The sequence below is a fragment of the Helianthus annuus genome, chromosome 12, assembly GCF_002127325.2.
Source record: "Helianthus annuus cultivar XRQ/B chromosome 12, HanXRQr2.0-SUNRISE, whole genome shotgun sequence".
In the NCBI taxonomy this organism is placed as follows: Eukaryota; Viridiplantae; Streptophyta; class Magnoliopsida; order Asterales; family Asteraceae; genus Helianthus; species Helianthus annuus.
This window is the reverse complement of record NC_035444.2, coordinates 141,510,052-141,582,140: the sequence shown is the minus strand read 5'-3', so window position 1 is coordinate 141,582,140 and position 72,089 is coordinate 141,510,052. Positions and strand designations below refer to the sequence as shown.

The following is a 72,089-nucleotide window of genomic DNA, read 5'->3' as shown; positions in this document are numbered from 1 at the left end:
ACCTAGCACAAAAGCACGACCCCGAGCTTCGTTGCCATTGTTGTTGTTGTTTCCCCCGTTGTTGTTGTTGTTCCCGTTGCCCTGATTGTTGTTGTTGCGATTCTGGTTCTGGTTCAATTGAGGGCAATCACGTTTGTAGTGGCCTTCAGCCCCACACTGGAAACATCCCCGGTTCCCACGCTGTGGCTGCTGCTGCTGGTTCTGTGGAGCTGGCGGTGGGAGTTGCTGGTTCTGATTTGCTGGCCGTGAGCTTCTACAATCCTTAGCCTCATGACCCGGCTTGAGGCATCTTTGACAACGTTCCCTGCGACATCTCCCACTGTGGTGTTTATTGCACCTATTACACCATGGGTGAATTCCCCGATATCCACCCTGTCCCTGACTCCCCGATGATTGCTGATTCGGACTCTGGTAGTCATTGGTGCGGCGCTGTTGCGTTTGGGACTGAACAGAAACTGATCCCTTGCTGGAATCCCCATCCCACTTTCTTTTGTTCTCGTTAGGCGTGGCAGAAGTAGTAGCTGGAGTAGTAGTGGCAGTAGTGGTAGCACTGATGCGTTTTGGCAGCTTGTTCTGATCTACTGCCTGATCGGTGAGTCGGTGGGCAAGACGCTGACTGTCTTGGATATTGTTGAGGTTAGCCGACGTCACGTGGCTCTGAATCTCTGGCGCAAGCCCCTTGAGATACAACTCAATGCGCTTAACTGGAGGGTCCACCATCGTTGGACATAAGATGGCCAGTTCATTTGACCGTTTCGTATAAGCCTCAATCTCTGACCCCGTCATCTTCAAGTGGTATAGCTCATTCTCCAACTTGTGAATGTCGTCTCGTGTGCAGTACTCACGTTTAATCAATTCCTTGAATTCCTCCCAAGGTGTGGCGTTAGCAGCTGCCAACCCTAGGATCTGTACTTGCGCGTTCCACCAGGTGAGCGCAATCCCTTCCAACGTGCCAGTGGCATACTTGACCCTGCGAGCCTCAGGGCATTCGCACATTTCAAACACTGACTCTAGCTTCTCAAACCAATGGAGGAGTCCCACTGCCCCCTCGGTGCCACTGAAAGTACTTGGACGACAGTCCATGAAGTTCTTGAATGTGTAGACAGGTTGCTGAGCGTGTTGACCTATTGTGTACGAATAGGACAAAGTTAAATACAAGAGTTAATGTAGGATCTAAAGATCCTAGTGTGAGTCTATACTGCAGGGTATACTACCTGCTTGAGCGGCTGCAAGTGCCGCAGCGACTTGAGCTTGAACGAGAGCCTCTAGCTGGGCTTGAGTCATGTTAATTCGTCCAGACATGATCTTCATTGTAAAAGTAGCGTAAGTGAGAATGGTTCGCGAGTAGGGCGATGACAGAAAGGTGTAAGCAAGTAGGTATTCTCATGTAACGATGTATTGTAAGCAATGTAATCGAGCATACTACGAGTAAAGTTCTATATAGTTCTAGCAAGCAGGTAATAAACATAAACCTTATTACCTAGGATGTCGAGTCTTGCACGTGGAGCGAAGCGTCGTTGTGGATCGTTGAGAGCACTGTTCTGGTTATAGTCTGGTTTTAATAAAAACGTTTTCCCATATTAAAACCAAGTTCTCTATAACCAATGGCTCTGATACCAATCTGTCACACCCCCAAAATCCACACGCGGAATACCACCGCTTGGAGGCGTGACATGACCAGGATCAAACCATCAACTATATTGAACATAGCATAATATAAATAAGATAGTTCGTAAAACCCAATTCAATACAATTGATGTTCTAAACCAAACATAGTATCAATAGCGGAAGCATAAGTATGTAAACCCAAAGTAAATCATAAGTTCAAGTATTCGAAACATTAAGCATAGTATTCATGATCCATTGCCCACAACGACCCGCTCCTCCTTGTGCAAGCTCCATAAGTACCTAAGGTCCTGCAAGGCATGCAGCAGAGAGTCAACAACTAGTTGAGCGAGTTCACAGTTAATAGTTCAGTAATAGTATAGTGTGAGTAGTAAGTTCGTTCGTTATAGCATATAACATATATCGTATTTCCATCGCGGCCTCCCAGGCAGGTATGCGAAGATATTAGGGGATGTTCCTCCCAAGTATTCTAGACTAGGTTTATTTGTATCGCGGCCTACCAGGCAGGTGTGCGAAGATTAGTATGTTTAGTTCACGGCCTTCCTAAGGCAGGTGTGCGAAGTCAGTCATAATATCGCGGCCAACCCTTGGCAGGTGTGCGAAGATCAGTTCAGTAAGTGTTACTAGTCTAGTCGTATCATATCGTTCGGTTCTATCAGCTGAGTATGTACAATAATTCAACAAATCCCATTCCCACCCGGGAATCCCATGCCTTGGCTGTGTGAACTCACCTTGGGTTTGCTCGGTATGCTAAGTATGTACTCGAAGTAAATCAATCACGTCCTAAATACGTACGTATGCAAAAAAATCAGTTTATATCCAAAGTGTTCACGTATAGGCATAATCATAGAAGTACCAGCATGTATTCGGTATCACATAAGTTATGCGCATCACTTAACAGTAGTTAAATAATCCAGTTAACATTTGACAGAGTAAAACCATGTTACTGTTCAAAGTATACAAATTGGCGAAACACATATTGGCGAATCACATCATTGGCGAAACACATGTTTGACGAAACACATGTTTCATCAACTACCCCTTTGGCGAATCAAAAATTCTATTTCGTCGATTATCCCTTGGCGAAACACATTCTCTGTTTCGCCAAGCTCCTATTTCGTCAAACAGCCTGTTACGTCCATAAGTCAGTTACGCCAATCACGCCAAACAGTTACAGAACTTATCTCAGAAAACCCTAATCATTCTAGAGCAGCCGTTACTCTTTACCATCAATCATCAAGCAGAAACATACGATTAATCATTTGAACATTATACTGTTAACCGTACCCTACACATAACAGTTACGGAACCGGCACGTAACTTACCATATCATTAGATGTTCATACAGTTATTACTAGTTCTGATTTGTGAGTTCAGGAAATCGCCATGTGGTTACATTCAATTCAGTTCCATCAAATGTGCAAACGGATAGTACTACGTAAAACTCATGGAACCCTAATCATACACATGTTTCACATAAATCTAAGTAACCAACTACTTATGCATAACGAAATCAGAATCAACATATTGACATCAGGTTTAGAGATCAACAGCATATGCACATCACGTATAAAGAAACCAAGGGATCAAGAAATCGATTTAGCAAACATGCAACTAACCGAGGTAGATGGTACGAAGGTTTAATCGTTCACGAGAGCTTGGGGAATACACAGGGATGCCGTCAATTGCAGGAGCGTTCTAGGGTTCTGATTTTTGCTAAAGTGTGACAAATGAAGAGGTTACGTATAACTTATACGCGTCTAAACGTTTTGGGCCGTAACTGGGCCTCAACGAATCTGGGCCGGCGAGTTTAATCTGTTTCGCCGAAATTGAGTTGGCGAAACAGACTTGTTTCGTTGAGTATGTTCATTGGCGAATCACACTCTGATTCGTCGAGTTGGTGTATGGCGAATCACATATGATTCGTCGGGTCCTTAATGGGTTCTAACAGTTTAAGTCTAAGTTTTCTGATAAGTCACAAGTTATACATATACAACCAAACACCAAACCAAGCAAACACAATTCGTTTCATTATAACACAACGTGTGCAGTTACAAGTCAAACAGTCAAAGTCAATGGTCAAGGTCAACGTGCATTAAATGCAAAATGAAAGTCAAAAGTTCGAGTTGTCACACAAACCTATTTTTGTGTCAAACCAAGAAGAAGGTAAACAGCTGACTGAAGAAGAGGTCAAAGAAAAGGAAGCAGCGTACTTCAAGGACACCAGCATGAAAATGGGTCTAAAAGAAGACAGCTCAACAAAGCTTCAAAACGTTGTTAAGAAGGTATTAAACAAACCTGCATCACCAAACACTGCAACAGACTTGTCAGAAATTGAATGGCAAGAGCAAATTGAGAAAGAAACTGCAGAAGACATAGCTGCAGCAAACAAAGTCATTGGAGAAGCCTTCAAAAGAATGTCTGAAAGTCTACAAGTGTTCACAAGGCCATCATCTCCTAACTCATCTAAGAATAAATCTCTCCCAAGAAACCCATTTGGTTTAAAAATACTAAAGTGGATGCCTGATCAAAAGACCCACGTATTGACTCTGGTCAGAACCAATGGTGAAGTGAAGTACATATCAAGGAAAGAAGCTCTTGGCCTGAGTTTTGAAGATTTGCAGGATCTCCTTGAACTTACACTGTGTAGGGATGAAGATGATCTAAGTTCCAAGGAATTTGAAGTTGAATTTAAAAGACAAGCTAAGGAACTTTTGGTGAGAAATAAAGGTCCTGAATAATGAAGGGTTTTGGCATTATCTGTTCCAGGGGGAGATTGTTGGGATTGAACCCTACCAGAGGAACAGATAATGCAAAGCCAAAACCGGATCACATCAGTGGACTAACAATAAGCAGCTGTCTACACTTTGCTTTCCCCTTGACAGTGGTATTCTAACAGCTGATGGATCTTAAGTACTGCTCACTACAACAACTGGTGAACCAAACACTGATGAAACTCTAAAGAACTGCTGAAGACAAACACTGTTGCTCTATCTACTGCTGTTTCCTAAGTACTGCTGAAGACACAAGCACTGCCCACTCAAAGACTGATCACCTTTGAAGAAAGCAGTGAAGTTCAACATCAGTGCTCAGGCTACAACAGTGGAACGTGAAACAGTTGTTATCTCTTAGTTTGTATTGCACTAATAATCAGATGTTGCATATCAGTAGTTTGTTTAGAACAGTGTATATAGATTGTTAGTTTGTTAGATGTCACTATCATGGTGACGTCAGCTGAGATGCTTCAGTGGTTTGGTTTGCCTATAAATGGACTAGTACCCTGTACTATTACATTTGATTGACTGAGTGGATTCCTCTTCTTCAGTCCAATCCTTTCATCTTGTGCAACCAACCTTGGGGTATCAGGCTGAGGGGGAGCTTAGTTCTGTAAACATGCTGTAATCATTTGCTTTGTATTTCAATCATTCAACTTAATGAAAAGCATGTGTTTATCAAACTATTTTCCTCTTTGATTGTGTTTACAAAGTTTATATCCATTTCCGCTGCACTTTATATCATTTCATATATTCTGACTGTGCAATTTATACAAACAAACACAATCATGAGAGCCTCCGATCCTAACAAAACTTGCAAAAAGAAACATGAGGGACCAAAAATGTCAATTATTAAAACACAAAACCACGTCTGACGCACCTTGGCGGCCCGCGACTCGCCTAGCTATGGGCTTCGCGGGCCGCAAGGCCTTCGAATCCGAGACCAGCCTTTCCAGCTTACGGGATTGGCTCATTTTGTTGGTTTTGTTGCATTCTAAGTGTGTTTTCTTCATTAATGACTCACCAACCCAACCCTAATCCATCCCCTATAAAACCCAACACTTCTCCAAGCATTTTCCACTTTGCAAACACTCTATAATCACTTAAGAGGTTTCTAAATGGAATATTTATCTTCCTACCTCCTACATGACTTCTAAGACATCCTTGTGATAATCTTGGACTAATGACCTATAATATAAACTATATAAGATATATAATACTTATAATAACCAAACTTTTGATGGTAACCTAATGGTTATTTGTCAAAATAGTAGGTTACACCACCTAAGAACATCATACTCATCACGACTCTAATGGGCATTTTGACCCATGAAAACATTTAACACTTTAGAGTTTCATAGTGTCAAGAATGAGTATTTTGTGATTAGAGGGATCCTTTCTCATATGTTACTTTCCATATTCCTTTTTGTTCCGAATCCTTAATCTTCCGTTATCCTCCAACACTCATACACCTTCGTTTCTTCGAGTAGAAGGACTTGGTGTTCCAACCTCCCACAACAAAAACTCTCTCGCGGAGTAACAAGTGGAAAGCTTGCAATACCGTGAGTATACTCGAACCCTCTTTTCGTTTACCACTTTTTGGGGTGTAACATATTTACCTATGAAACTTACACTTATACTTTATTTGTAAATGCACAAACATTCCTATTACATGCTTGCATACTTGATTACTTGGTACATTGAACTTGGGGTTATACGTTTTTTGTTAGACTTATCATTAGCTTTGATCATGCCTATCCTTGACATATATAGCGCTATAGGATTAACGCACCACCCATATACTTGAGGTTATGTCATGAGCTTATTGTGTTTCATCATTGGTTTGATTTGTTAAACACATGCTGACTTTAATGTTTATCTTGTATCAATAGATTGCCATGAGGAATCGTTTAAACTCATTTTTATGCTATGTATGTATGAAAACTTGTATACTCGCCTTTGCTTTTGCATTGAACTTTATTTTAAACATGTTACAGGTTGAGGATGACGATGCTATGAAATTGAAGTAGCAATGATACTTAGATGCACATATAGACACCATAGGTTTAATATGTTGTATCAAATTTATTATTATTATGTTATGAACATGTTGTTATTTGAATTTCCATGTAATGTTTGACAATTTGATTTATGAAATGAAAACAATTTTGATTTGAGTGTTGTCGCAAATAGTGTTATGTGTGATGAGCACTCTTTCTTCGTCCCACTCCGATGATTCCGCCATTGGTTGGGGTGTGACAGATTGGTATCAGAGCCCTAACTATAGGGAATTAGGTAGAATTGCCATGTTCGACCTAGTCTATAGTAGGTACCTCATTTTTTACCATTCTTGTTTCATGCTTAAAATGTTATGCTTCCTACTTTGCCTCCTTCTTTTCTTTTGGTCTAAATACTTACAGTATGTCTTTCCTAAGACATTTTACACAATACACTTGAAGACTTGAAGACACTCTTTATACAAAAGAGACGAGTTTACCAAAATAGGCGTTAAACCCACAATTTGGTAAACGACTCTCATCTCGCTTATACTTTATTTTTGCACGAAATTACGCCATTAAGTTAGGAGTGAAATTGTCACACCCCCGAAATCCACACGCGGAGTATCACCGCTTGGGGGCGTGACATGACCAGGATCGAGCCACCAATCATATTGAACATTGTAATTAAGTAATTAAAACCAACCCCAATATAATTATTGACCTAAAAGTAACCAACTTAAGTTAACAGCCGAAGCATAATACGTGAAACTAAAACATAAGTTCGTGGTTCATGAGTTTAAAGACCCAAAACATAGGTTCCATAAGTTTATAAAGTTTAATTATTAAGTACGGGACATAACAGTCCGCATCCCACAACGACCTCCTCCTCGTGCAAGCTCCATAAGCATCTAGCGACCTGTAAGGCATGTAACAACGAGTCAACAACAAAGTTGAGTGAGTTCAAGGTTGGTTGTGTAGTTTTAAGTTGTTTCCGAAAACATGGTTTGTCTTTCGTTGGCTTATTTGCCGTGAGGGTTACCCCATAGTTGAAAGTATGATTAACGAGTTCCTTCTTTATTACCCAAACCATATCCATAACTAGTGGGGGCTTCCCCATGTGAACCACTAGACCGTTAAGATATCGACAAATGACGAACAATAGTTGTGCCCTACGTCAATGTCTATCATCATTGACAGTTTGCCATAGTCCATTAGTACACGCCCGTCCGAACGGAAATATATGTAATGTTATATACTTAGTAATATAAAAGTTGTGTCTTTAAAAACCCGTGTATTGCACGGGCTGTATAAAATATAATGTAATCTCTTACCACGTTTCTTACCGTCCAATCACATTAAATATTTGATTTTTTTAGAAATCACTCATAAAAACAATTATCATCATTATAGCACATTAAATATTCGATTATTTTGAGAAATCACTCATAAAAACAATTATCATTATTAATCTTCTTTTTTTTAATATTTTAACTAACATAATAAAAAATATAAGTTTATTTAAAAGATTAATAATTAATCTTATATTAAGTTTATTTAGTTAAGAGTAAACTTTTTTGCTCCCTGTGGTTTGGTCACTTTAACGGTTTTGCTCCAAACCTTTGAAAATAGCCATTTTACTCCCTGATGTTTCGGTTTTATCGCCATTTTTCTCCACGGTCTTAACTCCATCCATATTTTATGTTAACTGAAAGGGTACTTTAGTAATTTCATGTATAAAATAAGGATACTTTGGTAATTTATATTTAAATGTAAATTATTAATATATATATATATATATATATATATAATAAGTATAGTCTTTACTCTCTCTCTTCTACACCACCACCCACCAGCTCACATTGCCGCCACCCACCACCTGGGCGCCGCCACCCCTCCCTCCACCAGCAGCTATCACCATCAACCACCACGTACCACAACTAGAAATAGGTGGCAGCGGGTGGTGACTGACAATGGAGATGGTGGTGGCCAACTCCGATTCGACTTTAAAACGGTATCCATCATCCTCTCTGTCACACCCCCAAAATACCACTTAGGGAGTGTCCCTGATAGGCGTGTGATGTACCAGCAATGAGCCACTAATTACATAGAACCCATACATGTTTCTAAAATAAAGTTCTTGATTATTAATAAAACACCATCCAAGTTCAAAAGAAAACCAAAGTATTCAGCGGAAGCAAAATTAAACGAAGTTAAATAGTTTAAAAACCAATATATAGTATCAAGAAATCAATAGCATTATGTCCCCCATTCGACCCATGACCTCTCCAGCTACTCCAGACAGCAAGTTCCAATGCAAACAGCTAACGACCTACAAGCATGCAAACAAGTGTGTCAGACAACGCTGGTGAGTTCAAAGTTTTGTTACCGAGTTAGTTACCAGTTACGTGTATAAAACACTTCAACAATTTGATTTGATGTTGTTATTAACTCGATTACCGAAATGGCTACAAGATGTGTTTGCCCAACCCAATGTCTCTATCAAAACATTGGTCATGCTTTAAGGAAATTAGTTCACGCCCGACCACCCTGGTACGGTGTGAGGGTGCCAAACCTAATAGCGCTATCAACTAATAACCTCGTTGCCTCCTCGGCAACTGTCGGTAGATGTAAGGGGTCTTATGTGATAGAAACTGAGTAATAATAACAAACATCCCAATAACTAGCATTCCTCCCTGGAACGTTACCCGATATCCCTCCCGGGATGCATGCTTGGAAAAAGAGCAGTGAACTCACCTTTGATTTGCTCGGTAAGATTAATTATTTGTTTAACAGGAATGATCAATCGAATCCTATGATAGTTGTACATAACAGTCAGTTCGCATACAAGCTTAGTGCGTATTGTTTCACACGTATTCACCAGACAGTGCATTAGCATTAAACAGGTAGTACAAGTTGTACCAGTCAATCAATAGTACCCATGTCTCACAAAAGCATTTATCAATTCATGTCGTGTAAACTATTACATGCATTAAGTCACGAACATTACTCAACATATTGCAAATACTCGCATCCCGTTCTCATAACAATTTTCATATCATACAAAACATGCAACAGTTCATTCGTTGACTCCCGAACATATGCAATGCAACCCAGTGATCCAGCTGTGACTCGTGTGGCCCAATGTATTGCTTACAGTGTGGGCGGCCCAGTGTGTTATTAATAGTGTGTGCGTGGCCCAATAAACCGTGTGTCACCAATCTACCCAAAAAAAACCCCAAGGCAGATTGTATGTTACTAGTCCACTTACACCATTTATTCTACACAAACTAATTCGTATTCGACTCAACCAGAATGTGTAATTACCCTATTCTATACGGCCCATCACTTGACCACCCACCTTGTCCTATCTCATGAAGTGTGGTCCAATAATGTTTAGTTCATTATCCATATCCCCTCTAATTATACATGCCAAACTTTAACAAATTGCACACATATACTAAATCACATGGTTCCTGACAATTCATATGCACATAGATTGATGAGATACAAATTCACATGCTACTGACAACTCATTAATATAATCACATGGTTTAGTTCATTGGATCTGCAGATGGGCCTATTTTCCTTATTCATGCACCTACCAATCTAGTTCTTTAATTAACCAAATTACAATCGCCTATCACTTTAACATTCATGGGTGCTATTACATCTAAACAAGGAGTACAAACGATAATATCAATAACCAACACAACATAAGCATAACGAAGTTGAGATATTAATCACTAACCGAGTTCCTTGATGACAAGATGATATCTCACAAGGGGGGGGGGGTCTTCTACCAAGATCGTGCGTACAGGGAAGAGGAAGGATGATAGGGTTTGTTGTAGTTTTGAGTTAATCCAATATATAAGGAATACGTATGCTTGTTAGCCAAGGAAGTATAATGGCCAAGGTTTGGGGCGATTTACTTAACAACTGAAGCAATGGGCTTAAGCCCAAACACATGGCAGGTGAAAGTTGTGCTTGTGTTTGGGATATAATTGAGTTATTAAATTTACGTAACTTGTGTATATAAGCTAACTCCTAGCCGCCCCAAATCTACAAATCCTATTGGGCTTGACCAGGCCCAACCGTATATGAACAATTTCCATGAATAAGTAGTCACAAGCTTTGGGTGTATGTATATAAGAAGTAGCAGCCCGAATAGAATTCGTGGAGGTGCGGCCTAAGTATAATGTGCATGCTAAACCACTCTTGTCATGGGTGTAGCCCACTAAAATGTACGGCCCACTATGCCTACATTGTGCCTAAACCGGTCCACTACACCCGCCACATATGTTATCATGCTTCACATTAACGGGTTTACTAAGGTTACGAGTGTTTACAGAATTAACATACTTAGAGTTTTAACAGAGTTATGACAGCACAGGATGTTTAACAAAATGGCGAGGAATAACGAAAGTTGAGATCACAAGATTAAACGCCACTAACCTTGAATGTTCGGGTTGTCACACTCTCAACAACATTAATCCCCACCACAAACCCCTCATCCACCATCAAATTCCACATCATTGAACCTTCAACCAAATTACCCACATCACAAAACCCACAAATCAAACACTTGTAAGTAAACCCATCTGGCTTAACAACCCCTTTCAACTTCTGAACACTGTACTTAGCTTCTTCAACAAGTTTACACCCATATAAACTCTCAATAACCTTATTCAAAGTCCCCAAATCATACCCATATCCAAACCCTTATGAAAAAAGTCAACACATTTCTTCATCTCCCTTGCAGAAGCCAAAGTTTTAACCACTATTATGTATGTTTTATCTGTAACCAAAGTTCGATTATCGGTTTCTTGAACAAAGTCCCATAACAGATTTACGTTTTTTTGATTTTCCGATGATGTCAAGCATCTTGTTTAGAGTGGTTGGAGTGTGATTGAAGTGTCGGGTTTGGGAAAAGGTGTGAAATTTGTAAATGGGTTTCAAAGGAATATGGGAATTTGTTGCAGATTTGGAGGAAGGATTCATGGTTGAGGTGGAAATCGAAGTGGGAGAAGGAGGTGTGGAGTCTTGATTTGGGTGAGTGTTGTTGTTGGTAGAGGACGGTGGAGACGCGGAGGAGGTGTGATGGGTTGACTGGTGGTGGAGGTGTGAGAGTGGTCGTAGGTGGAGGAGAGGGTAGAGGTGAGACGGCGGCGGTGGTAGTGGTTGTGGTGGTGAGGCGGTGGTGGAGAGAGGGGAGGGTTTTTATAGGGGTTTGAAATTCTGATCATATTTTGGGACTAGAATTTTGGGCATCAAACAGAGCAAAATTATTACCTTTTCCAGTTGTAATTACTTTTTCAAGTTATAATTAAATTCATATTTATAGAATTACCATAATACCCTTATGTTTAACAAACATTTTAGACAGAGTTAGGGACGGGGAGTGAAATGGAGATAAGTTAAATAGATCAAGGAGTAAAATGACTATTTTTAAAGGTTTGGGGCAAAACCATTAAAGTGACCAAACCACAGGGAGCAAAACGAAAGTTTACTCTTTAGTTAATGATACAATAATTATCTTTAATTAAAAATAAGTATCCATTGTTAAACGATTCTAATATATTATATTGAGAATTACGTTTTAAATTTCTTATTGTTCTATTCTTATCATTAATTAATATCTTTATATAATGACTATCTTTAATTATAAAAAATAAGTATATATAATTAAGTAGAAGAATGAGTCGGAAATAGATTGCTCCAACAGTTTCTTCTATTATACGGTACAGAAAATATAGATATAAATTTAAGGGACAGTTGTATATACCCCCTATAAAAGTTATTTATTGCGTATTTACCCAGACCCCAAATAAAATTGTATTTACCCCCCCCCCCCCATTGAAACAAATTGTCAATTTATCCATTTTAATTTTATTCATTAAAAGTAAAGTAGAGAATGACTATTTTACTCTTATTTGTATTAAAATTAAAAATCTATTAATTTTTTCATTTAAAATTTTAAAATCTTTTAATTTTTCATATTTATCTAAGTTTTTCTAAATCTTTTTCTACTTTGTTTTTGTTTTTTTATTGTTTCGCTAATGTGTTTCTTTATTTTTCTTTCATATGTGTAATCCACTCTTCTTCATAAAAAGTCTGTCATTTTGTTCGATCCCTCATTTTGCAAGTTTCATAACTAAAATTCGTATCTTTTGAAATAAAAATTTAATGTCGCAGGCCTCATGATTCAATCTATAAAAATCACATTCTTGAGTCCAAAACAATCTCGATGATTCTAATTTCGAAAGCTTCCTCCATAATCGATGTATTAAAAGTGAAATCTCATGCTCAGTCAACTCAATCTGAGAAAGAACAAAGTTATGAAATATTCAATTCACACTCGATTAAGAACATGAAGAGTTAATTGGACGTAATGGCCTAGATGGAAACTTAGAATGGGAGTGAACTTTAGAATTTAATTTGTTGCTTGATAGGGTTTATTTTAAGGTTATTTTTGTGATTGTGTGAAGATTCATTAAATAAGGAGATATATGTAATTTTAGTTTTGAGTTGGATAAATATGCAATTAGGGGTTTTTTTATAAGGAATATATGCAATTCTCCCTAAATTTAATACGGATTTTTTTTATAAGGGGATATATGCAATTCTCCCTAAATTTAATACAGGTTTTTTTATAAGGAGATATATGCAATTCTCCCTAAATTTAATACGTTTAGAATTTGAGTATAAGGCTATAGGGTGTGGTCATGACCCTCATGACCATCACAACTGTTGGTGCACTACATCTGTTGATTTCGTCTTAGATCATGTTATACATTGTATTATATAGATTAGGGCACGTTTTACGAGAAAACTGGAGAGTATAGGTGTTTTAGAGAGTAGGTCCGCTTATATGGACATAGTAGGTCCGCTTATGCGTCAGGTCCGCTTATACGGACATAGTAGGTCCGCTTATGTGTCAGGTCCGCTTATACGGACGTAGGAGGTCCGCTTTTATGGCAGGTCCGCTTATACGGACATGTCCGTATGTGAGGACCTCCTTGCACTATATATACCCATAAGCGGATCTCATTTGTAACTTTTGTGATTTCCATACCGAAGTGCTGCCGGTGTGAAGAACGAGCTGTAAACATTGTCAACTCAATAAATTAGTAGATTAAAGTGAAGAACAAGCTATTTCTACCTACGTTTCTTGTTATTCCGCACTTGAAACATAGGAGAACGCCTCTGAACGACTCTTTCGGGTCAAAACATGATCCTACAAGTGGTATCAGAGCTTAGGAGGAGGTTTTCTACAGAAAATAGCTAGAATTCATCATCATTTCTCGATTCCACACCTTCTTTCTTCATCAGAACGAGATTTAACGGTCGGAATCCGCTCAAAGTTTCACAGGTTGTAGGTAATTGTTCATAGATAAACCCTTAAAAGTTTGTGTTTGAAATTCGGATGAAAAATGGGTGAAATCATCTTCGGAATTAGGTCCGCTTTTTCGAACATTTGAGTAGATCCGCTTATTTGGCACTTCAGGTTCGCTTTTAGGGACAATTTTTTGTTAGATCCCCTCCAAACAACCACAGGTCCGCTCCAAATAAAGATCAGGTTCGCTCCAAAGATATCTTGTCAGTAGGTCCGCTCATAAGACCTTTCATGTCCGCTCCATTGTCACATCATTAGTAGGTCCGCTCCAAAGGTCAATCTGGTCCGCTTCAGTATCACTAAGATCCGCTTTTCTGATAAAATAAGGGTCCGCTCATTAGGTCCGCTTTAATGGTCAAACTGGTTCGCTTTTCTGACAAAATTCTAAGTCCGCTCATAAGGGTCCGCTCATATGGTCATGTGTTACCTTTAATAACTGATGATTTGCATGTGATAAGTTGTCGGCCACAATCGATTAAAGGTCCAATAGAATTGACACATTTAAGGTCCTATCAAATACATCAGAGTTGTCAGCATTTTTTTAAAGTCACAAATACATCAGAGTTGTCGGCCAAATATGAGTATGTTGTGTCTTAAATGTGTCTGACATAAAAAATTCATATTGTGTCTTAAAGGATTGTCGGTCACCTTTTATAATCGGCCCAATCACTGTTTTGTATCATAAATTGTTGTCAGGCTTAGTGGTTTAAAATTGGCCCAATCATTGCATCTAAATCATATTGTGCGGCCAAATGAATGATTTTTAAAAAGATACATTTGTCGGTCCATGTGCTTTGTTTGAACATAGATTGAATTTAATTGATTTGAATTGAGCAGCCCATGTGAAGGCCATATTAGCGGTCAATAATAAGATTTGTGTGTTCCAGGTTGTCAGTTAGTGGGCGGCCCAATCATAGACTTCAAGAATTGAGGTCCAATCAAATGTTTCACCTATAAGATCACTAAACATACTGATTCTATGTTTGTCGGCCATATTCACCTATAATAACAAGAATTTATTGAATTAATAGTGTATTTGACGACCCAAAAACAAAAATCGCGTTGCCTGTTGAAATTGTTGTTATTATTAAAAGCAACTATATGCTGTTTGCGGTTCAATGAAAGTTTTTTAAAAGGGCCCTTTTGTTATACTTATTGCATCAAAGGTTAATCAGTTAAAAGGCCCAATTATTGTTCAAGATAACAGGTCATATTCATCGGCCCAATCAGTATATTGCATTTAAAAATTTGTCGGCACTTGTCTAAAGGATTTGGTTGTGTTGATTCAAGCCAAATTAAGGCCCAAATCCTTATTCAATAACAGTTGAAGTTTGTTAGCTCATTAATTGTTAAAAAAGATCCAGTTCATTTGAATTCAATAACATTTGAAGTTTAGTGTGAATTCAGGTCGGGTGAGTTTTCAGTTCGTTTAAAGTGTCATCAATTCGCTTGAAAATTGGTTCCAATTCGTATGGTTTGGAGTTCAAAGGTTTCAAAGGGTCTGGTCGTTTGAATTTGATCTAGGTCATAGCAATCCGCACAGTGTGTCAAACTTCAATCTGCACAGAATATTCACCAGTTTGAGTACCAGTTCGTTTCTATTAATTGATAAGTCTTTAAACTGATTGTGTTTTGTTTGTGTGTTTTCAGGTGTTTTACAAGGTGAACCAGTTCGTTTGAAAGCTTGTTTGAGAAATTCTTCAATACCAAAACATGGATACCGAGTTTTACAATGCATTTGCAACACCATCTACTCCAGCTGCGATTGCTCAGGCGATGAATTTAGAGAACGAGACGGGAACCACCCAGAAACCCCCAAAATTGATGAGTATAGAAGAATACTACGCGTGGAAAGACCGATTCGAGAACTGGGTTCAGGCAAATCATCTCAGATCATGGGAATGTATACTGAAGAAGTATGTGTTGCCTAGAACGGAGTTGCAGGTTCTCAAAGAGCTTTCAGAGTTTACAGATCAGGAACGGACTATGTACAAAGCCGAGAAGATGATGATCAGTCTGCTGCAACAAGCAATAAAAGAGGATATATTCATTCTGCTACAGCATGACAAAACTGCAAAGTCAATTTGGGATGCACTTAAAGTCAAATTCGAGGGAAGCGAGAACATGATAAAGAGCAAGAAAGCGCTACATAAGAAAGAGTTTGATCTGTTTAGCAGTCTACCGGGTGAAGATACAAAGAAGTTGATCGAGAGATATTGTCACCTAGTGCGATCGATGTCGATGTTAAGTATTACAAAAGATCGTGAAGAGTGGGTGGACAAGCTAGCTGATGCACTACCACAGAAAGAGTGGGGAACATATCTGATGATTCTGAAAAACACGGGTGTTTATGATGGGTTGACTATATCTCAGTTTATTGAAAAGATCGAGAGTTAGGATCTGGAACAGCAGAAGATCGCGAGGATGAATAGTCCAAGTGGTCAACAGGATGTGAAAATGTACTATAAAGGTAGCATTCCAGTTCCTGAAGCTGAGAGAAGTCCGAAAATCCAAACTGCTTTCAGTGCTGGTGAGTCAACGGAAAAAGCTGATCAGAGTTCGACCAAAAGCAGCAGCGGATTCTCATCATATGCAAGTGTCAATCCTAAAGAGTCAAATACAAGCTTTCAGTCTCAAAGCACGAAAACTGGAAATGGCTACGTGATTCAGTGTAACATAGCTCTAAACCTTCCAGAAGGCCAAAGCTTCTCAGAAGACACTGCTAAAGACCACATGGCTCTACTTGGTTCCGTGTTGTTATCTTATGAGGGTCTAGTAGCTGGTCGGATCGGAAATCCTATGCTCACAAAGGAGGATTACGATCAGATAGACGCCGAAGAGATGGAATTAATGGATATCAAATGGTGTCTTGCAAGTGTTCTTCGACGTGCTGAAAAGTTCAAAATAATCACCGGGAGAAATGACTTTCTTGATGCTCATGTATCTACTTTAGGTTTTGATAAATCTAAAGTTACTTGTTTTCGATGCAGGGTGAAAGGCCATTTCAAACGGGAATGCAAGAATAGAGAAGCTAGCGGTGCTCAGAATCCGTTCGGAAAAGACGCCTATTACCGGAAAGCCATTTATCAGCAGGTTGGTCAATCACAAGATTCACAGACGGCTCATGGTAGAAAAATTGAAGATTCAAAGAGAGCATGTTTGGTGAACTTCAACTGGAGCAACTACATATCTCCTGATAACAAAGTCTGTTTAGTTGATCAAGATGATGAACAACTACCTGAAGGTTTCAGCTGGGATATGTTTGTTGATGAAAAAGGAGACTTCAAAGCTTTCATTGCAAAGATTGTCAGAGAACCAGATATGTTTGCTACCTGGATGAAGTCTATCGGAGTGAATGTGAAGAGTGAGGATGAAAAGTCTGTTACTTCTGATGAAAGCTCAGAAAGTTCTGATGAAACGTCACAGGTTTCAGATGAGAGTGTTCAAAATGTTGCTAGTTCTGAAAAAGAAGTTGCATTTGATCAAACACCATCTGATTCTGGTTTATCAGATGCTGATTCTGAGAAATCTATACAGTTTGATCAGTCACCAGTTGATAGTAGCAGTGATGATAAGGAAGAAAAACATATCAATATTGCAAAATCTCATCTTTCTCCTGAAAGTTTTCATTTCTATTTTGCAGAACGCTTAGAGAAACTGAAGGAGAAAAGAGCTGCTAAAGAACAACAAAAGAAATCTGAAGATGACGTTCAAAATGTTGAAAGTGTTGCTGAAAAGATTACTGAAGTTGAGAAAGTAATTGAAGCTGAGAAGGTGAAAGAAGTAGAAAAGGTGATTGAAGTTGTAAAAACAATCGAAGTTGAGAAGATTGTTAAAGTTGTCAAGCCTTGCACAAAGTGTTTGGAAGCTTGCAAGGAATGTGAAGCAAAAGATGACATAATAGCTGAGTACGAGAAGAAGAAGGAGCAGTTACTGTTCAATCTCAACTATGTATAAGAATCATATGATGTCTTGAACAAAACAGTAACTAGTCTCCAAAAGACAAACTCAGAGAGAGAACAAGCACTAACGATGATGAATGCTGTGATGATGACGAAGCAGAAAGCCATCAATTTTTACATCGAAGAAAGTGCTAAATGGAAGCAAGAGTTGGAGACAGAAAAGATCGAGAATGAGAGAATTAGACGTTTGCTACAAAGTTATTCTAGTTCTGATTATCTCATTGATCGTATTTACCCAACTGTTGCAGGTATGGAAGCTTTTCAAGACGAGAAGCAAAAGAAGAAGAAAGATTGTGGTAAGAAACCGACTGTTAGCTATAACAAGTGTCCGCCTCCAATTTGGGAAGGGTACTAGAAAACCAAACGAGGAGCAACTTGAGAAAGCAGTCAATATAAAGCTAAAAACCGACACAACTGACGTTTTACCAGATAACATTGATGTCATGTTTACCTCGTCCGATACTGATCATGAGTCTGAGTTAATTAAAAAGGTGGTCGATCAGGTGTTGGATACTGATGAGGAGTCCGAGTCAAAATCTGAGTCTGGAGGGTCAAATTCGTCAGTCAACAGTCAAAATTCGTCGGTTAAACGGTCTTACAGTATAGAATTTTTATTATCGAAAGTAAATTTGGATGATGAAACATTTGAAGTTGTATACACTTTAAATGATTCTGACAAATTATATTATGACAAAGAATTTCCAATAAGAAGTGTTCGTTTTGACATGATCAAAAAGGTTTTCAAAATGACAGAAATCAATATTTCTGAAATAAAAGATTTAAATCTTACTGAAAAACCTAAAAAGTACACTTCAAGAGTTCAACAACGTCTAAACAAGAAAAAGGGTTACAATTCTGGTTCTGGTTTTCAAAAGAAACCTAACCAAAATCGTAGCTACAAAAAGAAAGGATTAGGCTTTGTTCCACCAGAAAACTATAAAAATGATAAAAATTCTAAAACAAAAACAGAATTTGTGTCAGGTGGAAGCTCAGAAGATGAACAGAAGAAACCATTCTGGAGACAGTCAAATCAAGAGTTTCTTGCTGAAAGAAAGAAGAATGGAACTGAAGTGTTTTATCAAAGAGAGACTCGAACCTGTTACAAGTGCAATGAAGCTGGTCACATTGCATGGAACTGTTCGACAAATGCAAAAACAAAACAGGGAGTTTCTCAGAAATTAAAAGACAAAGTTGTTGATGTTGAACCACCAACCAATAGACTTAAAATTTTTGAAAATTCAAAATATGAGGTTGGTGAGTGTTCGAAGAAGAATTTTTACAAAAAGAAAGAAAAAGACAACCAAGTGTGGGTTGTTAAAAAGAATGATGAAAATGTCGGTGATGAATCTGGTTCCACAAAGCCAGAAGAGCCACAAGTTGAGGAGAAAATTTCAGTGAATGATGATGATTTTCCATCGCTGAAATTTGAGGTAATTAAAAAGAAAGTTGGTAAAACTGAGATTTCAAATCAGTTTTACAATGAGGAAAAAGATTTTGATGTCGAAAAAACATTTAATGGAAGTGTTAAGAAAATCTTTGGGAAAATGTTGAACGGGAAAGCAAAGGGGGTTAAGGATTTTTATGCAACTAAAAAGGCAACATACAACCCCACTGCGCAAGAGTTGAAAGCCATCAAGTCTGAAAAGACTTGGATGGAAGTTTGCTTCCCATGATAGTCTTAGGACTATGCCGGAGATCCCAAGTTTATATCGTGGATCAGGAATCGGCATCATTCTTGTGTTTGAAAAGTTTGTGTGAAAGATTTTGAATAGTGTTTGAATTTTTACAGGTTGAAGGACTACGCCGGAGCTTCCAGGTTGGTAATTGAGAAGCAGGAATCGGCATCTTTCTGACTAATTTGACAAGTGGTAAAGAGGTTTCTGTAGATGTCTCATTCCTACAGTAAAACCTACAAGTGGTATTATTTGGTTTACTTACTAGTGGTATTTGTTGGTTATACTTTGAAGAGATTATGTTTACAAGTAATACAAACTGCAAATAGCAAATCAGGGACATTAAGTTGTACTTGATTTACTATACATTTGAGATTGATAAACAAGATGAACAACCATATCCCCATGCTTCACAAGTGGTAAACTTAAAAGTGGTAAAAACAAACTCATTTTCCGGGAAAATCATTTTGATTAAAACAAACTTAAGTGTTTTGAGATCTAAATGAGAAAATGGTTTGTTGATAGGGGGAGTTCAGATTGTTTATGCCGAGTGAATGACGATTTGATGTGATTCGATATCAGTTGTTAAGTTTCTGTACAGTTTGTGTTGTTTTCTATGTTTTCAAGTGGGTCAAGAGTTTAGTAGTTTTCAAATTTCCTTTAAAATGTGTTTGCATTTTAGGGGGAGTAAGAAAATTTCAGAAAATCCAAAAACATTAGAAAATTTGAAAAATACAAAAACATGATAAAATTCAAAAATGAGTTTCGTTGTGAAAAGAGGAAATGATAGTACATCAGTAGGCTGTCACAACATGCTAAAGATTTGGAATGTTAAAATGTGATAAACAATTTTATTCTAGATATGTCAGTAGATTTTTCACAAAATTGTTACACATTTAGTAAGTTGTGATGAGATATAAACTAAATTTTTAAACTTGCTTATTCTGTGGGTTAACACAAACTTGGATATATAGGTAACCCCTGAAATCTCGTTTGAAAGGTTCTGTATTCTGATATACTAGGTCTTTATACTCTATGATATCTGGAGTATTATCCCAGGACTTCTGCTGAATGGAAGTTCTGACCTAGTCCTCGGATAATACTTGCTGCATGTGCTTGAAACATAACATAAAGCCCTCAGCTGATTAGACAATAAAATTGATAATCTGCTGTTGAATGCTAAAAGATCCTCTAAAGGGGACACACTGAAAAGTCAAAGCTGATATCTCTCTGCGCATACAGAAGTATCGACCTGAGATCCCTCGGCCCTCGCATACACCTTAAATTATATACAGATATCATTTGTAGTATACTCACCTGTAAGACTGAATATTGAGATCTGGATACGGGAGTATATTCAAGTAGTGAGACACACGAATAAGTCAATATCTAAGACATTAACATCGTATCTCGGATCAATTGAACTTTGTGTGAAAATTTTAGTGAACCGATATACTGATAATCTAAGTGAATTGTTTTGAACTGAAAATGTAATCAAGCTTAATGGTGTTAGTGACATGTTTCATAAACTGATATGATCCTCTTACACGAACTCACAAAAATATGTTTGTAAATATTTCATTTCTACATTCTTGTGTTTTTACAAATAGTGTCAGTTACTTTCTTTCAGAAAATCCAAAAAGATTTTGTGTGTTTTAGCATAAACTTTTGAAAAAAGTCAAAAAGATTTTCGACAACTGATGTAGAAAAGCTGATTTTCAAAATTCCGAGTGCTAAACATGATGACATTGTTGTGAGGCGGAGTGTGCTTTAAATGTCAATTTTTTTTTATCAACAGGTGGTTCATCATAGAGAAAGTAATTTGAGTGAGAGTTGTACTTGGTGCACAAATTGATATTTTTAGAAAATTTATTTCTGGGTTAAGAATGTGCAGGAATAGCCAGGTTTCGATCTTGGATCTGAAGATAGAGTGCCGGGTCTCGATTCCTGACGTCCTCTGATTGAAGAAAGCCAAGTTTCGATCCTGAAAATCAATTTTGATTCTGTGAAGGCCAGACAACGATCCTGAAGATGTTAATGAAGAACAAAGGAATGCCAGTAAATCAAGAGGGGGAGTCTGAAGACAGTGAGAGAGAAAAGCCCAGAGACTGATCAAGACTGAAGATGTAAAGACACAGCATAGTCGTGACTCAATGAACGACTCCATCAACATCTGAGGGGGAGTCTGTTGGTGCACTACATCTGTTGATTTCGTCTTAGATCATGTTATACATTGTATTATATAGATTAGGGCACGTTTTACAAGAAAACTGGAGAGTATATGTGTTTTAGAGAGTAGGTCCGCTTATATGGACATAGTAGGTCCGCTTATGCGTCAGGTCCGCTTATACGGACATAGTAGGTCCGCTTATGTGTCAGGTCCGCATATACGGACGTAGGAGGTCCGCTTTTATGACAGGTCCGCTTATACGGACATGTCCGTATGTGGGGACCTCCTTGCACTATATATACCCATAAGCGGATCTCATTTGTAACTTTTGTGATTTCCATACCGAAGTGCTGCCGGTGTGAAGAACGAGCTGTAAACATTGTCAAATCAATAAATCAGTAGATTAAAGTGAAGAACAAGCTATTTCTACCTACGTTTCTTGTTATTCCGCACCTGAAACATAGGAGAACGCCTCTGAACGACTTTTTCGGGTCAAAACATGATCCTACAATGACCCTCCACGTCAGTGTTATATCCCCCACCTTTAATCCACCATTCAAAACAAATACTCTAAGGATGTGGTCATGACCCAAACCATTATCCCCTTATTTATTTTAATTTATCGTTGTCTAAAGAAAAATGAAATGATTTCTTGAAAAATGGAAAGGATGACCATGATTACCATCTATATATATATATAAATGAGATGGATTTGGGCTATGTGTCCTTTGTCTTTGGCCATCTAGGCTGATGTGGCAATTTGGTTTAGGAGGGAAATCCCAATTAGCTTTCAACAATCACGATTCCAAGGAAAAAAGGCGGGATCCGAATTGAGTTGGGTCGGGTCAACAGAAAATGGATCCTATATGTTATTTTCCAAAACCCTAGACACCACATTCATCTCCATTTTCCTTTCATCTCCCTTCTGGTTCAAGCATACGATTCAAGCATTGCCATTCCGAGTCAATAATCTTCATTCTCCTTCATCTTCATTCTTCTTCACCGAAATCATACCTACCGAATCTCCCTTCTCTGTCTTCTCTTTCTTCTACAATTGTTCATCGTCTCATCGGATCTTCAAGATTTTATCAAGATCAAAGGTAAATATACCTAATCGAACCTAGATCTGCGTTGTTTATGTTATTGTATATACAAAGTTGTTTTTATAAAGATTGTTTCGATTGCTAAAAACCATTTGTTTTCTCATTTCTATAGATCCGATAAAAGAAATTAAAGGTGTGTTGTTATTTATGTTATTCGATTGTATTATACAAAGTTGTTTTTATGAATATTGTTTTGATTGCTAAAAATCATTTTTGTTCTGATTTCTGTAGATCTGATTAAAGAAACTAAAGGTATGTTGTTATTTATGTTGTTCAATTGTATATAAAGTTCATTTTATAAAGATTCTTTCGATTTCTAATAACGTTTTCTTTGTTCTGATTTCAGTAGATCCAATCAAACTTTATCTTTTTCTTTCTTTGGATTTCTAATAATCTTTGTTCTGATTTGTAATAACTTTTTCTTTGTTCTGATTTCTGTAGATCTGATTTCGGACTCCGATAATTCGTCAATCAAAAGAGGTTAGTTAAGTGTTATAGTTGTTTTATCTTTTTTAAGTTTGTAATATGTAATTTTATATCCTTTCTGTTCATTTTTTTTACTTATTAATATATGTTCTGAATGATTTATGGTTTGTATTTTGGTGAACCCTCAATCTTTTTTGAAATTCGGACTCGGATTGTTAGTCTACCAAAATAAGTTATGTTGTTCTGAATTTTGTAGATCCGATCATAAAATTGAAGGTATGTTGTTTTAGTTTGTTGTTTATCTACTGTGCATCTTTAATCTAAGCGATTGAATATTTATATTTTGTTTGCAAACAATATCAAGATCAGAGGTTTTGTTATCATCATCTACATTCTCTGATTTATGTAGTGTCTATGAACGTTAATCATGTATTGGACATTTATCAAACTCATGTATTGGACATTTATCAAACTTACTGATTTTTGTTTATTTTGATTTTCATGTGAATCCCTAAATCTTGGATAACAATCGGACTCCGATCATTCAACAAGCAACAGAGGTTAGTTGAATGTTATAGTTGTTTTCTCATTTTTAAGTTTGTAATATTGTTTTGTCAGAATCTTTGCTCCACGTTTCTATTGTTTTGTTTGAAGCTTGATTGAATATCATATTTGTTCTTGGAGTTTAATGGTTTGATCCTTGATGTTTGACAATTGAATTTCGGATCATGATAACGGTTCGGTGCTATCCATCCGTTTGTTCCAAAATTATTATTGTTAATTTTTATTTCCTTATTTAGAGGATATATAAAAACTTGATTTTAAATTCAAATTTTTGATTTGGAGTATAATATGTGTCACACCCCAACCGATGGCGGAATCATCGGGGCGCGGCACTGAGCGAAACAGATTGTTCAGAAGTTTCCACAACAACTATCATACAATTCAGTTATATAACACGTCCCATACCGTGTCCCAAATAACAACAAGTTATCATAGAAATCAACCAAACAATATGGGAACTGTTCCGACAACTCAAATTCTTAATTATTACAGACCAAATGTAAATATTGTTTTAAGACCCCTAGACGACTACTGCGGATCTTACTGACTACAGGTGCCAGTGCAAGATCTACAGATAATTATGGCCCTGGAACAGGTACGTGGACACTGTCCTAAGGTCACAGGCTCCTAGAAGTTTATTATTGCCTCGCTTCCCTAGCACGCTAGTAGCTTAAACACCTGTCACATACGTTAAAATAAAAGTCAATACATATAATGTAAAGGTGAGTACACAAGTTTGATATAGCATATAGAGTTCGAATAGTTTACGCATAACCAAACACGTACACAAGGGCAAACGATGCATGTAAATTATCAACATGGGACCATCGATACCAATGACTTCGGGTTGACTGTCCGAGACAGTTCGCGATACATGATTACCACCGTAATCCATGCAGGTAATTGTCCTTAGCAACCCCCGTGTGAACGGGTGCTGAGTCCAAACTATAGTACTACGTTGCTAAAGCAGGTAGATAGCACTCCACGTGTAAACATAATAAACAGCAATCATTTAGACAAGTAATACATGCAAGTAGGTTAGCGTTCAAATAGTTTGAGTTGTTTGTGAATTTGGTAGATTACGTATGTAACACCCAAAAGTGCTGAAAGCAATAAGGGATCGAGTATACTCACAGTGATTGATTATGGATTGAAGGGAGCACTGAGAATAGATTAGCCTGAATAGTTCGATAACACAACGATGAGTAACGCGAAAAAGGTAAACAATGTTACTTGGATCGAGTAGGCCATTCGATCGGACAGCAGTTCGATCGAGTGGGCTGTTCGATTGGTTTGAAAAATCCGTTCGAACATCCATTCGATCGGCTGGCTGACTCGATCGGCTGGTTCTTTCAAGTGGATTGTTTCTTCCTTTGATGTGAAGGATGTGTTTGTGTATGATGGTTTGTACTACCTTTCAAGTTGGCCGATCGAACAGCTATTCGATCGGTTAGCCCAACCGATCGGTTAGCACTTCGTTGTTTTCAAGTATGTCACTCGATCGGCTGGCATGTTTGATCGGGTGACATTCCAATGTTTTGAAAAGTCTAAGTGTTGAAGTATAGTATCTCATGATTCGAGCAGTAATGTTTACAATCGAGTGGCTCGATCGATCGAACAGAACCCTTGTCAATACTACACTTTATGAGTTTGTGGGACTAAGTGCTGGTCGATCGGTTAGCCTAGCCGATCGGCTGGCATAGTCGTTCGGTTGGGCTGTTCGATCGAACAGCCTAGCCGTTCGGCCAGCTTCTCGATTTGGTTATCCTTTCACCTGACACTTGGTTATTCCCGTTAATTGTTGATGTTTTAGAGATATTTTGACTACGAGTTGAACCACAAAGCTGAAGTCCCTACTTGGCCTACTGACTCGAGCAGGAATCACCCAAACCCGGTCAGAGACGGTTTGGAACCTAAGCTTAACGTTTAACCCGGAATCGGTACATCTCTCGGTAGAACCCGAATCTTGAACTCTGTGTTTGTTTAGATTGATTTATGAATCGGTTCAAGCTCGTTTTCACCGGCTTGAGTGTAAAAGAGTTGAAAGATAGATGAAAACCCATCTTCCAATCCTTTTCCACCGTGAAATGTTAAGATCCTTGGAAGATTTTAGGTTATTGATGTGGAAATCGGTTAGATCTAGCTTATTCATGGCTGAATGAAGTCAAAAACATGAAGTTCTTGATGAACACCAAGAACACCATGATGACATCACTCAAGAACGCCTAGATCTTGGTGATTTCCTGGATGAAATCCAAATTTTGAAAGATAGAAAGATGGAGAATCGATTAATGAACAAAAACGTACAAAGATTAGAGTGAAATACTTACAGGTTTGAGAGAAATCTTGGATTTAGTGAGAAGAAGAGGCTGGTCGGTCAGAGCTTTTCCAAAAGTGGAAAGTATGACAAAGACAGCCCTATTTATAGGCTTCCAAAAGAGGAAAGGTCAGCTGATCGAACAGCATTCCTGATCGAGCAGCTGTCCGATCGAACAGTCCTGTTCGATCGGCTAGCCTGTTCGATCAGGTTGCCCTGTTCGATCGGCTAGCCTGTTCGATCAGGTGGCCCTGTTCGAATAGCTTGCCTAGTTTTGAGTGTTTTCGCGACGATTTTTGATATTTCGAGTTTGATGAATGATAATTTGAGGAGGATAGAATTCCTAATCAAATTACTTTTAGTCCCAACTACTATATCTAACATACAAGCATCCTTACAACTTGTTTCCAAAGTCGGTTTCGATTGAGTTTGATTCACCTTCGAGTCTTGATTGATTTGATTGATTCACCACACATTTTAACATAAAAGTAAACATGCACAAATAACACATAAGGCACACACACACGTATAAAAGTACTAAAATCCCCACACTTGAGTTTGGTGATTGATTTGATTAGCTTGATTATTGATTGACTAGCTTTATTGCGTTGTTACTTCCTACCATTCACAGTCGGTCGTTGATTCACAGTTCGATTATCGGTCGGTTAGTTTAATTATACAACACTTACTCCAAATAATACGAAAATCAAAATGAAACTAAAATGAAATTAATCTTTATTAATCTTTAATTCCAATAACAGTCAACACTTGACTTTGACTTTGACTTTTGGAAAACACGGGGTGTTACAGTCTCCCCCCCTTTAGGGAATTTCGTCCCGAAATTAGGCCGAGAACCGTACATCGCCGTGTGATTTTACCTATTTGATGCTTCAGATCTATCTGAACAACTGCGGGTACTTGGCCTTCATGTCACTTTCGAGTTCCCAAGTGAACTCCGCGCCTCGTTTGCCTTCCCATCGTACTTTTACAATAGGAATGCGAGAGCGTCTGAGTTGCTTGGTCTGTCGGTCCATGATTTCGACAGGCTTTTCCACGAAGTGTAGAGTCTCATTGACCTGAAGATCGTCGAGTGGTATTATAGAGTCGTGGTCGGCTACACATTTTCGAAGGTTTGATATATGGAAAGTCGGGTGGACATTGCTGAGTTCCTCCGGTAATTCGAGTTTGTAGGCAACTTTACCGACCCTTTCCAGAATCTTAAAAGGTCCAACAAATCGAGGCGCAAGTTTCCCTCTTTTGCCGAATCGGACTACTCCCTTCCAAGGTGATACCTTTAGGAGCACGTAGTCGTCAACTGCAAATTCGCGGGGCCTGCGTCGTTTATCGGCGTACATCTTTTGTCTGTCCCGGGCCTTTACCAAGTTTTCCCTTATCTGGTGGATTTTGTCAGTCGTTTCTTGCAGAATCTCGGGCCCAGTCAATTGTGAATGACCGACCTCGTGCCATACAATAGGCGAGCGACATCTCCTACCATACAAGGCTTCGAAAGGTGCCATTTCGATGCTGGAGTGATAGCTATTATTGTACGAAAATTCGACCAACGGTAGGTGTTTGCTCCAACTACCACCAAAATCAATAACACACGCACGGAGCATGTCTTCAATAGTACGAATCGTTCTTTCAGTCTGCCCGTCGGTTTGCGGGTGGAATGCGGTACTCAGATTCAGCGTCGTACCTAGAGCTGCTTGAAAAGTTTCCCACAATCTCGATGTAAACCGAGCATCGCGATCCGAAATGATGTCTCGAGGCGTACCATGATTCTTAATGATCTCGTCGGTGTAGATTTGGGCTAGTTTGGCCACCTTGTAGTCTTCTCGTATTGGCAGAAAGTGGGCTGATTTGGTTAGACGGTCGACTATAACCCAAATACTGTCGTGACCTGATGGCGTGGTCGGAAGCTTAGTTATGAAATCCATAGCTATGCTTTCCCACTTCCATACGGGTATCGGCGGTTGTTCGAGTAAGCCTGAAGGTCTTTGGTGTTCAGCCTTGACTCTTGCACAAGTTAAACAGCTACCAACATATAGAGCAATATCCCTTTTCATCCCAGGCCACCAGTACTTGTAGCGAAGGTCCTGGTACATTTTGTCCGCACCGGGATGAATGGAATATCGGGATTTGTGGGCTTCGTTCATGATAATCTTTCGCAAATCTGTCCTCCTCGGAACCCAGATTCGGTCCAGATAATAGAATATCCCGTTGGCTTTGCTCACGAGCTGAGTTCCATCGTGATAGATTCGTTCTTTCTTCAACGTACGCTCGTTAAAGCAAGCGTGTTGTGCTTCACGGATGAGAGCTTCGAGGTTATACTGAGCCTGGATGTTTCGAACACCTATCACGTAATTCTTTCTGCTGAGGGCGTCTGCAACTACATTCGCCTTGCCTGGGTGATAACGGATCTCACAGTCGTAGTCGTTGAGAAGTTCTACCCATCGGCGTTGACGCATATTGAGTTCTCTCTGGTTAAAGATATGTTGTAGGCTCTTGTGATCGGTGAAGATCGTGCACTTTGTTCCATACAGGTAGTGTCGCCAAATCTTTAAGGCAAAGACAACTGCGCCTAGCTCGAGGTCATGGGTTGTATAGTTCTTCTCGTGGATTTTGAGCTGTCGAGATGCGTAAGCTATAACCTTGTCTCGTTGCATGAGAACACAGCCAAGTCCAAGGTTTGAAGCATCACAATAGACAACGAAGTCATCGCTTCCGTCCGGCAGTGTAAGAACTGGTGCATGGCACAGCATGTGTTTGAGGGTTTGGAAAGCAGTCTCCTGTGCGGTTCCCCACACAAAAGGCTTGTCTTTATGAGTAAGGGAGGTAAGCGGTACAGCAATCTTTGAGAATCCTTCGATAAATCGCCGGTAGTAACCAGCTAATCCGAGAAAAGAGCGAACTTCTGACGGATTCTTTGGCGTAACCCATCCCTTGACTGCCTCAATCTTTGCAGGATCAACGTGTATACCCCGACTATTCACAATGTGACCCAGAAATTGAACCTCCTCCAACCAGAACTCACACTTGGAGAATTTGGCGTAGAGTTGGTTTCCCTGAAGCAACTTGAGAACCAGTCGCAGATGCTGCGCATGTTCGGCCCTCGATCTGGAATAGATCAGGACATCGTCGATAAATACAATGACAAAACGGTCTAAGAATGGTTTACACACGCGATTCATCAGATCCATAAAGACCGCGGGTGCGTTGGTCAAACCAAAAGGCATGACAACAAATTCGTAGTGGCCGTATCGGGTTCGAAAAGCGGTTTTGGGGATGTCTTCCTCTTGAATCCGCAACTGATGGTAGCCTGAACGTAGATCAATCTTGGAGAAACACTGAGCACCTTGTAATTGGTCAAACAGGTCATCGATTCTTGGTAAGGGGTATCGGTTCTTGATGGTCAGCTTGTTCAATTCCCGGTAATCGATGCACATCCGGAACGACCCGTCCTTCTTTTTGACAAAAAGGACTGGCGCGCCCCATGGAGAAGTGCTCGGGCGAATGAAGCCTTTTTCAAGTAACTCTTGGAGTTGATTTGAAAGTTCTCGCATCTCAGATGGAGCGAGTCGATACGGAGCTTTGGCCACTGGGTTGGCTCCTGGAATAAGGTCGATTCGAAAGTCGATATCACGACTTGGAGGTAATCCAGGAAGATCATCAGGGAACACCTGAGGAAATTCTCGGACAACAGGGACATCTTTGACTTCAACTTTCTTTTTCTTGTCCGTCTCTGCTACAACAATGTTGGCCAAGAAGGCTCGATATTCCTTGCGGAGATATTTGCGAGCTTGAAGACAGGACATGAGTTTGAGATCTTTCGCAGTAGTTTCACCATAAACACATAGAGTATCACCACTAGCTAGCACAAAACGAATCATCTTATCGGAACACACAATTTCAGCACGGTTTTCACGAAGAAAGTCCATGCCTACTATGACATCGAAACTTCCGAGTTGCATTGGAATGAGATTAATCGGGAATATATGATTGTTGAGCTTGAGAGTACAGTCACGGAGCACAGAATTGACAGCAATGGTTCTTCCGGTAGCGACTTCTACTTCGAAGGGTGTCGAAAGATAAGAGCGCTTACGTCTAAGGAGCTTCTCAAACTCAAATGACACAAAGCAGTTATCGGCTCCAGTATCAAACAAACATGATGCATATATACCATTCACAAGGAACGTACCATTGACCACGTTGTTGTCAGCTTGAGCCTGACGTGCGTTGATGTTGAAAGTTCTGGCGTGAGCGGCTTGTTGTTGAGGCTGTTGTTGTTGTTGTTGGGGTTGTTGGGCTTCTTGTTTCACCACCCTGTTCGGGCACCGGTTTGCGAAGTGGTTAGGGTCACCACATGCGAAGCAGGTCCGAACATTGTTTGTTGGGGCCTGTGCAGCTTGAGGAGCTTGAGGAGCAGGGAGTAGAGCCTGGTTAACAGCAGCTTGAGCTTGAGCTTGACGGGGACCATAGCGACAACTCGCAGTGAAATGCCCGTAGACGTTACAGTGAGCGCAGAATCGGCAGGCCACACCCACCGGGTGATGATAAGAACATGTAGCACAGAGTGGGTGGGGGCCGGTGTACGCACGCTTTGCTGGCGGCGCATTGATCACTGGCGCAGTGCGCTGTGGTTGCTGCTGTTGTGGCGGTACTGACTGAAGAGGAGTAGCAGTGGTTGCGGCAGCGCAACTCTTCTTCTTTCTTCTTCTCGAGGACTTGGAGGCTTGGGCAGTGGTGTTATCGGTTGATGCGGCAGCAACTTGATGCAAGGACTTGGTTTGTTTATCCCAGACACCAGCCTTAACTCGCTTGTCGTTAATCTCAGCAGCGAGTAGGTAGGTTTCCTCGATCGTTGCGGGTTTGGCGGCGTGAACAAAATCTGCAACACAATCCGGAAGAGCACGGATGTATTTCTTGATGGTCATGTCAGAAGTCTTGACCTGGTCTGGACAGATAATGCTCAACTGCTTGAAACGGGCAGTGAGACCAGCATTGTCTCCCTCCTTTTGCTTGATACTCCAGAACTCATCCTCCAACTTTTGGCGTTCGTGGGGAGGACAGAACTCGTCCATCATGATCGCTTTCAATTCCTTCCACGTCAGCTCGTATGCAGCGTCGTTCCCGCGCTTGTTCCTTTCTGCGGTCCACCAGTCCAAAGCTCGTGACTGGAAGACACCGGTAGCATTGAGAGTACGGAGGTGATCTGGGCATCCGCTTTGACGAAGGGTGACTTCTACCGAGTCAAACCAATGAAACAGAGCCGTAGGGCCATCTTCACCGGTAAACTCTTTTGGCCCACATGCCTTGAATTGTTTGAAGCTAAAAGTAGCTTTGTTGGAGTCCTTGGGCGTGAGGGTTCGGGATTCCTCAGATGACTTGCTTGCGTTCTCGAATACTTCACTCACAGCCTTTGCTACTGTTTTAGAGAGGATAGCAGCAAGACGACGATCTCTCTTCTCCCGACGAGTAAGACGTTGACGAGGCCTTGATGATGACGACATGGTCTGCAATAGACATCGCCATAGGGCTCAACACAACGAATTTGAATCTCGCACGTCTTAGTTTACTAAAGCTTAGAATCACGTCACATCTTACGTCACGTAACACATATAAACACATAAACACATAATCACAGAGACACATAAGCACAGAAACAACTAAAGTACAGAAGCAATTAAGCAAATAGAGCACTTAATTTCCTAAACACGTACGAAATTTTATCACAGAAGCAGTCAGAAAACAGAAACCTATATCCACATGTCGAGTGTCGTTTGTTTTGCATATCGGATAGCATCACATTGTATCGTCTAACTTAGTCGTATAGGTAGCCTAGCACACTGGTTTCGTTTAGATCACATCTCCAGAGATTTGAATCAAGATAGGATAGCAACAAAAGTCACGCTGATTGATAGCAAATGGAGCAATCAACAAATCTTAAAGCACGTAAACAGGTAAATCATATAAAATCAACAAAGCAACACTCAAATCGGAAAGTGGATTGTCTGCGGCTACTAGACTTTGACTAACCATGGCAATTTAACTATTCGCAGTTGACTTGTCGTCACTTTCGACTCTAGGGGACATGTTTCTGCCTCGATTCTTGGGCATTATGCATGCGCATTCTAGGCCATACTCGTGAGTTCAGGTCGTTGGAGTCCGTCAATTGCCTTGGCGAGATAAAATAAAATTGGAAAAACTGCCAAGGTTAGGGTTTCACCCCTAGCTTAGCAATTTCTTACTTGTTTTAAGAAAATTTAGAGGAAGTTTTCATCAATTCATGGGTTTCAGCCCCGAATTTGGTATATCTTTCCCCCGTTTTGTTAGAAAATCGCACAAAATAATTGGCAAAATTTTGTATTTTCAGGCAGGAATTTGCGGATTTCACTCCTAATCCCGTCCAAATTACAAAATTTGGCTCGGAGTTCGGATGTAATGATAGAATAGAAGGAAACAACATAAAACAAGCACATAAACTTGGTCTCTTGGTTCCTAACTATAGTCTAGGTTTCTAAGACAGCGATCCGGACTAGATCGTGTCTAACCTAATTCCCTATAGTTATGGCTCTGATACCAATCTGTCACACCCCAACCGATGGCGGAATCATCGGGGCGCGGCACTGAGCGAAACAGATTGTTCAGAAGTTTCCACAACAACTATCATACAATTCAGTTATATAACACGTCCCATACCGTGTCCCAAATAACAACAAGTTATCATAGAAATCAACCAAACAATATGGGAACTGTTCCGACAACTCAAATTCTTAATTATTACAGACCAAATGTAAATATTGTTTTAAGACCCCTAGACGACTACTGCGGATCTTACTGACTACAGGTGCCAGTGCAAGATCTACAGATAATTATGGCCCTGGAACAGGTACGTGGACACTGTCCTAAGGTCACAGGCTCCTAGAAGTTTATTATTGCCTCGCTTCCCTAGCACGCTAGTAGCTTAAACACCTGTCACATACGTTAAAATAAAAGTCAATACATATAATGTAAAGGTGAGTACACAAGTTTGATATAGCATATAGAGTTCGAATAGTTTACGCATAACCAAACACGTACACAAGGGCAAACGATGCATGTAAATTATCAACATGGGACCATCGATACCAATGACTTCGGGTTGACTGTCCGAGACAGTTCGCGATACATGATTACCACCGTAATCCATGCAGGTAATTGTCCTTAGCAACCCCCGTGTGAACGGGTGCTGAGTCCAAACTATAGTACTACGTTGCTAAAGCAGGTAGATAGCACTCCACGTGTAAACATAATAAACAGCAATCATTTAGACAAGTAATACATGCAAGTAGGTTAGCGTTCAAATAGTTTGAGTTGTTTGTGAATTTGGTAGATTACGTATGTAACACCCAAAAGTGCTGAAAGCAATAAGGGATCGAGTATACTCACAGTGATTGATTATGGATTGAAGGGAGCACTGAGAATAGATTAGCCTGAATAGTTCGATAACACAACGATGAGTAACGCGAAAAAGGTAAACAATGTTACTTGGATCGAGTAGGCCATTCGATCGGACAGCAGTTCGATCGAGTGGGCTGTTCGATTGGTTTGAAAAATCCGTTCGAACATCCATTTGATCGGCTGGCTGACTCGATCGGCTGGTTCTTTCAAGTGGATTGTTTCTTCCTTTGATGTGAAGGATGTGTTTGTGTATGATGGTTTGTACTACCTTTCAAGTTGGCCGATCGAACAGCTATTCGATCGGTTAGCCCAACCGATCGGTTAGCACTTCGTTGTTTTCAAGTATGTCACTCGATCGGCTGGCATGTTTGATCGGGTGACATTCCAATGTTTTGAAAAGTCTAAGTGTTGAAGTATAGTATCTCATGATTCGAGCAGTAATGTTTACAATCGAGTGGCTCGATCGATCGAACAGAACCCTTGTCAATACTACACTTTATGAGTTTGTGGGACTAAGTGCTGGTCGATCGGTTAGCCTAGCCGATCGGCTGGCATAGTTGTTCGGTTGGGCTGTTCGATCGAACAGCCTAGCCGTTCGGCCAGCTTCTCGATTTGGTTATCCTTTCACCTGACACTTGGTTATTCCCGTTAATTGTTGATGTTTTAGAGATATTTTGACTACGAGTTGAACCACAAAGCTGAAGTCCCTACTTGGCCTACTGACTCGAGCAGGAATCACCCAAACCCGGTCAGAGACGGTTTGGAACCTAAGCTTAACGTTTAACCCGGAATCGGTACATCTCTCGGTAGAACCCGAATCTTGAACTCTGTGTTTGTTTAGATTGATTTATGAATCGGTTCAAGCTCGTTTTCACCGGCTTGAGTGTAAAAGAGTTGAAAGATAGATGAAAACCCATCTTCCAATCCTTTTCCACCGTGAAATGTTAAGATCCTTGGAAGATTTTAGGTTATTGATGTGGAAATCGGTTAGATCTAGCTTATTCATGGCTGAATGAAGTCAAAAACATGAAGTTCTTGATGAACACCAAGAACACCATGATGACATCACTCAAGAACGCCTAGATCTTGGTGATTTCCTGGATGAAATCCAAATTTTGAAAGATAGAAAGATGGAGAATCGATTAATGAACAAAAACGTACAAAGATTAGAGTGAAATACTTACAGGTTTGAGAGAAATCTTGGATTTAGTGAGAAGAAGAGGCTGGTCGGTCAGAGCTTTTCCAAAAGTGGAAAGTATGACAAAGACAGCCCTATTTATAGGCTTCCAAAAGAGGAAAGGTCAGCTGATCGAACAGCATTCCTGATCGAGCAGCTGTCCGATCGAACAGTCCTGTTCGATCGGCTAGCCTGTTCGATCAGGTTGCCCTGTTCGATCGGCTAGCCTGTTCGATCAGGTGGCCCTGTTCGAATAGCTTGCCTAGTTTTGAGTGTTTTCGCGACGATTTTTGATATTTCGAGTTTGATGAATGATAATTTGAGGAGGATAGAATTCCTAATCAAATTACTTTTAGTCCCAACTACTATATCTAACATACAAGCATCCTTACAACTTGTTTCCAAAGTCGGTTTCGATTGAGTTTGATTCACCTTCGAGTCTTGATTGATTTGATTGATTCACCACACATTTTAACATAAAAGTAAACATGCACAAATAACACATAAGGCACACACACACGTATAAAAGTACTAAAATCCCCACACTTGAGTTTGGTGATTGATTTGATTAGCTTGATTATTGATTGACTAGCTTTATTGCGTTGTTACTTCCTACCATTCACAGTCGGTCGTTGATTCACAGTTCGATTATCGGTCGGTTAGTTTAATTATACAACACTTACTCCAAATAATACGAAAATCAAAATGAAACTAAAATGAAATTAATCTTTATTAATCTTTAATTCCAATAACAGTCAACACTTGACTTTGACTTTGACTTTTGGAAAACACGGGGTGTTACAATATGGAAGTAAACGATTTGGAGTTAATAACATTAATTGGATTTCCTTTTTAGGTGAGTTCAATGTACCTAGACATGTTAATGGTTTAAAATTTAGAGTTTTATATATAATTTTGATTAAATTCTTCCAACATATTATAGTAATTTTAAATTTAAATTATATTTGATTTATTTTTAAATAAAGTTACCTGAAATAGAAGTTGACTACATTCATTTTTTATAATTGCTAATTATCCTAATTTTTAATAGCCTCTAATCGACAATTATTGGTTTCTATATAACTAATTAGATTCAAATTATTCAACAATCATATTAAAAAATTTATTGGTTTTTACCGTATATGCTTTAAATCATTAAAATAATAGATACGGAATTGAGTTTTGAACTTTCACTATATTTTAGATGATTATGTTCTTCAAGATGCTAACATTTGTATGTTTTCTAATATCGTTTTAATTATTAGAAGCCTGTTTTAAGAATATATTAATATTTTTTAAAAACGTCAACAAATGTGTTTTTAGTATATTTGGCTGATAATTTCTTTATTTAGATGATAGATAATAACTTGATTTAAAATTCAAAATTTTGATTTGGAGGATATTATGGAAGTAAACGATTTGGAGTTAATAACATTAATTGGATTTCCTTTTTAAGTGGGTTCAATGTACAAAGACATGTTAGTGGTTTAAAATTTAAAATTCTATATATAATTTTGATTAAATCTTCCAACATATTATAGTAATTTTAAATTTAAATTATATTTGGCTTATTTTTAAATAAAGTTACCTAAAATAGAAGTTGACTATATTCATTTTGTATAATTGTTAATTATCCTAATTTTTAATAAACTTTAATCAACAATTATTGGTTTCTATATAGCTAATTAGATTCAAATTATTCAACAATCATATTAAAAATATTTATTGGTTGTTACATATAAGTTTTACATCATTAAAATTAAATTTTAAGCTTATATGTTTTTTGTTTCGATTCATAGGAAATACCGTATGATTTTGCAAGCTTATTGTGGGAAGAAAAGTTCCATATGGTCAATGTCTTGAACTTATTGATGATGACTTATGCAACTGCATGAGTCTGAATCTTTTTCGAACACAAGAGGTAAGTTTAATTTTATCGTTTTTTGGTGTTTTTTGATCCGGTATAATGATAGTCAATTATTATTTTAAATTTATATTTTGAAGTAAACCATTATTGTGTGTGATTTTAAATTTTTAATTTCGAAGTCAATCATTATCTTAAATTTAAATTTTGAAGTTTGCCATTAATGTGTTTGATTTTAAATTTGGAAGTCAATCATTTTTTTAAATTTAAATTTGGAAGTAAACCATTAATGTGTTTCATCCATTTAGCCATTCCTTTTTCAATTAACTTAATTCATCTTTAATGTGATGGAATTGATGGATTGATATAAGAAGGTTTCTTTGTTAATTGATTATTCTCTTCCGCTTACAGGGGATAGCGCTAAGGTAATTAACATCAAAATTCAATATTTCTATTACTTGAATTCTCTTGCTTTATAATTTCTTTCAATGTATTATTTTGTGTTTTGACTTGGATATAAAACATAATGTGAAGGTATATTTTAAACTTATTTTACCGAGTTTTTTTTATTTGGATTGCAGAATAAGTGCTTTGATGAACTAATAGGTGTTTGAATTTTGTGTTTACTTTGCTCTGCATAGGGCTCCTTCAGTTTTTTGTATTCTTTTACTTCGCTCAGTAATTATTCTATTTTCAAGATAAGAATACAAGTTGCATCTGCATTGGCTACCCTACCAACAATAGTGGGTGAATCAGTAATAACAAAACTATTGAGATAAGTTTTAAAGCTTATTGAGAAATATTGATTGTGTTTCTATAAATACTTTACCGTTTAATTTTGTAAAAAACCTTCATATTTAATTTTCAGATATGGATCCAATGAACAACAGTCCTTCATTTTTAAAGCTTATTCAGGAAGATGACCAGATATTTTTGGTACGGTTATTGGTATTCTAAATACTAATCATATTTTTAGTAAACTGATGTTTGTCTTTTTTTTTATTTTTTTTAAACTCATAGCAAATACCTAATGACTTTGCTTCAATGATTTGGGGAGACCAACCACCTTACAAAGATTCAGTTAAGATTGTTGATGGCAACAAGTTATGGTTTGTAAGACTGAAAAAAACTGATGTTGGCCATGTTCTTGCTGATGGCTTCACCAAAGTTGTTCGGGATAGTTGTATAAGAAAAAATAACTATCTTATGTTTCAGTCATTTGGACAATCATCATTCTTTCTAATGGTGTTTAAATCATTTGTTCATCAATACTGCTTTATATCCAAAATCACACCTGACAAAGACGTTATTGTAAGTAGTATATTATACAATCAGTATGATGAATAATGTTTTCTTTCTGTATATTGGTTTTTAAATTAATTTTAATTATCACTGCCTATGCAGGTCATGGCTGATGAATTTTGGAGGCAATTTTATGGGAAAAAATTTCAAAGGTGGTCAATCAACTCTTTATTTAGGAGATAGATTTTGGAACGTTAAGATGGACGGATTAACTGACAGCTGTGTTTTTACTCATGGATGTTCTAAGATGGTAAACGATCTTGCCTTAGACAGCCGATCTATCTTTGTCTTTTCAATGGTTGGAAATAAAATTTTCGAGCTTTCAGTCTTTTATCATCAAACCAGTACTCAAATTCAGAACAACAAGGTTGAGTTAGTTGTTTTGGATGACTCCATCTATGGTGATGATGGTGATGATTTGGTTATTGCGGTTAGAATTATACATGTATACTATTATTTAGTTATTAACGCGAGCTTACAAGTAGATCTTGAATTTCACACATTGTTATTTTTTATCTTTTTTTGTAGTCCGAACATAAGGAGAAGTGTAGTACTGCCGAAACTGACTTTCAGGAAAGTGTTGTTGTGGAATGTGAAGACGATAAATTTCAGTTGGCAAGTTTTGAGTCTGTGTTCAATGTAAACCCCTATATTTTAATCTAATTTATTAAAACTTATCATAAATATTTTTTTTTGTATTTATACATTTGTTTATTGTTAATTGTGTAGGATATTGATGATTCGAAGTTTGATAACTTTTTCTCATCTCTACTTGAAATGGAAGACCTTAAGAAGAAGGTAATTTTTTGTCATTGTTTTTTTCGTATTTTGTTAAATTTAATTATTATTCTTATTATATTGTTAAACACTTTTCCCTTATATGTAGTTCAAAGATGATTGAGATAAAAAAACTGATCCGATATGCAAAGCAAGTGTTGTTTGTGATAAAAATCAAAGTTTAAAAGTTTGTGTTCATTTATAGGAGTTTGTAATTAACTGAATTGTTTTACCTATATTTTTTCATTTTAAACCGTTAATGTTTTATGTTTCTTACGATGATCCGAAGGGGAAAACAAATGTTGTTGTTGATGAAAATCTAAGTTTAAAGGTTTTGGTTCAGTTACTTAATTATATTTTTATGAATTTAAGTTGATTACCTTACATTTTTTTTATTTATACGTTTACCTTTTTTCAGGACAAAAGCAACTTTGAGATGGACCTGGACAAATTTTTGATACCGAAGAATAACTCCCATGTATATCTGATTACTTAAGTATTATATAATTCAATGTATTAATTCATTCTATATTAATAATTTTTATACTCTTTTGTTTTATAGGTTGATCCTACACGAAAAACAAATATTTTTATTTCTGAACCGAGTCTGTCCTCCATAGTTGTTTCTGATGTGAGTATTTCTGATTCGATATTTTGTTCGAATTATGATAGTTACTTATGTATTTATTTACCTGTTTTAGACCATTCCGAAATATAAAGTTGATGTTGGCAAATTGTTTTGCCGATAAAGAGGAAGGTATAGTATCATATATAACTTTTTTACTTTTAATTTTATTTCTTAAAAAAGAACTAATTATTATTTTATTTGAACTTATTAGGCCACTCAGAAATGTAAAGCAGTTATGTTGGTGTCCGATGAGTCTCTTATCGCTCATCGTACACGTTCAAAGTTTAGAAACAAAAATGAATCTGTGGTTGTTGATAAGTTTATGGCTGCTGAAACCACATCTGTTAGCCGTAAACGTTCTACATTGAAAAGGTCGAAAACAATTTCAACCATTGAGTTCACCAAAGTCGCCGAGAACAGAATGGTATGTGTTTTCATATTATTAAAATTTATATATTTTATTCAAGTAATAAGCATATGTTTTAGATTACTTTGACAATTTTTTGTTTTGTGACTTTCAGCGTTTACCGTCTGCTATTTCCGATGAGTTGTCTCTTTCTTTTCACAACCTCCGTGATGTTTCAATCCAAAACATTAGATGTGAGGTAACAAACATGAAGACGATAGCGGAAAAGAATGGAGATGGTTACAGGTATGGTTTTTCCAAGTGGTCGGCTTTCTTGAAATCAAATCAAATACACATGGCGCTACTCTTTTCTTTAAATATGTCAAGTCTTCGCAGCTTTTGATTTTGACCAAATTTGTACACAAGACGATAAAGAAAAGAGGACGTCCGTGACTGTTTGCATTTGTGGTTGTTAGTTGGTTTTGTATATGTTTTCGTGAACTGGTAGTTATTAGTTGATGGTGGGTTTACAGTTGTTTGCATAATTTCTACTTGATCTTCGTATGGTCCAAGTTGGATGTCAGTTATGTTTTCTGTTTGGACAATTAGTACTTAAACATGCCCTCTTTTGTAAGAAAGTTTACAAGTTAATTTTTGTTTTAATTTAGAACATAATTTTGGTACTACTCTTTTTTCCAATTTTATTATTAGCTTTGCACAACCAATCATATTACTTTTTTAATATCCAAGTATCCAACGCAAACATCCGAACCTCTACATATATTATTTTAATACGAATATATAATTTTTTTTCAATACGAATGTTAGTTTTATATATTTTTATTAAAAAATATAACAATTGAATACTCCTATATCTTACACACGATAAAACATAACAGTCAAATTACCAAATAAATTGATGTTTGAATTTGTATGTTGACTTATTTCTAGATGTATATCTTATATTTTTATTAACTTATTATTTATTTTAGGAAACTTATAAATATTTATAATAATTAACAAAACAATGATAATTTATTTATGTTAAATTATTTTGTCGATTTTGTCTATTCGTAATTTCCAAAGTTTTGTAAACTAATATTTCCATTTATAATGCAATAACATATCCAAATTAATTTTAGATAAATTTGTTTCTTTATTAATTGACAATCATTTTTAAGTAAAATGGAAACTACAATAGAATGACAAATAATTTTGATGTAGATATTTTATTTTTTATCAAAATAAATATAATATTTGTTTTGTTCTATGGTATTACACTTTTAATTAATTATTTAACGATCATTTGTTGAGTACTAATAAAAAAAATCCTTATTTTTATTGTCACAGTTTTCTATTTGAAAATGAGGTTTTGTTTTGATCAAAGTTGGGTTATGCAGGTAAGTGTTAAATCTCATGTTAATTTGAAAACGCCTCAATCTTAAGCTTCAAGATCTCGAGTAATACAACTTACATTTTTTTTCTTTATATTTTATAAATATTACCTAATTTTGTTAATCTGAAATTAATTGCCTATATTCTTTTTTTAGAGATGTTGAGGTTGATTTAACTCTTTGGATGATTATGCGAAGGACATGTGTTCATACATGCTTAGTCAAGATCTTGAAGCCCATGTTGTCAAATCTGTTCATTTTGGTGTTGTTAAAACCTAAAAAGGTATCTTATTAAGTCTAGGATTTAAAAATTTATCTTATTAAATTTCTCATCATAAAAGAACATTCCATTTATAATATCATTTTATATAAATTACAACATACATCTCCATTACATACCAACTTTCAATCTATTCTTTGGTTTCTTCAACCAGGTACTTTGCAAAATTTTTAAGTAATACAACAATCTCTTTTTCATGTATCAATACAAACTAATATCATTTATGTTTTATTATACGTTTCCATTTTACTAGGTGTTTCGTATAATGGATCAAATTCCGTTTGATGTTGTGATCATGGAAATTTTTGTATCAATACAAACTAATATCATTTATGTTTTATTATACAAAAACAAGTCATTTGGATACAACGTTTTATTTGATCAATACATGAATATTTTTTTACACAAACAATTTGAATTTCCAAATTAATTTATTTTTAAAAACAAACAAATTGAATTTAAAACCATCAATAACGTAACCGTGAGTACTTTCTTATATTTTTAAAATCAAAGTAGGTAAAAATTTAAGGTTTCGAATTTGTTAATAAACTAAACATTAATAATTTATATTTTATCTTTATTTTTTCCCGTTTGTTAATATCAATTTATAAAATATTTTGCAAATCAAACAAACTATTGAAATTTGTCTCTGTAATTTTGAGAATGTCGTGTATGTTTACCAACGCATACTCCATAGATAGATTTATTTTATAATTTTGAGTTAATAATTTTGTTTACAAATTGACAATCTATTATTATGAAGTAAGATTTTACCTCATATGTTTAACTTTTAAAGTTTCAGAAACCACTTTTAGTATGTTTTGTAAATAATAATTAATAGGTCAAATATAGTTACGTAAATAATATTATAACAATAATAAATACATTTGAAAACTATGCATTTGAAATTTGGATTGCACTACAGTCAACTTTCAATCTGTTTGGCCTATATGTGTGGTACTCAACCAATGTGATTGTGGATATCAAAAGATATTGTGTTTGTGTGTTTCAAAGGTTGGTGACAATGGTGGTGTTAAAGGCTTGGAGAATTCATTATAGTTTTTTTTTTTATTTTTTTTGTACATGTTAAGTGTTATAATAAAGAACGGACAAAATATTAATAAAGTTCTAATAATCTGTTATAATAAATAAAAGTTTTTTTTTTGTCGTGGGTCATTCAGTGAGGCAAATTTCTGCCTCCGGTTCTTGCCCAAAGTTTCTAACCTTACTCGCAACCCTAACGACTACAACTTTCAATTCAAAACAATTAAAAAACAAGTTTGTTCGCAACCCTAATGACTAAAACTTTCAATTCAAAACAATTATAAAACAACTTTCTGACATAGTTTGATTAATATAAAGTAAATTTTCCTACCCGCGAAGTTCGCGGGTGATAACCTAGTATATATATAAATGAGATGGATTTGGGCTATGTGGCATTTGTATTTGGCCATATAGGCTGATGTGGCAATTTGATTTAGGAGGGAAATCACATTTTCGTTCTATTCACAAAAAATGCGTCATTAGACACGGGATCCGAATTATAATTGGGTCAGAGTTAATGGATCCCTTATATTTATTTTTTTTCTCATTCTTCTTTCACACGCTTGCGTTTTACCCATCTACAAACCCTAGAAAAACAAAGCTGAAACTCTCTCTCTCTTTCTCCCTCCTATCGCCACCGCCAAGGTCCTCCATCAGTTTCACAAGAACACAAGATGACGACGTTTCCTTCTGATTGAATCATCTACGATCCAGAAAATACAATCCATCGGGTATGTAAACCTAGCAGGTATTCTAATATGGATTTGAGAGTAATTAGGGTTTTCTAAAACTTGTGGCTTCTTCTCTTTCCCTTAATCAGAAACCCTAAATCAATCGACGCCGCCACCCCAATCATTCGGTTCTTAATCAACTCCAAAGCCGCCATTTCATCTCTGTGTTGCGATAAGAATACCTACTAGGTTTACGATAACAAGTTCTCGAGGTTTGCGATAATACAATTGTTGGGTAAGGCTAAAGATCTTCAGTTCATTCCTACGATATCGTTAGCGGGTAATTTAGTTCCACCACTTGACAATATGTGAGCTCTCTTCTTTTTTCTGTCATCCTTAACATTAACATGGGAAATGTTTAAATATTTGTTTTAATGTCGTTTTTTTATTTTTTGTTTCTGTTTCTGTTTGTGAACAGATCTAGGGATTTTCTTGCTGTTTCAAATGAAAATGTCAATGCAGTTGTCGGTAGATCGATGAATCATAGTCCTTGTGAGGTACTTGCAACGGAGATGCGGTGATGGTGATGGAAGTTTTAATTGTTCGGCGCGTGCAGTCTTGAGTTCCCACATTTTCGAAGCAAGTAATTCAAGTTTTAATACAGAGGTTGATCATTTTAATTTCATTGTTTTTTCAATCTTTTTTAATTTCTTTGTAATTGGTTATAAGCATTAAGAACTGGCATTGAGTTCCTAACTATATTATATTACATTACGATAAGAATACCTGCTAGGTTTACGATAACAAAGTTTATTCTGTTATATTTAATTGTGGGTTGTCGTTTGCTCATAGGAAATGTATTCAGAAATGGTACAATAAGAAAGGGGATATAACCTGTGAGATTTGCATTCAGGTTTGGCCTTTTTTGGTCTAGAATTTTAATAATCTGGTGAATTTTTTTTATTGAAATGCTATTGAATTTGACATTCATATATTTATTCACCGGATTACGCTCTTTCACCAGCTAGAACCAATCCAGATGTCATGACTATTGATATCGGGTACAGTTGCTACAAAGATTTGGCGAAAAAATCATTCTTTGGTTTTTTTAATCTTTCTGCACAAGGTTTACTATTTTTGATTCTCATTGTATTTTTTAGGCATGCATGGGGCCTGCAAATTGATCTCCTGGATGCTCACTTCTTGGCTTTTGTTTCTGAGAATCAGTTTCTTGAACAGGATTATGATGATTACGGTGTATGAAGTAATAACAGCATTGTGTACCTCCGGTTTATGGCTCTCTTTGTAAGTGAAAAACAAGTCTCATGTCACAAATTTTATAAAAGGTCATATAAACTTATTATTGTTTGCTTAAATTAAATGTCAGTTGATGTTAATATTGCTGATATGCCAGGCTTTGCTGGTCACAAGAGACCTCGGGATGCTGCCAGAAGGTTCGTAAGGTAAAGATATCGATACTGATTTGGCCTTTTTCATGCCCTAATTTTGCTTCAGTTGATAACTTATAGAAATTCATTTATGTTTTTGTTTGATTTCATTTTGTTTCACTGAATTTGATGAAACTAGAGGTACGACTTGACAAGGATTTACATGAATGAGTGAATGTGAATTGGTGATTTTTTAGTTATTTGGTTTGGTGGTAGTGTGATGGAAAAGAATTTGTGTTTTTTCGACTCTGGCACACCTTGTGACCGTGTTTAGCGTAGTCTCTGTAGCTTCTTCGACTGATATTTGGTAAAGCAAAGTACCAAGGTGATGTTGAATGAATATGGTGGCTACCAAGTTTCTCTGATTTCTTTCTCTGATGTGTATGGTAGTAAATCATTCATATCCTTTCTGGTAATTATAATTACAACGACATTGCTAATGAAATCATACCACTATTACTTAGATTATCTTTTTTATGATCTGTGATTTTTTTTTTCAGTTTTAACCGAGCTTAAGTATTATTTGAATTTATCATTATCATCTTCAGTTCATTTTTATGTTGTCATAGTCCAAGAAAAGAGGCTTGTCATTGGAAGAGAACCGGGAGAAGATGCTTCAAATATTTTATGACTCTCAAGATTTCTACCTTGTGAGTATAATATATCATTTACAGTTCATACTTAAGATACATTATTAGATCATTAGTATTTCCACTGTTTGGTTTATAGTTTATTACAACTATCGGTATCCCTTTAGGCATTACCTGTCGCACCAGGTGTAGTAGTAGAGTTACTTTCACCATCCCATTTCTCATATAAATTTCACTTGACCTTAAAAAAAAGTTTTTTTATGTGATTTGCAGGTAAGATTTGCAAGTGTAGTAGTAGAGTTACTTTCACCCCCCCTTGCCACCAAACATACACACATATATTTTTTGATGTCTTTTTACTCGGTGGCGGAGCTTGAATGAAAACTCGACGGGGGCCGGACTTTTAATATCAAAATCGGTGGCAGCCGGGCTCTAAAAAGTCCAACATTTTATATTACAAAATATTTTTTCGGCAGATTTCGGTTAAATGTAACACTACGAGCGAAAAACGACTGGGGCGGGGGCATCTCCTGACCCTAAAGAAGCTCTGCCGATGTTTGTACTCAGCCTAACTTTTCTTACAAGCTGATAAACTTTATATGTAATCACAAAATAAGATTTGGTAACAATAGTATGCAATCACAGCATTCTATATAGTTGCTACATCAATATAACTTTCTGATTAAATAATAATGTTGTTAATATAGTATTAAAGCCCAGAGGTCGTAATCATGGATTAACCAGGCAGAAAAGGGAGGAGAGACCAAAGAAGCTTTTGAGCTATTTGATACTGATGAATCTGGTATGTCGTTAATCTGTAGTTATATGTTATACGTAATTGAGGCTTGGTTTAAATATGTGCGCATAATGTGTGATGCAATGATGGAGACTGCATTGTGGTTCCATGATGTGAATGTGATGTTGTCCGATGCTTTATATAGTTGACCGGTATTTGAACAAATTATGCCACGGATTGCACAAAACCAACAAGAGATGAAGATAAGATCTTATATTTTAGTGCTTAACAGTTAACAAGGTCAATTATTAACTATTAATATTTTTTGGTACTTATTGATTACGAACGTCTTGAGAGTAATTTATTTAATTTAAGCTGCTTAATCTCTTTAAAATATATGGACCATTGACGCCAAGGAGTTGAACGTTTTCATGAGATATGAGCTACATCTACCCAACCATTACCGGTGCAAATGTGGGCGGGTTGTATAATAGTTTAGAATGGGTAATTACAATGGGTCTCCTCAGTTTTATTTCTGCTTAATTGTTGTGCACGCCAAGTGTTTGTAGAATTGTATTCCTTAATTCATGTTAGGTGTTTTTTAAGTTGCTCAAGTAAACAATGTTTCTTCGTTTTTAGGGTCTTATGTTGATTGGTAGTTTTTTTGTTTTTGTTTTGGGGTTTAGGATAAGTCACTCCACATACACATGAGGTGCGGCCTCAAGCCTCTTAAGCGTTTTCAGCTTGCTATGCGCCTATGCGTGCCTTTTAGAACCAAGTTATCATATTGTATTGAGGATGAAATAAGCAATCTTAATTTCCAAATACCGGTTAGTGGTTATAAAGCTATAGATACTTTTTTGGGTTGCTTATAATATTATTTTCTTGAATCTTGATGTGTTTTAGGTGTTATCTGATAAGGGTAATGAAGCTATGAATACTTCCATAAAGGCTGTTTTGGTTGTCTGCACAAAGATGTCCCTCACGTGCCTCCAAAAGTGTTAAAGTGGATTCATGAGAGGCGTGAGCATTACTTCAGATTGGATTATATTAAGCATTGGCCAATGTTTGTCGGGTTTGTGATCGATTCGTTTATAACAACTCAATATTGGAAAAATAGGACCCAAGAGTGCTTAAAGTATGCTTTTGTTCGCTCCTTTCTTTCACTTAGTACCCACTAACTGCTAGAATACAATCGTATATATTGGAACATATTTCATTGAACTTAAGCCTGGCAAAACGGGTGGGTTGGGTAGGCTAACAGGTCAAAACGGGCTATTTAAAAGGGCGTCATTTGGGTTTGGGCCAAAATAGGTTCCAACCAACCTGGGCTTGGCTTAAAACGGGCTGGTTTAGAAAAAAAAAAAAAAAGAGTACCAAAATGGGTTATGGTGACGGTTGTTAGTTTTAAAGTTGTATGCTTTAATATGCAGGATTTGGATGCCAAAAACACACATTGTTCATTTTGGAAACAACGAAGAACATATGGATGTTGCAGAAAATAATGTGGAAAAAAAGGTAAAAAACCGGCAACCTTAAGATTGATTCTCACTAAATCACTTTGATGATATATAGAATGTTGTAAGAATATATATTTTTAGTCTTTAGAGGTGGTTTCCCTAAGGTTGATTCAGTTTCAAATTGCGCAGATTTGGATCCTCTTTTGGCTGGACCGTTGGGTTGGGGATGTTCCTCTGAGGCATGTCTTTGCCAGCGTGTTTGACCTTGAACAGGTCAAAATGTGTTTCATCGAGGACCACCTCCAAACCGGCATTGATGGGGATGGTTCTAATTGGTTTGGAAGTGAAGACCTACTCGCCTCCGGGAACTTAGGGAGTTGCAGGATCTTTGGCTCTTGGTTGAAAGGGTTCATCTTCATGCGGCCCCAGATTCTTGGCTTTAGGAAAACATTTACAGGTTTGTTTTTGGTTAAGAGCATTAAGCAGTTTCTGTAGCTGAACACTCTTACTCCCCTGAATTTTGTCCTAAACTAGAATAATTAGGTGCCCCGTAAGGTGTGGGTTGTGGCTTTGAGGGCTGAGCAGGGTTGGCTCCCCATCTATGACGCATTGCAAGCTAAGAATCGCAGTTCAATCTGTTTTCTGTGTCCTTTGCGGCGACGTCGCCAAATCTGTCGAGCAAGTGTTTGGTTCATTTCATTTCTCCCAAACAATTTGGCAGCCTATTGCTATGTGGTGTAGGCTGCCTCCTTTTGCTGTGTTTAATATTAAAGTTCTCTTAACTCTTCATGAGTTTTGCCAACGTTCTACCAAAAAGAAAAAAACCATCCAAGCTATTGTGATTATCTCTTTCTGGTGCATTTGGCGGATGTGTAACTGGGTTATTTTTAATAAAGACCAGGTTTCTGTGGGCAAAGTTATGTAGGAAATAAAGACATTGAGTTACCTGTGGATCAAACACCGATCAAAGGAGTCGAGAATTACTTAGGCGGACCGGAGGAATTTTAGTGTTTTTATATCTGAACTGTTTGTAACGGTTGTTTTTTATTGTGTTTGTACAGGTAGTTTAGCTGCTCAAAGCTTCTTGCTTTGTTTTTTGCCTCTTTTAACAAAGCTTTTTATGGTTGATCTTAAAAACAACTTTTAATCCATGTATATTGTTTCTATATGAATTCGTGAGACTGTGGTATCATTACATGTGAGATTATTTAGGTTATCTGCGTTAAAAATGATTGGTTGATGTGCAATTCTCTTAACATTAGTGATTCCGGTTTAGGTAAATGGTTCGGTCAAATTTTATAAAACCAATTGGTTTTTTGAACAATTTTTTATGCATAATTCCATCTGTGTCTAAATAGCTTTTCACTTTCATCATACTCAAAATCCTTTTTTCCCTAAATCAGTTAACATCATTTTTTTACAATTCTGTTCATACCTTTTGTATTATTTTAAATACGAATTAATCAAAAATAAATTAATATAAATAAATTTCTCGAGCCCGAGAAGCAATCCCTTTTTGAGACCCACAACGATGGGTCTATTGGTCTAATGATGATCTCACGGGGTGAGTCAAAACTTCGAGTATTTGCATTGACAGTTGCTTTTACCAATAAGGTCTATATTGTTTTAACCATTTCTTTGAACAATATTTCTTTTACAGGTAACACAAGGTGTCAAATCTGTTATTTAGTTACTTAAATATATGTTTACACAGTTTTTTTTTTCTAGGTTTATGTGTTTAACGCTATGTGCATGTACCTAACAATAATTTATTATTTGTAAATTACGAATGCAATACCTTTGATGTGTTTTTTTTTTCAATTCAAACATTATCACTTTGGTTACCATTTCATATGTTATTGATTTTTTTTCTTCTTTTAATCATGCTAACTTCTCTGTACTTACGGTATTAAAAATAACACGACCAATCCTTTTGTACCAAATTAGTGTTCATGCACATGAACAACCATCTATAGCATTGATAAAGTGATTTTCATTCACCCCAAAGTTTGATCAGAAAACTCTTAATAAGATCATTTTATTTAATTCGTAAAACCGGTTCATTTTATTCATTTTGAAATTTGATTACTTCGTGAAATTTGATTAGTCGTTGTAGGCTTAGTGACTGGAATATTGTTGTAGGATTTTTATTGTTTAAATGTAAAACCGGTTCATTTTTATTGTTCAAATCTATAAACGAATCCTAAACATAACATTCTAATTCATTGTAGGCTTTGATTAGTCATTGTAGGCTTAGTGACTGGAATATTGTTCCATTTTATTTAATTCATAAAACCGGTTCATTTTTATTGTTCAAATCTATAAACGAATCCTAAACATAACATTCTAATTCATATTCAAATACTTATTAATCCATAAATAAATATCTAAATATAGTATTTAGATTTTAAAAATTAATTCAAAACAATGTTGACTAATGTCTAACACGCTACTCTAATTATTGGTATACTACAAAAACGGAAGTTCACGGGTGATAACTTTTATGGTCACATATCGTACATTTTATAAAATATATGATATATGGTGTTGTTTGTTTAAAATATATACAATTTTTGTTCAATCACGGGTGATAAAAAATGGAACTTTCACACATTATCAGTTTTAAAAGTATATATACAATTGTTTAATAAAATATAAATATCCAACCCGTGAGTATTCACGGGTGATAACCTAGTTGTTTAATATATGCAAACCATGGTGGATCATGCAAGGGGTGGTGTAGCCTTCCATTTATGTTCCTACATGACAAATCATGTCCCAACTATGACCCTTACACCTTTTAGCCTACGTAGTTTCTTCCCGTATTTAAAATCTATTATTTTCTTGTGTAATCACCGCCAATTAATTCAAATATTATGTTTTCCTACGTCATACCAAATTAACAGTTTTAATATTATAATTATAATCGTTTATTTATAAATAATCTAAAGCTAATACTATTTAAACATTTTAATATATTATCTACAAAATACACATTCATCAATATCAATGAATTTTATCTACCTAAACTTTTTAAATATAATATTTATTCAATAGTTATATCAATTAATCTATCTATACCATATAAAGAAATCTTTATATAACTTTTTAAAAATAATATTTATTCGATCATAATTCTTGAATATTTGCATGACCATCTTTAAATTTATAATTAACTATGAGAGAGAAGCAAGAAAACAAATAAATAGATAAGATAATTAATATATTATTATCAGTTATCTTTGTCTTTTATCATTAAAATCTCTTCTAAAATTTTAAATCTAATATTATCAATAATTGACTTTTCATAATAAATATTTAGAAAAATAAATAATAAATATTTAGAAAAATAATTAAGACTGCCTCCTAGAACGCCATGTGTCCCTAACATGGTTTCTTTTATTATATGTATAGATATACTAAATCAAAAAGATAAAATAACAAAAGAACTTATAGAATTTATATATTTTTATTATCTAAATGAAAGGAAATTTTTAAGTTTATAACACAAAATGAAACGCATGTTGATGTTATTCTCAAATAAAGCTGATTTAATTGTTTCAACTTTTAAGCCCAAATATCATTTATTAAGTTTTGAATTGAGCCAGTAACTTAAAAAGGCCCATGTGTACACTTTTGTCTTATCGTCTTCATCATCTAAACCTAATAATAAACTGTCGTCACGCCTCACCGGCTAACCGGAGAAGGAAATTTCAGGCATGTACTCACGTTAACTTCTTTTCTTTTGATTTTCTTTCAACTAGAGCTATAGTTGAAGGGTCAAAGTATCAATAAACATCACCGTTAGATCTTGGTTCGGTATGAAATTTCATACTGGAGGGTGGTCGCAGGATCAACGGACCCTTCTGACCCCATGTAGTTCCGTCACTGCGTAAAGGTCCCCTTCCATGGGCCTGTAAACGAATCCTATAGGTGTATACTAGTCGTATTGAATGTGTTTTTTTACAACTTTTATATAATTGTCTATAGTTTTAACAAAGCTTTCTAAAAAAACATTTATTTTCAAAACTAAAAACATTCTTAAAAATTTATTTTGTAGTATAGATCTCATATAGGTTTCTTATACGCCTATAAGTGTACTATATATGTTTGGTACATGTATCTTATAGTGTACTATAGTATACTACAATATAGCTGACGTATAGATCCTTTATATTCTTATAGTGGCAGTATAGGTATAGTGTAGTATAGGTATAGTATAGTATATGTGTAGTATTGTATAGATGTAATATAGTATCGTATAGTATAGTGCATGTGTAGTATAGTATAGTTTAACATACTATAGTATAAGTGTAGTATTGTATCATATAATATTGTACTACATTGTATTGTGCCATTTAGTATCGTATAGTATCATATAGTCTATCATCGCATGGTATACTATGGTATGGGTGTAGTATAGTATAGTATAGTACAATATAGTATGGTATGGTATGGTATGGTATGGTATGGTATGGTATGGTATGGTATGGTATGGTATGGTATGGTATGGTATGGTATGGTATGGTATGGTATGGTATTGTATGGTATGGTATGGTATGGTATATGTAAGGCCCTGCTTCTTCGTACTTTCCATAATTAGAAAGCATCGCTTGTATTTCTATTTTTGGTAATCTTGTAGTCTTGTAATCGTCCTTTCGTTGTAATCGTTGTAAAATCCGAGAATTGGATCATGAATAAAATTCGTATTTCTTTAAATTTTTGTTATATATATATACATACTTGGTCATACATTTGAATTCATGAAACATTTGATACATTACTCGTAATTTTTGGAAACATGTGTTATACTTGCAGATTGTGTCATACGTGAAACATACGTCTCTTGAATGCATAAGTACTTATTTACGACCTTCATATACTTAATCATACTTCATTATACTTATTTTAGGCTAAACAAACCTTCTGCTATGCTTATATGTCATAATTACCCTTGAAACACTTAAAAACTTGCAAAAAGACACATGAGGGACCAAAAATGTCAACTATTAAAACACAAAACCACGTCTGACCCACCCTGGCGGCCCGCGACTCGCCTAGCTATGGGCTTCGCGGGCCGCAAGGCCTTCGAATCCGAGACCAGCCTTTCCAGCTTACGGGATTGGCTAATTTTGTTGGTTTTGTTGCATTCTAAGTGTGTTTTCTTCATTATTGACTCACCAACCCAACCCTAATCCATCCCCTATAAAACCCAACACTTCTCCAAGCATTTTCCACTTTGCAAACACTCTATAATCACTTAAGAGGTTTCTAAATGGAATATTTATCTTCCTACCTCCTACATGACTTCTAAGACATCCTTGTGATAATCTTGGACTAATGACCTATAATATAAACTATATAAGATATATAATACTTATATTAACCAAACTTTTGATGGTAACCTAATGGTTATTTGTCAAAATAGTAGGTTACACCACCTAAGAACATCATACTCATCTTGACTCTAATGGGCATTTTGACCCATTGAAACATTTAACACTTTAGAGTTTCATAGTGTCAAGAATGAGTATTTTGTGATTAGAGGGATGCTTTCTCATATGTTACTTTCCATATTCCTTATTGTTCCGAATCCTTAATCTTCCGTTATCCTCCAACACGCATACACCTTCGTTTCTTCGTGTAGAAGGACTTGGTGTTCCAACCTCCCACAACAACAACTCTCTCGCGGAGTAACAAGTGGAAAGCTTGCAAAACCGTGAGTATTCTCGAACCCTCTTTTCGTTTACCACTTTTTGGGGTGTAACATGTTTACCTATGAAACTTACACTTAAACTTTATTCGTAAATGCACAAACATTCCTATTACATGCTTGCATACTTGATTACTTGATACATTGAACTTGGGGTTATACGTTTTTTGTTAGACTTATCATTAGCTTCGATCGAGCCTATCCTTGACATATATAGCGCTATAGGATTAACGCACCACCCGTATACTTGAGGTTATGTCATGAGCTTATTGCGTTTCATCATTGGTTTGATTTGTTAAACACATGCTGACTTTAATGTTTATCTTGTATCAATAGCTTGCCATGAGGTATCGTTTAAACTCATTTTTATGCTATGTATGTATGAAAACTTGTATACTCGCCTTTGCTTTTGCATTGAACTTTATTTTAAACATGTTACAGGTTGAGGATGACGATGCTATGAAATTGAAGTAGCGATGATGCTTAGATGCACATATAGACACCATAGGTTTAATATGTTGTATCAATTTTTTTTTATTATTATGTTATGAACATGTTGTTATTTGAATTTCCATGTAATGTTTGACAATTTGATTTATGAAATGAAAACAGTTTTGATTTGAATATTGTCACAAATAGTGTTATGTGTGATGAGCAATCTTTCTTCGTCCCACTCTGATGATTCCGCCATTGGTTGGGGTGTGACAGATTGGTATCAAAGCCCTAACTATAGGGAATTAGGTAGAATTGCCATGTTCGACCTAGTCTATAGTAGGTACCTCATTTTTTACCATTCTTGTTTCATGCTTAAAATGTTATGCTTCCTACTTTGCTTCCTTCTTTTCTTTTGGTCTAAATACTTACAGTATGTCTTTCCTAAGACATTTTACACAATACACTTGAAGACTTGAAGACACTCTTTATACAAAAGAGACGAGTTTACCAAAATAGGCGTGAAACCCACAATTTGGTAAACGACTCTCATCCCGCTTATACCGTACAGATAATATCTCCATATCTTAAGTGCGAAAACAACTGCTCCCAATTCCAAGTCGTGTGTAGTGTAGTTCCTTTCGTGAACCTTAAGTTGGCGCGATGCGTAGGCAATGACCTTGTCACGTTGCATCAACATGCAGCCAAGTCCTTGGATGGAAGCATCGCAATAAACCACAAAATCATCTGTGCCTTCAGGCAATGAGAGGATAGGCACGCTACAAAGTCTGTCTTTTAAGTGCTGAAAAGCAGATTCCTGTGCATCACCCCAACGATAGGTGACACCTTTCTGAGTCAATGTAGTGAGAGGTTGCACAATTTTTGAGAAATCCTTGATAAGCCTTCTTTAATATCCTACCAAGCCCAAGAATTGGTGGATTTCCGTTGGTGTACAGGGTGCAGGCCAGTTCTTGATCGAGTCAACCTTGGATGGATCCACATGAATCCCATCCTTGTTTACCACATGGCCTAGAAAGTGGACTTCACGATGCCAGAAGTCACATTTCGAAAATTTGGCATACAACTGCTCGGTTCGAAGGAGTTCCAAAATAAGTCTCAGGTGTCGCTCGTGTTCCTCCTGACTCTTAGAATAGATCAGGATGTCATCGATGAATACAATGACAAACTTATCCAGGTAAGGCTTGCACACTCTGCTCATGAGATCCGTGAAGACTGCAGGTGCATTTGTCAGTCCAAAAGGCATAACCAGAAACTCGTAATGCCCATACCGAGTCCTGAATGCTGTATTAGAGACATCCTTGTCTCGGACTCTCGGTTGATGGTAGCCTGACCTCAGGTCAATCTTTGAGTAGAAGCTCGACCCTTGCAACTGGTCGAATAAGTCATCAATGCGTGGAAGAGGATACCGATTCTTCACGGTCACCTTGTTGAGTTTGCGGTAGTTAATACACATTCTGAAGGTACCGTCTTTCTTCTTCACGAATAACACTGGAGCTCCCCAAGGCGAAGAGCTAGGACGTATGAAACCCTTTTCCAAGAGTTCTTGTAGTTGTGTGGATAGTTCTTCAAGTTCTAATGGAGCTAGACGATAAGGTGCTCGAGCTATGGGCGCTGCTCCAGGACCTAGCTCGATTTGAAATTCAACTTGACGATGAGGCGAAAGACCAGGTAATTCCTCAGGAAATACCTCAGGAAGGTCACGTATAATAGGTATGTCTTCTATCTTCCTTTCTTCCGAGGATGTATCAGAAACGAGGGCTAGAATAGCAGTGTGGCCCTTGCGCAAACACTTCTGGGCCTTAAGGAAAGAGATGATGCCCACAACAGCACCACTCTTGTCGCCACGAATCACCAGGGGTTCCTTACCAGAACGAGGGATGCGAACAATCTTCTTGTTGCAAAGAATTTCCGCTTACTGGTGAGATAACCAATCCATCCTAATAACAACGTCGAAGCTACCAAGTACGATAGGAATAAGATCGATAGAGAAGGTCTGACCAGCTAAGACGAGGTTACAACCCTTAACTGTGTGTGTGCCCTTAAGACTTTCACCATTAGCTAGTTCTACAACATGTTTGGTGTTTTAAGGGTAATGGGGTACGTTTAAGCACCTGACTAACTCTTAGGAACACATATCTAACATCGACACCCGAATCAACTAAAATAGAAACAAAGAAATTGTTTGGTAGGGACTTACCGGCCACAACATTGGGGTTGTTTCTTTCTTCCTCTTGTCCATTCAAGAACTCATGCTCACCAGTCCTGCGGCTATCCTTATTATCTCCGTTAATGTTCCCGTTGCCCTGGTTGCCACTGTTGTCACGAATCTGTCTTATCTGCGGACAGTTCCTCTTGAGGTGCTTTTCAGCACCACATCGAAAACACCCCTTCTTACTACCCCACTGCTGCTGGTTCCGGTTTGCAGGATATAGGCTCCTGCAGTCTCTAGCCATGTGTCCCATCTTCTTGCACCGCTGGCAACACGATCCCGCACATGACCCGCTGTGGTGCCGTTGGCACTTGCGGCATCTCGGTTTATTCCCGAGGTATCCCCCCTGATTTTGGTAGTTCAGCCCCTGCTGTACTAGTTTCCTGTGCGGGTCCTGTCGTATAGAGCTAGGACCCTCACCTTGGTGATCACCCCAAATATGCTTGTTACTATTAAGAGTGTTTGCATTGGAAAAGTTACGCTTGGGCAACTTGCCCCCTTCCACCGCCTGATCGGTGAGCTGGTGCGCCAAACGAACGACTTGCTGGATTGTGGAAAGGTTGGCTGCAATTACAGACCCTTGGATTTCCGGGACTAAGCCTCTGAGGTATAGCTTGATTCGTTTAGATATGGGTTGGGACAAGTTAGGACATTAGGCAGCCAAGTCGTTGGACCTCTTTGTGTACGCCTCAATCTCTGATCCTTCCATATTCAACCCATAATACTCTATTTCAAGTTTCAGAATGTCGTCCAGGTGGCAAAATTCTTCCTTAATCAAATCCTTGAAGTCGCTCCAGAGGGTAGCATTCGCGTCTGCCAGCCCGAGCATCTGAACTTGTGCGTTCCACCAAGAACACGCTTTCCCTTGCAGCATGCTAGTAGCGTACTCTACTCGTTTGCTGGCAGGGCTTTCACTCTCTTCGAATGTATATTCGATTCTCCGGGTCCAGTGTAGAAGGCCAATTGCCCCTCCAGTGCCGTCGAGAGTGGGAGGTTTGCATTCCAAGAACGCCCTGAAGGTGCCCATGCGTGTTTGAGTGTGCATGGGTTGACTCCCTGTTTGGGTTGCTAAGGCTTCAGCGATCTGTTCGTTAATCAAGGCCATCAGCTGACCCTAAGTCAAGTTGAGACGCCCACTCATGATCTTCACATCGAGGGAAACACAGGTAAGAAAGGTGTAGCAAAGTGCGTAAGTGTGGAGTGACAGAAGAGAGCAAACACACAGGGTTTCAAGCAATAGTTGTTGCGCTAATTAAGCATACCATGATCAAATATACTACTTAAACTAACATGCAGGCAATACAAACATAACCCATATTACCTATAATGTTGAGTCTTGCACATGGAGCGAAGCGTCGTTGTGGATCGTTGAGCACTGTACAGGTTATAGTCTGGTTTTATCAAAAATCTTTTCCCCTTTTTAAAACCAAGTTTACTATAACCAATGGCTCTGATACCAATCTATCACACCCCCGAAATCCACACGCGGAGTATCACCGCTTGGAGGCGTGACATGACCAGGATCGAGCCACCAATCATATTGAACAACGTAATTAAGTAATTAAAACCAACCACAATATAATTGGTGACCTAAAAGTAACCAACTTAAGTTAACAGCGGAAGCATAATACGTGAAACTAAAACATAAGTTCGTGGTTCATGAGTTTAAAGACCCAAAACATAGGTTCCATAAGTTTATAAAGTTTAATTATTAAGTACGGGACATAACAGTCTGCATCCCACAACGACCTCCTCCTCGTGCAAGCTCCATAAGCATCTAGCGACCTATAAGGAATGTAACAACGAGTCAACAACAAAGTTGAGTGAGTTCACGGTTGGTTGTTTAGTTTTAAGTTGTTTCCGAAAACATGGTTTGTCTTTCGTTGGCTTATTTGCCGTGGGGGTTACCCCGTAGTTGAAAGTATGATTAACCAGTTTCTTCTTTATTACCCAAACCATATCCATAACCAGTGGGGGCTTCCCTATGTGAACCACTAGACCGTTAAGATATCGACAACTGACGAACAATATTTGTGCCCTACGTCAATGTCTATAATCATTGACAGTTTGCCATAGTCCATTAGTACACGCCCGTCCGAACGGCATGGTGTGAGGTTTGTTAAACCTAATAGCGCTATTAACTAATGACTCGCTCGCCATCGGCCTCGGCGATTAAGTCGATATGAAATGAGGGACTTAATGATAGAGTTTTGTCTAGTAAGTTTTAAGGTTGTTATCCTACCCAAGGAGGACGAACGTACGTATTCTACCCAAGGAGAATATACATGATTAATATTGGCATCCTACCCATAGAGGATGGCCGTACATATCCTACCCAAGGAGGATATGTAGATTCCGTTTAAATTCTTTAACCCATTCCCAACCACCGGGAATCCCATGCCTTAGAAAGTGTGTGAACTCACCTCGGTTTGCTCGGTTAGATTAATAACTCAAATAATCAGGAAATCAAGCACGTCCTAATAAGGTACAGATAACAATCAGTTTCTCATGCATAACACGTATCCTATGTACGGTTTATCTACTCATTACTTCTATAACATACCACACAATTCAAATGTCAAGTTACATCGTTAAGTTACATTATTTTACCCTAAAGTAATATAACTATTTCACAAAATAAACAAGTATCCACACAAGTGTTCTAGTATAAGATATATATTCTAAATATATATTTACCCATTTTTATTTACAAAAGCCAACCTCCGACACTTTGTATTTTGTTACAAAAATTATGGCGAAGTTTATATTCGAAACACAAGTTATAAAATATACTTGTAACGCTTGTTTAGAAAAATATTTTCTAAGTGTTGGAATTTTTAGAAAATTTCGCCAGAGTTACCTTTGTAAATGGAGGTGTCCATGCTATTAAGCATATCATTTTCTTTTCCAAAAATTATTCAACAATCATCAATCATTCATTAAACAATATTACATTCACCAAGTGTAAAAACAATGCACTCTACGTAGTAACATGAACTTGAGTTTGCATAAAAACACGTAGTAACTTGGTAAGGTGTTTAGGGGTCTTAGTTACCTTCCAAAGTGTATTCATTTCTTTAAAAATCGTTTTCTTAAAAGAGTTGAGTGTTTGCAACTTGTAAACGATCTTTAAAAAAATTAATCTTTCGAACTCTTCTTGTAAATAAAGGATTTCTACACTTATTTCATTTCCAAAAATGGTGCAAGTGTATGTAAAGTCATGGTTTTTCCAAAAGTCAATTCTCTAACTTGGTCTATTTACAAAAATCCTTTATAAAACTCGGATCTACATAATCATCAACTTATTTTGTTCACTTATTTTTCAAGAAATCTATTTCTTTCAAGTTCATGTTTAACTAGAAGGTGATTATTTCATGTATCACATAATCACCTTCCTAGTCTTGTTAAATCATGTTTCTAAACATCATTTAACAAGATCCATATGGTGATTAACATCACACAATCCAAGAATCATCATACAATCAACAACATATTCATAACAATATCCTTCTAACAACATTTCATCTTCATGTAAACTTTTATGTTCATGTTTCTTGTGTAACCCTTTTTGTGTTCTTGTTCTTTAGTGTTTTAAACATAATCATCATACTACAACTTTTAACCATAAAAATAAGATGATCAAGAGTTAAACAAGAACTTACTACTAGCACAAGGGCTAGGGAAGATTTCTAGTGAGAAAGATGATGAAAATGATGTGAGAAAGCAAGTAATGAAGCTCCTTGATGATCCACAAGCTTCAAACTTCTCAAAGCACCTCCTAACACATGAATGGAGCTTGGGAATGGATGAAGATGATGGTGATAAAGTGGTGGTGGTGGCGGTTCTAGTGAGGGCCGATAGGGGAGAGGGAGAGATGAGGGAGTTGGAGTGAAGTGGTGAATGAAATGATATGGTGATCTTAGTGCCCATACTTATAATCTTTTCATATAATATTTTGTCTAACATATCAAGTGACAATCAAATAATATCTAATAAAATATGAGAAGAGATCTAGGAAGTATGGTGTGGATTTATGTGGGTCCTCTTGTGACCGAAATTTGGCATGGGGGGGGGGGTTAATTGTAACATTTGATGGTTAGTAGGTAAAATGGTAGTTCAATTTCAAGTGTAAAGTTACATGTGTTTAGTTAGCAGATATCTAGTGGGTGTTATGGTGTTCGGGGATCATAACTAGCCAAGAAATAATTAGACAATGTTTCTTGCAATATTTTGGTGTCCCGGGTAATGTCCGGTTGTTCGGTTAGATACCGTTCCGTTAAAGTGCTAAGTTATTCCGTATAGTGTCTTTTATGTAACTTTTTATAACACTTTTAATTCCTAACACTTAGGAAAACATTCAGGACCATTTAGTAAATTTCCTGCACAATACTAGTATGTTAAAAGCACGTGTAAGTATGACCAGTAATTAGAAAGCAGTTAAATAATTCAACACAGTCATCAAGCACTTTAATTAACATTAATAAATCGTACGGATACATGTAATTATGAGGGTTGTCACAGAAATCCACATCTTAATGGTAAATTTCCAATTCAAACTCTAGTGGACCCTCGTAAAAGTGTCGAAATTACATTTTGACCCGACGAGTACCAACCACATTAGGGTACGAAATCGTCAAGTTAGGGGTGAAACCCGCACCTTGTCGATTAAGTCCCATTCCTTGATTTTCAATCTCACCAAAGTTTCGATTGTTTCAATCGATTAGAGACGTGTAGTAACTAGAAGGGTAAGATACCGTTAATCGCTTCTCGACGAGAGTATCTTACCTATAGGCCAAATCACGTTTCTCTAATTTGAAAGGAATTTCGATTCACTTTGGAATTGTCGACGTTTCTCTACCCGAAACAATCCCATGTTTTATGAGCCTCTCTTTTATGTGATTCAATTTATATGTGATTTTATACTTGTTACCTCATTCGTTTCAAAACCGTTACATAATTCGCACGTCTTGCGCAATCAAAAACAATAATAATTCCCGAAAAAAACTAAATTTATACTCTTGTACGCATTCATACGTGTTTATACTTGTCGAATACATGCGAATTATACATGATACGTGAACACTTACATGCTTATACATGCAAAAACCTTGTTTTGAAATTTATGATCAAGTCTCATCCTTTCCTTTTCGTTCGAACTTCTAGACGGAATCTTCAAGCTCATCAAAGAAGACCAAGTCAAAGAAAGGTTCCAACAAAGACTCCATCTCCAAACAAGAGTTAATTGGTCTCATTGCTGAACAAATGGCCGATCAGATGGCCCGAGTGATACTTGACATCGTGATCCGAATCCAAACCAACTCGGATTCGCCCCATGGTTCTGTTGATTCCAAGGTGGAGAAACCAAAGACACCCTTCCTTTTCAAGCAATTCATGTCTTGTAAACCCTTGGAGTTTACTGGAGAGGATGGTGCCACTGCACTACTCACCTGGTTCGACGCCATGGAGATCACGTTTCGTCAAAGTGGCTGTCCTGACGACTTACGCACCCAAAACACCACATGGGTGTTCCAATCAAGAGCTCTTGATTGGTGGACCTCTGAGCGAAGCACAAGAGGTGAGGATGCCGCCCACTGTTTACCATGGGCTGAATTAAAGAAGATTATGAGAGAAGAATTCTGTCCACCTCACGAGCTTAGGAAATTAGAGCATGAGTTCTGGCACCTTAAGAAAATCCCAGACGATAACGATGGTTTAACCCTCTGCTTCAAGCAACTTAGCATTCTTTGTCCTAGCCAAGTTGATACCCCTGAGAAATCCATCAACAAATACATCCACTGCCTACCCGATTCTTTCATGAACCTCGTGGAAACTGCTTGCCCAGCAACTATCGAGGAAACCTTTCTTTTAGCCGCTCTCCTTAACAGTAACCACGTCATGCGTAGAAATGTCGTGAAAGCTTCATTGAAAAACGCACACCAAGCCATCGCTGAACCCACCGAAACACCTCTACCACCAAGAAAAACCGAGGCAAGAAGCGAAAGGCTTCAAGCCAAAACTATGCGGTTATCACTCCGCCAAACCCTCAACCCTTGCAATCCATGCCTGCCATATCCAACGTTGAACCTCCACGCAAAGGTTACATTGGGACTCAACCCAAGTGTGGCCAATGCCAGTACCACCATCCTACCAACGTTCCGTGTCGCAAGTGCGCCAATTGTAATAGTTATGGGCACTTTTCTCAACACTGCCATAAACCACCTATGGCCAATCAGAATCAAGCTGTGGTAGCCCAAAACCCTGCCCCAAACCAAGCTCAACCTCAAGTTGCTCCTGTGCAAGCATGTTTTAAATGTGGCGACCTCAATCATCTCGCCAACGTGTGCCCTCAACGCAATCAGCAACAACAGCAGCAGCAACAGGCTCAACAACCAGCTCGAGGCCGAGCCTTTCTTCTCACTACTGCACAGGACCAAAACGCAAAAGACGTCATTATTGGTACGTTCCTTGTGAACCATGTTTATCTTCTTTGTTTATTTGATACTGGCGCCGATAAAAGTTTTGTATCGTTAGAATTCGAACCTTTGCTTAAGTGTATACGCTCTAAGTTGCAAGGATCTTTTGTTGTCGAAGTCGCTGATGGTAAAACCATCACTGTCCATTCCATTCTTTCTAAGTGTTCCATGATTCTCAACATCATACGTTTCACATTGACCTCATACCTATGCAAATGGGTAGTTTCGACGTCATAGTAGGCATGGACTAGCTTAGGTGAGTTCGTGCTGAAGTTGTTTGTTCTGAAAAGTTCATTCATCTTCCTCTTTCAAACGGTGATTCTCTTCACGTCTATGGCGAGAAACCTTCTCAAGGTCTCAAGCTTATGTCATGTATTCAAGCGAACAAATGCTTATGCAAGGGTACCTTCGCCTTTCTCACCCACATTATGGAAAAGAAGGACAAAGGCCCAAGCATGAGTGACGTTCCTGTTGTGCGTGATTTTCCCGACGTGTTTCCCGACGAACTTCCTGGTCCGCCTCCTGCTCGTTCTGTCGAATTTCGCATCGGTTTAGTGCCTTGCGCAACGCCTGGCGCTAAGTCTCCTTATTGTTTAGCACCCTCTGAGATGCAAGAGCTTTCGAGCCAACTTCAAGAGCTTCTTGATAAAGGCTTCATACGCCCTAGTACTTCTCCTTGGGGCGCTCCTGTTTTATCCGTCAAAAAGAAAGATGGGTCATTCCGTATGTGTATTGACTATCGTGAGCTCAACAAGCTTACTGTCAAAAACCGATACCCTCTTCCTCGTGTTGACGATCTCTTCCATCAATTGTAAGGCGCGACCTGCTTTTCAAAGATCGATCTTCGTTCTGGGTATCATCAACTTCCAGTCCTCGAAGAAGATATACCTAAGACCGCCTTTTGTATATGATATGGTCATTACGAGTTCTTGGTCATGCCTTTTGGTTTGACCAACGCACCTGCTGTTTCATGGATTTGATGAAACGCGTGTGCAAAGCGTACTTGGACCGTTTCGTGATCGTCTTCATCGATGATATTCTTATCTATTCTAAGACTCAAGGAGAACATGAGCAACACTTGCGACTTATCCTTCAGCTTCTGCGTACTGAACGTCTTTACGCCAAATTCTCTAAATGTGAATTTTGGTTAAAAGAAGTTCAATTCCTTGGTAACACTGTCAACGAACTTGGTATTCATGTTGACCCCGCTAAAATCAAAGCTGTGAAGAATTGGATTGCACCAAAGTCTCCATCCAAAATTCGTTCCTTCCTTGGTCTTGCTGGCTATTATCGTCATTTTATCACCAACTTCTCTAAAATCGTCGTCCCTTTAACTTCTTTGACTCAAAAAGAGAAACCTTTTGTTTGGGGTCCCGAACAAGAGGAATCTTTTCAAACTCTCGAGGACATGCTTTGTAATGCTCCTATCCTCGCGCTTCCTGATGGTAGGAGAACTACACTACTCACCACCTTGAACTTGGCGCAGTTGTTTTTGCTTTGAAGATTTGGCGACACTATCTTTATGGTACCAAGTGTGTGGCCTTCAGCGACCATAAGAGCCTTCAATATATCTTCAACCAAAAGGAACTGAACATGCATCAACGTCGTTGGGTGGAATTATTAAACGACTACGACTGCGAAATTCGCTACCATCCAGGTAAAGCAAATGTAGTAGCCGACGTGCTTAGTCGTAAAACTCATGTAAAGGGTATTCGTTGTCTCCAACTCATTAACAATCTTCAAAACCGTATTCGTGAAGCCCAATACGCCTCTGTCAATGAGGGTAGTCTCTCTATCAAGATACGAGGTGCTGTCGAAGATAATCTTGTGTCGAAATCCGATGGTATTCTATACTATCTCAATCGTATCTGGATTCCTAATCGTGATAACCTTCGAGACTTTCTGATGATGGAGGCACACAAATCGAGATATTCCATTCACCCTGGCGCTGATAAGATGTACCAAGATATGCGTGCATACTATTGGTGGCCTGGAATGAAGAAGGATATCGCCACCTTCGTTCCAAAATGTCTCACTTGTTCGAAGGTTAAAGCTGAACACCAACTTCCCTCTGGCTTGCTCGAACAACCAGAAATTCATGTCTGGAAATGGGAGAGCATCGCTATGGATTTTATCACTAAGCTCCTCGTACTTCCTCTGGTCATGACAGTATTTTGGTGATCCTTGATCGATTGACCAAATCAGCTCTTTTTCTCCCCATTCGTGAAGATTTCAAAGTCGAGAAATTGGCTAGAATCAATACTGATGAGATCATTTGTCGTCATGGTATCCCCATTGACATCATTTCCAATCGTGATGGTCGCTTTACGTCCCGTCTTTGGCAAGCTTTCCAATCTGCTATGGGTATCGTTCTTAACCTTAGCACCGCTTTCCATCCTCAGTCAGACGGTCAAACCGAGCGTACTATCCAAACTTTAGAGGATATGCTTCGTTCATGCGTAATCGATTTTGGTGGCAATTGGGATTCACACTTGCCTTTGATCGAATTCTCGTACAACAATAGTTATCACGCGAGTATTCAAATGGCACCCTTCGAAGCATTGTATGGTCGCAAGTGTCGTTCGCCAATTTGTTGGCACAAGATTGGTGAAGTTCAAATCACTGGTCCTGAGCTTATACAAGTGACAACAGACAAGATTTTACAGGTTCGAGACAATTTACTGAAAGCCAGGAGCCGACAATAGAGTTACTCCGACAAGCGTCGCAAGCCTTTGGAATTCGAGATAGGTGATTTCGTACTTCTCAAGGTATCCCCTTGGAAGGGTGTGGTTCGATTTGGTAAGAAATGGAAACTCGTACCTCGCTACATTGGTCCTTTCAAGATTCTCAAAAGGATTGACGAGGTTGCTTATCGACTAGACCTAGCTGAAGAACTCAACAACGTTCATCCTGTCTTCCATGTTTCAAACTTAAAGAAGTGTCTAGCTGATAAAGGACTTCAAGTTCCACTCGAAGATCTTCAAATCAACGAAACACTACACTTCGTGGAGAAACCTGTTGAAATCATGGACCGAGGAGTCAAACAATTAAGGCGCAATCGAATTCCTATCGTCAAGGTTCGATGGGAAGAAACATGGCGCTGAGTTTACTTGGGAACTCAAAAGTGAGATGAAGACTAACTATCCGCAACTTTTCGTTACTTCTTCCTAAATTTCGGGAGGAAATTTCCTAAAGGAGGGGAGACTGTAACGCCCTGCTTCTTCGTACTTTCCATAATTAGAAAGCATCGCTTGTATTTCTATTTTTGGTAATCTTGTAGTCTTGTAATCATCCTTTCGTTGTAATCGTTGTAAAATCCGAGACTTGGATCATGAATAAAATTCGAATTTCTTTAAATTTGTGTTATGCATATTCATACCTGATCATACATTTGAATTCATGAAACATTTGATACATTACTCGTAATTCTTGGAAACATGTGTTATACTTGCAAATTGTGTCATACGTGAAATATACGTCTCTTGAATGCATGAGGTACTTATTTACGACCTTCATATACTAATCATACTTCATTATATTTATTTTAGTCTAAACAAACCTTATACTATGCTTATATGTCATAATTACCCTTGAAACACTTAAAAACTTGCAAAAAGAAACATGAGGGGCCAAAAATGTCAACTATTAAAACACAAAACCATGTCTGACCCACCCTGGCGGCCTGCGACTCACCTGGCTATGGGCTTTGCGGCCCGCGGGGCCTTCGAATCCGAGACCAGCCTTTCCAGCTTACGGGATTGGCTGATTTTGTTGGTTTTCTTGCATTCTAAGTGTGTTTTCTTCATTAATGACTCACCAACCCAACCCTAATCCAACCCTTACAAAACCCAACACTTCTCCAAGCATTTTCCACTTTGCAAACACTCTATAATCACTCTTAATCACTCAAAAACGTAGCTGAATTCAGGAGCAAAGACAGATTCAAATCAACTCACTAAAGTGAGCATATCTTCCTCATTTCTTAATCTTTTTCAATGATTCTTCTTCCTAAACACTTGGAACAACCTTAGGTATGTTTCCAACAGGTTTTCATGGAAAACCAAGGCTGGAACATCACCATATAAGGCTCCAAACTTTCTGTTTTGATTAAACATTACTAAACTTGCTTGAACTTGAGTTATCTCATACACATTCCTATGTCCCTATGCTCATAATCACTTCTATGGTTAGTTGGGCTCAAAAACAAGGTTGTGACATAAAATCCAGAGGTTTAAATCCTCATAAACATTCTGTTTTGACAAGGTTTTAGCCTACAAGTGATGAACAAGCTTAAAGCTTAAAGCTTGAAGTTGTGTGATTACTTGGATTAGCTTGGGCTATCCTACCTTCAATCCACACATCACTTGATGTTTTCTTAGTTAGATATTATGTATTTCCATTCCTTATTGTATGTATGTCTATGACCATCCTTGTTGTCTTATGACAACTTGTGTATTGGTGACAACTTAAGAGGTTCCTAAATGGAAGATTTATCTTCCTACCTCATACATGACTTCTATGACATCCTTATGATAATCTTGGACTAATGACCTATAATATAACCTATATAAGATATATAATACTTATAATAACCAAACTTTTGATGGTAAACTAATGGTTATTTGTCAAAATAGTAGGTTACACCACCTAAGAACATCATACTCGTCACGACTCTAATGGGCATTTTGACCCATGAAAACTTTTAACTCTTTAGAGTTTCATAGTGTCAAGAATGAGTATTTTGTGATTAGATGGTTACTTTCTCATATGTTACTTTCCATATTCCTTATTGTTCCGAATCCTTTAATCTCCTGTTATCCTCCAACACTCATACACCTTCGTTTCTTCGTGTAGAAGGACTTGGTGTTCCAACCTCCCACAACAACAACTCTCTCGTGGAGTAACAATTGGAAAGCTTGCAAAACCGTGAGTATAGTCGAACCCTCTTTTCGTTTACCACTTTTTGGGGTGTAACATGTTTACCTATGAAACTTACACTTAAACTTTATTCGTAAATGCACAAATATTCCTATTACATGCTTGCATACTTGATTACTTGATACATTGAACTTGGTGTTGTGGGTGAAATTCTGAGCCTATATCCTGGATAATATCTTGAATTATATCTTGACTGTATGATAAATATCCCTACTCAGGATGCTGACTCAGGATATTGGTAACATCCTGGTGTGGTATCCTGAGGATTACTAACGGATTATGTGTAGGAGTACGAGCTCAAGTTTGCAACGTTCATGAAGACCTCTTCTCCTGAAGTCTCGGTCCAAGTTGTTCGAAGAAAGACGTTGAGGCCGCTTTACTTGGTGTCCAACGTTAACTAAAGAATATTCGATGACATCCCCCATTTGTAGGAGATTTTGTTTTCATTTCTTAGCTATAGATAGACGGATTTATCAGATTGAATAGGACACAACACTCACTGCTCTCAAACACTTCTACTCTCTCGCAATTCTCACTTTCTGAAAAAGCATTGTAATACTTAGTAGCGATCTGGTCAATATCCTGCACCGTATCCTGACATTTGAAGTAATAAGAAGAACAAGGCAGCTGCGATTGTCAGCTCCCGAGGTTTTGTGCCGGCGATCTAGATTGATCAAGGGCTTTCCTCGTACATCTCGTGTCACCCTTTACTTTCTGCTCATTGTTTGATTATAGATATAGCTCAATATCCTGAGCTATATCCTGAACACTGTTGTTGCAAACAACCAACTCAGCATATTTTTAACACACATTCTTAGCACACTACCTCACTTAACTAATTTGATCACTAGATTGCTTAGGTAATTTTTGACCAAAACAATTTGGCGCCCACCGTGGGGCAAGTGGTGCTATTTCTACTAAAAGCTTTTGCAAAATCATTACTTGGTTTTCTATTTTCAAAATTTTTTGCCACATTATTTTCAATGGCCTCAAGATCAAACATGAGCTCCTCCACCGCGTCTGCTACAACCTCTGCAACAATTGGTTCGGTGCTTCCACCACCTCCTCCAAGGACGCAAGCCTCTTCACAACCTCAGGATATTATCCCTACTCGGAGTGTTTAGGGATCTGCTTCTGTTTTAGCCTCTAATGATGAAATTATAACTTTATTTGGTAGTATACAGGAACAGATGAAGCAACAGCAGGAGACCAACCAAATGCTGATGAGAGAGATACAACTCTTGAAATCCAGCTCAAGCAGGCCCGCTGAGGATACTGTCACTCACTTGCAACCCAGGGCTTTAAACTTCAGTTCTGCAGTATATACTGAGGATAACAAGGCGAATATTGTGCCTAGCCATTCCCAAAGTCATATTCCTGAGATACCCTCATCGGTTAGGGTGTCAACTGTGAGAAGTTCAGGATATGCTTCAGGATATGGCGAGAATCCTCAGACTGGTAACGTATCTAATAATAATAATGCTCTTGCTACTAATGGTATTGGATCTTTGCAGGATGCAGGTATGACATCAGCACTTTCCAGGGAGCTTCAAAAGTTAAAGGACATGATATCCAGTGTACCTGGAGTAGTCCAGCCGATCCCAGAATTGCCACAAGATATCTCGGTTTGCACATCCTATATGTGATGCTGAGATCCCAAAAAGATTTCAAACCCCCAACATGAAGCTCTATGACGGAACCATGGATCCTGAGGAGCATATTGCCCAGTATAGGGAAAGGATGGAAATCAACCCTATCCCTCCAGATCTCAAGGAAGCATGCCTCTGCAAGGGTTTTGGTTCTACCTTAACAAGATCGGCCTTAAATTGGCTCTTAAACGTTCCTCCTCATTCGATTACATCGTTTGCTCATTTAGTGAATTTATTTAATAGTCAATTTTCTTACAGTCGAAGTTTTGAAAAACTAACCAGTGATCTCTACAGGATAACTCAGGGACCTCAGGAATCCTTGAGAGATTATGTAAACAAGTTTAGCCGGGAATCCCTAGATATCCCGCATCTTGATGTTGCAACAGCTTTGCAGGCTTTCAAGATGGGGTTGCAAAAAGATTCTCAATTTTACCAGGATCTTATAATGAACCCTTGCAGGAACCTGGATGAAGCTCGGAACAGGGCTTTAAGATATATTCGACTGGAGGATGACAAAAAGATGCAAGAGAGGATGAATTCATCCACAACCTATGAGTCAACCAACAGGAAATCAGAATCCTCGTACAAACCATATCGCTCTAAGCCATATGGCAGAAATGACAGCAAGAAAGTGAATGCTGTTAAAGACGAGGATCCTGAATTATCCGAATATTGTTTTTCTGTTAACATACCTGAACTGATGTATGCTATGCAAGGTTTAGGAGACAAAGCAAGGTGGCCCCGCAAGAATCAACAAAAAGCTGATTGGAAGGATAAGTCCAAATGGTGTGCCTTCCATGAGGATTTCGGACATGTTACTGAGGATTGCATTGCTCTGAGGAAAGAAATAAGCTATCTTCTGAGCAAGGGATATCTGAAGGATCTCTCCTGGGAAGAAAGAAGAAAAAGGGTCAGGATACTGAGAAGGATTCTGAACGAGCAGCATCACCTCCTGCGGATGCCAAGATAATTAACTTTATTTCAGGAGGATCCGACATTTGTGGGACTTCATATTCTGTAGCCAAGAGACATGCAAAGGAGGCTAAGGCCGAAAGAGGAGATAAGCCAACCAGGATAACGACCCTCACGACTGATAAAGTGATCACCTTCGACAGTGATGACAGGGACACTATCCAGGATCCTCACCATGATGCTCTGGTAATAACGTTATATGTGGCTAACCATTTTGTACGCAAGATACTGGTGGATAATGGCAGCTCCGTCAACATAATTCAACTAGAGACATTGAAGAGGATGAATGTATCCCCGATGGATATCACTTCAAAGTCCACTGTACATGTTGGGTTCAGTGGAGAAGCTAGGAATACCGTGGGAGAGATAAAGTTACCAGTATATGTTGAAGGGGTCAACTCAATGCAACGCTTTTGTGTGATGGACTCCTTATCCTGCTATAATATTATATTGGGTAGGCTGTGGATCCATGATATGAAAGCTGTGCCGTCAACCTATCATCAATGCATCAAGATCCCTACTCCTTGGGGGGTTGTCAATGTTGATAGTGATCAACAGGAGGCAAAGGAGTGTTACTCATCCTCGATGAAATCCTCAACCAAGCCTAATGCAGCATAGCAATTAAAGATGCGGGCCCAGGATATCATGGAGGCTTCAGAACAGGATGTTAAGAAAATTATCCTAGACCAGGATAATCCAGATATCTCGGTGCTCGTAGGAACGAATATCCCTCAGCGTTCCAACCTTGCTTTTTCTCCGATTTCTCGCAATTCCGGTAAGATCTCAACCTAAATCTTGTACATCTTTGATCTACAATCGATTCTACACCTTTCTATCTTTTGAATCTTAACTTTTAATCGTGAAATCACTAGATTTGAGGTGTTCTTGGATGATGTCATCATGGTGTTCTTGAAGAACTTCATGTTTTGACCTCAATCCACTAAGAACAACTTAGATCTAACCGATTTCCACATAAACAAACAAAGATCTTCCATGAGATCTAAACATATTCACGGTGAAAGGGATTGAGAGAAGGTTTTCCAACTTTCTTTCAACTCTTTTACACTCAATGCACCAAAACCCTTTGAGTCGGAGCTTGTACCGACCTCCTACTCATTCATGTGGTTGTGTTGGTCCAAGATCTGGATTCTATCCAAGAGGTTTACCGTTTTCGGGTTAAACATGTGACAGCCGTCAATTATCCGCATTCGAAACCCGACCCGATTTTATATTCGGATCTTATTTTCAACTAGTCACAAAAATATCCTATATAAAAAAAAACATTATTATTTGCAAATAATTATACATATAAACATATGTAAAAATATTACCTTTAGCTTTAAGTTGATTTTATAAACATTATGATTCATAATGTCTTTCTGTTCTTTTCATTGTACTTTATAAAATACATTATATAGATTTACTAAAGTTGAATAAAATATACAAGTTTTACAAAAAGAGAAACAAAATTTAATCTGATTTGAATAAGTTTTCTAAGAATGGGGACTATTGAAACAAAGTTTAGTCTGATCGAAATGGAAAATTCTTTTAATAAACTTAACGGGCAGCGCTTTTTCATCATCCCTGTCGAGAACGTTTTTTGACCGGTTCCGGCCGTTACAACTTTTCCAGCAACTTCTGAGCTGACCTTTCAATTCTATGACGTCTATTAAGCTCCGGTAACTACAATTAACCCATTTCCAAATGTAAATGAATGAATTAAATGCGCTATCAATTAATCAAGGGATCTGGATTTCAACCACCATTAAAACTGAAACTTATTGGCTTTGGGAAATGGTTTCAGACCTGGGATCTGTGTAATTTACCCTCGAACCTTTTCCTCTCGTTTACCCTCGCGTTGTTTCTACGAAGATGGCACCTGCGCACCATCGGAACCCCACCGGAAAACATCGGACCTCCGGCAACGCCTCATCACCGTCCATTCGTTCGCTTAGTCGGTAATTCTTGAGCATTTGTTTTAAATTCTGCATTTTGATCTTTAGTTCTTTGATTTCAGTTTATTAGAGACGAATTAGTCATTTGATATTTTTTTGGATATTGAGGATCAGTTAACTAACTTTTTGAAATGCAGGATGTCAACATTCGCATGGAAGCATGAGGATATAACAGGTATTTCCAAAGATATTATCACTCACAAGCTTGGAATTGACAGGACGTTCAAGCCTATTCAACAAAAGAGAAGGAAGTTTGCTCCTGAACGAAAAGCAATTATTCAAGAGGAAGTTGAAAGATTATTGAAATCCAAGATGATCAGGGAGGTCAAATTTCCAAGATGGCTAGCGAATGTAGTTGTGGTGCAGAAGAAAAATGGGAAATGGAGAGTTTGTGTAGATTACACAGACTTGAACAAAGCTTGTCCCAAAGACCCATTTCCTCTTCCTCATATTGACTCCATGGTAGATGCTACTGCCAGCCATGAGATGTTAACCTTCATGGATGCATCCTTAGGATTACAGCAGATCCAAATGGAACCTTCGGACCAGGAGGATAGTGCTT

At 37.7% G+C, this 72,089-nt stretch overlaps 3 protein-coding genes and 3 long non-coding RNA genes across 6 annotated transcripts; 5 read left to right on the top strand and 1 right to left on the bottom strand.

Moving 5' to 3' along the window:
- The first annotated feature begins 37,206 nt into the window (after positions 1 to 37,206).
- On the top strand, positions 37,207 to 37,836 carry LOC110897013. Its single transcript, XM_022143966.2, has 2 exons — positions 37,207 to 37,425; positions 37,510 to 37,836. The coding sequence occupies exons 1-2, from the start codon at positions 37,360 to 37,362 to the stop codon at positions 37,834 to 37,836; spliced, it is 393 nt and encodes a 130-aa protein (XP_021999658.2). The 5' UTR covers positions 37,207 to 37,359.
- A 558-nt stretch (positions 37,837 to 38,394) lies between these two features.
- Positions 38,395 to 39,298, top strand: LOC110893333. Its single transcript, XR_004875028.1, has 5 exons — positions 38,395 to 38,430; positions 38,521 to 38,589; positions 38,987 to 39,046; positions 39,131 to 39,199; positions 39,270 to 39,298. It is a non-coding gene; the product is annotated as an uncharacterized LOC110893333 (long non-coding RNA).
- Positions 39,299 to 39,417: 119 nt separating this feature from the next.
- LOC110897014 lies at positions 39,418 to 39,962 on the top strand. The gene is made up of 2 exons (XM_022143967.2): positions 39,418 to 39,620; positions 39,718 to 39,962. Exons 1-2 carry the CDS (start codon positions 39,432 to 39,434, stop codon positions 39,943 to 39,945), a joined length of 417 nt encoding a protein of 138 aa, XP_021999659.1. The 5' UTR covers positions 39,418 to 39,431; the 3' UTR covers positions 39,946 to 39,962.
- Positions 39,963 to 42,851: 2,889 nt separating this feature from the next.
- LOC118484913 lies at positions 42,852 to 43,543 on the top strand. The gene is made up of 3 exons (XR_004875027.1): positions 42,852 to 42,991; positions 43,081 to 43,299; positions 43,410 to 43,543. It is a non-coding gene; the product is annotated as an uncharacterized LOC118484913 (long non-coding RNA).
- Positions 43,544 to 44,104: 561 nt separating this feature from the next.
- LOC118484912 lies at positions 44,105 to 45,029 on the top strand. The gene is made up of 3 exons (XR_004875026.1): positions 44,105 to 44,236; positions 44,346 to 44,394; positions 44,949 to 45,029. It is a non-coding gene; the product is annotated as an uncharacterized LOC118484912 (long non-coding RNA).
- Positions 45,030 to 56,192: 11,163 nt separating this feature from the next.
- LOC110893334 lies at positions 56,193 to 56,645 on the bottom strand. Its single transcript, XM_022140445.1, has one exon. The coding sequence runs from the start codon at positions 56,643 to 56,645 to the stop codon at positions 56,193 to 56,195; it is 453 nt and encodes a 150-aa protein (XP_021996137.1).
- Positions 56,646 to 72,089: the final 15,444 nt, after the last annotated feature.

Coding starts and splice junctions, on each gene's coding strand:
- LOC110897013 (XM_022143966.2), top strand. CDS start 37,360: ATGGATCCAATGAACAACAGTCCTTCATTTTTAAAGCTTATTCAGGAA. Junction 37,426..37,509: donor AAGATGACCAGATATTTTTG/GTACGGTTATTG, acceptor TTAAACTCATAG/CAAATACCTAATGACTTTGC.
- LOC110897014 (XM_022143967.2), top strand. CDS start 39,432: ATGTTGGTGTCCGATGAGTCTCTTATCGCTCATCGTACACGTTCAAAG. Junction 39,621..39,717: donor AAGTCGCCGAGAACAGAATG/GTATGTGTTTTC, acceptor TGTGACTTTCAG/CGTTTACCGTCTGCTATTTC.
- LOC110893334 (XM_022140445.1), bottom strand. CDS start 56,645: ATGGCCTTGATTAACGAACAGATCGCTGAAGCCTTAGCAACCCAAACA.